The 72,089-nt window shown below is 40.3% G+C and overlaps 1 protein-coding gene across 1 annotated transcript; it reads left to right on the top strand.

The window, feature by feature from the left end:
- Positions 1-31,389: 31,389 nt before the first annotated feature.
- On the top strand, positions 31,390-62,714 carry LOC135704936 (uncharacterized). Its single transcript, XM_065226478.1, has 4 exons — positions 31,390-31,676; positions 31,791-33,348; positions 33,417-33,668; positions 62,409-62,714. The coding sequence occupies exons 1-4, from the start codon at positions 31,390-31,392 to the stop codon at positions 62,712-62,714; spliced, it is 2,403 nt and encodes an 800-aa protein (XP_065082550.1).
- Positions 62,715-72,089: the final 9,375 nt, after the last annotated feature.

The raw sequence follows: 72,089 nt of genomic DNA, 5'->3' as shown, positions 1-72,089 counted from the left end.
ATACACCTGTCTGAGATCAGATCATCAGATCATACATGATTTAGCACATTTGATTAAGTTACATTCGTAGTTCAGTAGTTTATCAAAATTAATTTTTTCGATTCAATATGCTTCTGCATTCACTCTTTCTGGTAAATCTCCTTATTGATTGTGCCTGTAAAGACAAAATATTTACTCTTTCGGCCCACGTGCAAATTGCTTGCCAAATAAGGTTTTTCTTTTTTTTTTTTTCGTTGCCTTCTACGTTCTGAAACAATCAGCTGTAGAAAACCACCCCTGGAAGCTGCTTGAAATCCTCCAGGACACAAGTTTCATCGTCCATAACAACGAAAAAAAAAACAAACATCAAATATTCGCAGTACAAACGTTGTAACGTTCTCCGTTAGTTCGTAATATATTTTTATATTATTTTGTAAATAAAGCATTTCTTTTGTTTAGAACTTTTCCCAATTTAAGATAAACATTCAAAAATCCCTTTTCGATTCTAAAAATCCAATCCATCGCATGCTATAATGTTATAGCATTTTTAAAATTTGAATATAATTACCGTTTCCAATGCAATAGGTTTTTTTTAGTTCATGGTTGAATCAATAGATGGCCAATAGGTCAACTTGTCCAAAATGATTCAATGAATCGTGGTATGCGTCAAACATGATGATTCGGAGAATTTGAGGGGTCGAGAGGTCTTTAAAATTAATTTATCGTTGACTTTCAATCATTGTCGGCTAGAGAGCAGAAGTTAGTCAAGTGATTTTTCCAAGTTTTTTTTCTAATTAAAGTTTTGACGTGTTACAATCACAAAGGCGAAAACTCTGCCCTTGTGCATTGTACATTTATTACAAAAGCGAGCGTCCATCGGTCGCTTTTTATACGGGCTAGAAACCCGTAGGCAATCCCTTGGCCATTTACCTGGCTTCTGTACACGTGGTGTACTTCCGGTGTGACTGCTCTGTGGCCCGCCAGTTTCTGGCAGTCAAACGGGGCGAAAGGGTTCTCCGTTGGCCTGCCTTGCGATTCCTGACGGGGTAGTTTCATTCCGTTCCATAGTGGTTGCGTAACGGAATCAGAGTACGTGAAGGCCACTAGGAGCACGTTGGCTACCTTGAACGGATGATCTGGTAGAGTACCGACATCCACCGACAACCTCCCCCGCACCTTTAGTTCGGCCCTCGTTTTTGTGAGCATCCACCGTCGACGCTACATCCCTGCTGCATGGCATCCCTTTCGTTACGAACGAAACCATCGCTACACCGTTAAATCATCGCACAGTATCCGTGCGCCCCCCGCTTGCCGCACTGTCAGCTGCCAGCCCATCAGTAAAACCCTGCGCAGGTATGTTCCATTAGGTTTTGCACCGTCGGGGCTAACCTCAATCGGATGAACTTTTTTGACAGTTCAGTGGTACTGTTTACATGGACTTAGTCGTTTTTTTTTCAGGGTAGATTGATTGCAGTGAGATGTGAAGTGAAGTGTTACTTGCATGTTTGTTTTAATAATAATATAAAAACTGAAGTGATTCGATAATGTTATTTATTCAATATCAAAAATAAAGAAGAAAGGTCAACATGGAATCAAGTTCTGTTACTGTAGTAGTTACCTAGAAGCTCCGGCAAAATAATATTTTGGAAATAAACTTCCGCTTTCTTACAGGAATCTTCCCATAGCTTTGTATTTTTTTCAACACAGATGCACAGCTGATCCACTTCACCCAGACATAAAAATATCCTAAACCAGCATTGGACGCATATATTTGTGACTGAACCTGCAGATAATATTCATGGTCTGTTCGGATTTTGAAGCTATCACCATCGCTGACAAGATATTCCAAATCATTGAACGATAGCTGCTTGTTCAAATGACATTTTTTCGATAGCCGGAAAGGACATTTGATCTCGATGCATGCTTTTCCGCAACAATCACATTCCACCAAATAATCTGGAGTGGCAGCCAGATATGGTTTGCTCTGGTGAATGAAGATACCACAATCCTCAAAACAAACGTTGCGGTGATGCTGAAATTCTTTCTCAATGCTTTTCTTGGCTCTAGTTTCGTTTATTCGGCCGTATCTAGTCGCTTCAGATTCCGAGCTTACCGTGTATGGATGGCAAATCTTTTTGGAAACTGTGACGAGTCATACAAAAAAAATAAGGTCCATACAAAAAATGTGACAAAAGGGGTTGAAAATGGGCCAAATTTGCGTGACATAATTAATGGACCAACCCTAAGTGGTATCAATATTACAAATCCACTGCTCAGGTTACGGTAGAAAGCTATGTTCGCTTAATAGACAAGTGGACATAGGTCTAAGATCAAACGAGGGGTTGAACCTAGTCTTTGAGAGCTCATTTTAGCATGAGGATGGACCATATTTCAGAACATTGATTGGCCAAATTTGGGCGCTCAAGGACTTTGTTTAGCCTTCTGCCGATAAGAGGTTAAGGTATTGTTGAAGCTGACATTAACCCTATCAGAATTCAATTAAGGCAAAATACTTTACAAAAATTGTGAAACATTTCATGCTTCATAAACAGCAAGGAAAACTATCATATGTTGTAAAAATACAAACCTCCTGCTTGAATTGCACAATCTTTTGTTTGTTTTCCAATTGAAGGTGCCGTTGAGGATGTGTCGACACTATCATTATTTGATAGGTGATCACCTTGTGGTAAAATGATCGTCTCCTCCAATTTGTTCAAGATAACCAAATCATCCTTCGAGCTTCTGGCGAACGGTGCCATCGAACATTCAGCGTTCGATTCCACCGAACTATTAGCGTTTGATTCCATCGAACTATCGGACATCGATTCCAATGAACTTTCTGCGGGTAATTCCTTCGAAATTCCGGTGGTTGATTTCTTTGAACTTCCGGCGGTGGATTCCATCGATATTTTAGCAGGTGATTCCAAAGAAACAGCGGCAGTCGATTTCATCGAACTATCGGAGTTCGATTTCAATGCATTTTCTGAAGGCGATCCCTTCGGACCTCCGGTGGTTGATTCCATTGAACTCATCGAACTTTCCGAGGACGATTCCATAGCAACACCAGTGATCGTATTGATCGAATTATCGGTGTTTGATACGATTAAACTACTGGGGTTCGATTCCATCGAAGTATCGGCGGTCGATTCCGAAAATGAGCTGGCGCTACTATCCGAATATGTATGCGTTTGAATCACGGGAAGTTCTTTCGTAGGCACCCAATCCACATTGTGAATGTCGCTTAGCCGAGCAGGTTTTCCTAAAAGAACAACAAATGCTATGATGTTGTATGAAATAATGTCGTGTATGCTTACCGGAAATAAAGTGTCGACTACAAACATATTTCCATTTACTTTGGAAATCACTTCCTACACGTAATGCATTCAACCACCGTTTTCTCCGCTCAACGGTCAAGTTATTGGTGAATACATCTTTGTTCCGGTCCGGAAACCTGTGCAAGCCACACTTCTGCAATTTCAATGAGGAACATCCTTTCACCGCGCATTTCCTCGGAATTTTGCGAATTAAAATTCGGAATTTTTAAAATCATTTTTTCGAAAAATATTCTAAGTGCTTGTAAACAGTACCACTGAACTGTCAAAAAGTACATCTGATGAACCCTGAGTTCATTCGTGACGTCACACTGCAGAACCTAATTCATGGCCATGAACACTCAATACAACACACACACTCACACACAATGATTAAGAAAAGAAGGACAATATACATAAAATGAGTTCAACATAGCTTACCTTTTTACATTCATTTACGTTCAAGATCCCTGTGGTAAATCAGTCCACCGGGTGACTTCTGCGTTACGTTCCGCTTTGCATTCGTTTTCGGTTGCAATCATTTTTAGTTCACTTTGCGTTTGAATTCACCTCGAAACCGTTCGGAAAACCCTAGAGATTTGCTCTCCTGCAACAATAGCTAAGTCGGGCAACCTTAAATAAACACGACCAGTGGTCTCTCAAACTCGAGAGTGGCGCATAAGCCACTGCGTTTGAAGCATTCTCAAAGAACAGTGGAAGAACGGTTACAACGTCGAGCCCGTGATTTTGCTGACAAATTCTGTTTGTCGTTGCGATTTGGAACTGTTTTTACTTTAGCCCCAAACGCTGTTTTGATTTTTGGATAAAACCAGGTGACATTCCTATTTTACGAGCCACCGTTCGAGCAGAGAGATTCGAGTTTTCCTTCAATATCCTCTTAATCTTTCGGTCCATGTCAGGATCAGCAATTCCAATGTTTTTATCACTTCGCGATCTCTTCTCGACCGTCAAACGTTCCGAAAATGATTTGAGCACACCGTGGATTAAGGTAAATCCATTTTTGTTTAAAGTTCCCGTATTGACAATGCAATATTTGCATTACGTCCTTACAAAATCCGCTCGCAGACGTGACTCATCGCTATCTTGAACACTAAACATGGAACGTAATCACCACTCATAGTCTTTTTCATCAATGACTCCCAGCTATACCTTAGCGAAATTTTTCACTCCTACGCACAGTGGGACGAAATCTAAAAAGTGGGACATGGCTATTTGCGATTAAACTATTGAATGCAGCTTTTTGATGCCTTGTAGAATGTTTCTTTATTTTTTAAGTACTTTATTTGAGTAGTGAAAATTTTTGGTTAAGGAGGGTATACACTCAGATAAAAAAAATACTTTTTTATGTCTTGTTAAAATTGATGAACACCTATAGAGTTTAGTGACGTTTAACGCACGCGCACTAGCGGAAGCAACGCCGTGTAAAGTTGTTTATTATTTTCCTCTGGATAACCTAAAAAATGTATGAAAGTAAACCTGTCAAAATGAGTTTGACATCGATTTGTTATGTATTTTCCTCGGATATTCACTAGCACGCTCTCACATATTGCACCAATACAACCGGACGTGAAAATCTCAATGGAAACATTGTAGATAAAGTCTATTTAAGCAACTTTGTTCAAGGTTTAAACCTTCTATCTCTCAAGTGGACGAAGTTATAGGGTGAAAATGGAGTACAAACGGTAATACCCCCTTAAAAAGTGTTTTTTCACCATAACTTTTTTTTTAGAATTTTCTCGTTTTTTAAAATATTCTACAAAGTTGTAATTGCTTAAAAAATGCACATTTTTGTAGGGAAAAGTAAATCGCTATCTCTTTGTTTAAAGGATTTACGAAAGTTTTTACAATTTTTTCACACTATCTTTAAGGGGTTGTACCTTTCAAAAGTTTAAGGTGTCCGGATTAATGTGAATACAGACCTTTTTCGATCCCGGGAGACATACTGTTCAGAAAAGCGCATACTTATAAGCAGAGTTGGCATGCTCATTTTTTAACACAAATTGCTTTTTTGTTAATAACTTTTCATTCACTTAATGAAACCTGGTTTTACTTTAAGTCACCAAAAGAGTAGGATGAGAATTCACTTAATACACGTAAATAATACTTAAATCACAATATTTGAATTCTCACCAATGATTTTTTTTTTTCATTGAACGTCTAAAATGAACAGCGATAATTTCTCGTTTCATTTATTTCATCATTCACTGACAGCAGCTTACCGCCTAATTACAAATCTACTGTGTTTTATTTACCTATATAAACCTTAAACTGTTTTCAATCAGTTGCTGTAAGAAACATCATGTTTCATCAAGTGAGTGTAAAGTTATTAACAAATGAGCAATTTGTGCGAAAAATTGACTTAATCAGTGCCAAGTACTCAACACCACCTGGTGTAAGTGTACTAAAACTGAACTAAAAAATAGTCAGCATAATGTAAACAGGGCATCAGTATCTACCAGCATGAGATTTCAGAAGTAACTGAAATTCGGGCTAGTTGGATAAGCTGGTTGACCAAGTTGGCAGTGCTGAACCGGCATAATGTAAACACCAGGACACCAACATAAGGGCAGCCATGATGCGACAATATACCTCGCAATGGTACCAATATGCAATTGGTCAGATTCACCATAACAATGTGTAACATCAGTGCTGTGCCAATCTCTGTGAATGTGGACAAGGTTACCAGGACGCAGATCACATTATTTGGTCTTGTGCTGAGCATCGCGGAGTCAGATCTGAACTGTACGATTCCCTTCGGGCTCGAGGTAGACAACCTAATGTTCCAGTTCGAGATATTTTGGGTAGACGCGATAGGGAGTTTATGAAACTTATAAATGTTTTCTTTAAGAATATTAACCTTAGATTGTAAGTTTGACTAACCTTGTGTTTAGTTTTTGTTTTGTTCGTGTGGGTTTTTTTTTTAAATGTTTGTTTCTGTAATAATTGTATAATTACACTGTGGATACCAAATTGAATAGGAATAAGTTCATGTTTTAGGAATAATGAAATATTTGTATCGTAAATCATAACGCTCCCCATCCATAAAACTGTAAATCTCTACTAACCTCGAGATGACCGCGAGTAATCGGTTCAGTTCCTTTAAATTTAGATTTAAGACATCAATTATGTATAACGCAAATGATAACTTGGCTCTGTAAAGTTTATTCGATTGAGCCTGTACAAATAAATTAATTAATAAAAAAAATCAGTGCTGTAGGCGACGATAGTGGCGGTTAGTCATCGGTTAACTAGCTTTTATCGGAAAGCAAATTATTTATATTTTTGAAATAGTAGCACCTTTACATTACTATACAGCTATATAGCGACTTACTTGCTCAAATTTTACTACGACAGCACTGGATATGAAAACATTTGGTGACGATGTTGGCATTCATAATGGAAGTCAGAAACATGAGATTAAATGGGAAAAAGATAAGTGCATATTTTTCCTCCGGTAAATGCTACCTAAATTTATGAAAAACGCTCAAATGCTGCTACTCAGATTTACTGTCCTGCCCATGCTTTAATTAGTTAGTGGAGCATAGCGCTTGCCAGTTGTTAGATGATATATTGATTATTTCCCGAGAAAAAGAAACATTGACATAAATTAATAAATTACATTTACCGAAAAAAATATGAAGTTGCTGAACTAATTTTAAAACATTTGTGCGTTTAAAATGATACAAAACACAGCTTCCATATGAAATACAGATTCACGAAAATTTATCAGACCTGTGGAAAAATTTGATACATTTATCGTTTTGTTAGGTCGTTGTTCTAACTCAATCGAGTGCATTTACTATTTGAAAGGCATCTGAACTAAAAAAAAACTAAAACTTGAATATTTCTCGAATCGAAATGAGCAAAATTATGACATCCATAGAGTTTAAAACCTAGGTACCTTTCAGCACTGTCAGGAAAAACTTATCCAATCAGACGGATTGCCCCATGAAAAATCGTAAAACAAAGTTTTACGAATTGTACCGGCTCTCTTTCACGTTTAGTTTTTGTGTCTTCTTCTGTCATCCAGTAAATACAATCGTCTCGTTGCCAACAAATATTTAATTTCTTTTATGGCAGTCACAAAAACGACTATGACTGATGGAGAGCGAACTCGAGCCAAGAAAACGGCACTCCCGTCTTGGCCTTTCTCGCAGAAAGAGAAAGAGCACATCCAGCATCCAGCAGCCACAAGGACAAGGAAGTAGTGGGTTTCCCCCTATTATAGTGCTATTTATGCTTTCCGGTCATCAGTTTGTAGTAGAACGAGAGCTAAGCAGTAGACGACAATCGTTAAACAATTGTCCTTTGTGTCCAACCACCCCTTTTACAGCCAGAGTCACAGTGTCTCAAGCTCAAAATGCCAACAAGCGCAGACCGGAGTGTGACAGACCGAATCGTTTGCCAGCGCTTGGCCGCCATTCATCCCCATTCCCAGGTCCCGTTATTGTAAGTCTTCTTCAAAGTTGCCCAGCTATGCAATGCGTTGACAGTTTCTGGATTACATTGTGTATCCATCAACCAGCAAACCAAGCAACTGAGGGAAGTTTTGGGCCCCACTACCACCGCGTTTGCCCTTGTCGCCGGTCTTATCTTGTAAGCAGTCGTTCGCTATTTTTATTTTTATGGCACTATTTAATGTCTCACTTAGTATTATAGATATGACCTGATTATGATTTCAACGCGGCTGATGCTGCTGCTGTGTTCGCTTGGCAGTGGATTGTTGGCAAGATGTTGACGTGCGATTTGGGATAAGCTATGGTGACCTTTTCGGCACGTAATTCTACAGATCTATCAGTGATGAACGAATCATGCTGCAAATATTGCATGAGTTCTGTAATGTATGTGATACATTTAACCTACATAACTCTAACTGCAACATTGATTTTCAGAAGCTTTTGAATTTCAGTACACAATATTTCACAATTTTTCTTCATACTGGTAAGCCGCCATCATAAACTGGAATTTGCCACGACATTAACGAGATGTTGTCTGTCTCATAAAACGGTTTAGTGCGAAAGTTTTGCCTCGTCTAGCAATCTTGTGGTTGATACCAGAAATATGGTTTTCCTGTGAAACAGTAAGATGATTCCTTTTAAAATCTGTGCAAAGTGGGATTCAGTGGCACGGTTAGGAAATTGTTCCATTGGATTTTCCTTTGATTGTTTTCGTCATTGAAATGCAAGGGAATAAATGTTCAGTGGGAAACGCTGACTAATTATTCGAAGCAGATGGAGGCGTTAGACAATCTTACATCCTTTCGATATTGGTTGATTCCAATCACTCATTCTGAAAAGTATTTATCTGTTTCACTTATCCGGATGAAGCTTCTATAACTATACGCTCCCAGACACAAGCTTTACTAAATTGGCGATTTTGAAAGCTTTAGGCAGCATTTTCCGAAAATAAAGTGAATTTACCATTTTACCAAAACAGTGCATTTTTTTAAATGTTTAATAGCGTTACCAATCTTCTCACTCTTGTGATCTTTTTCTTTAAGGGCAGATGTTCCAGTAATAGTGGCGTACCTATAGTTGCGGTTGTGGCAGAATTGTTTGTAAAGCTCGGATTAGATTATTTTTTATCAGTAGATCTCCTAAAACAAAGCATATTTGCATATTGTAATCTTATTAATAGCCCAAAAATGAAGAAAAATAATTAATTTTCCCTATGATTTTTATCCCTTTGCACCTATAGTTGCGGTAGTGTTCCAATAATAATGGAATACATACGAAACCAATGGTTTAGAATGACGTGCATACATAAAGGTTGTACGTACATCGTTTATTTTTTTAATAAAAAAAATTGCCTAAGTTCCTCCCCTACTCGCTCACCCACCCTATTTATTAATATTTCATCTTCAAATATATAATACATTAACCAAATTCACGTCAACTGACGATTAAGTTTTATATTATCTTCTCCGAATTTTATGAAACTTCGTATAATTTTTCACTTGGAGTTGGAGCATTGAACCAAGTTAGTGCTAAAATTTCGACTTACTCTTTATTTTTAAAAATGATGTGTTGTTTTTTTTCTGAATAAATCATAGTACGAAATTGGCACATATAATCGAAAAGAAACTGGACAGCCTTTTCAGAAATAAATTGTACACTGAAATAAAAACAAAAATTTAAGTACATTTTTTTATATTTACACTACTTTTTCGATCTGTGATACTCTTAAGGGGAAACACTTTTTCTAATTCTTGGTTTGATTAAGATCTATTTATATACGTTTCGAAAATCTAATGCAGCCCCTTTTGAATGTCCAATGAAGAACGTTTTAATTTAGCAGGTAGCATATGCCAATTAACTGCACCGAACACATTTACATGTTGACGGCATATGGGTCGTAGACTATTTTCAAAAGAACGAACAGGAGCGTTAGCGTTGTTATGATATACTTCGTAGATTGGATACTAGCGACACTCACGTCCCTTCTGAAATTCTCAGTTAGACTACTTTCAGAAATAATGCTGGGGAGTAAACATTGGTTCCAATCTAAACAAGAGTAACAGACGCATGACTGTCACTTAGACTGATGCAAAATTTGAAATTTTCGCTCCACAGTGCTTAAACGGTTCCAAATTAGGTCCTACTTAGCCTCCCAAAATCTGAACTACTTTAGTAAGAAACTGACTTGGCACAAACCATTTTATGTTTATATGGGAATAACTATGGGAAAACTTATGTTTTTGTTCATATTTATCTACCAATTCACCACATCACTATGCTTTTAAAAATTATAACAGAGATTGTTGCAAATTTTCTCAGCTTTCACTTTTCAATCAAATGTAAGGAGTAAAAGTTATTAATGATTCAAGACACTGATGTCTTATGATTATGCTCATTCAAGTGTTCAGCAGGCAGCATTGTTGTTTATGGCGCGTAGAATAGAGTACAAAAATTATGGCTACTATGTCACACTGCAGAATACAGTGTTGCCCACAATACAGTTGCTTAATCTTGCCATAAGATTATCAATCTCTTAAACAATTAATAACAATTTAATTTGACATTTGGCTGAAAAACAATATTCTGCAAAGTTGTAGCTAAGAAAATTTCCCGTAAGAATAGTTATAGAAATTTTCGAAAAAGCAATATGAAAAATAGGTATAAGACAATGAACAAAAAGTTTGGTTTTCCCATAGTAATTTCCATATAAACTTTGAATAGTTTGTGCCAAGTCAGTTTCTTACCAAATGAGTTTAAATTTTGGGAGGCTAATCAGGACCTGATTTGAAACCGTTTGAGCACTGTGGAGCGAAAATTTCAAATTTTGCATCAGTCTACTGTCGCTATTCCCGGCCACGCCCATCTTTACCATAACTAGGGATAGGGAAGGAAATGTTGATGTAGTACTTACTTAACGAGAGGCCACCGACTTAGCGACACCCTCATAAGTGCTACGGAGTTGGAGGGATGAGTAGGGTATTCGGTTAGGATTCACCTCAAGTTGGCGATGCAACCAAAAGTATGTATTGTTTATTTGTTGTTTATTTAATCTCTCGATAGCTGGCTATCGAAAGAACATATTCATTTTGTTTAGTGATCATGAATTTTAAGAGTCATGACGGAGAGCTTGGGATTAAACCCATGATTTTCTGCTCAGTAAGCAAAAACGATCCCTCCAGGGTCATCGAGCATCTCAGAACCATAACGCTTCGTGAAAATACAGGACTACGTTTTCGCCTGATATTCAAATAGTTAATGGTTAATGTTCAATATCAAATATACAAATGATGGTGGAGATTTATTGTGCTGTAGAAGAGCTTGGGTTTAAATCTTTGATTTTCTGATCAGTAAGCAAAATTGATCCCTCCAGGGTCATCGAGCATCTCATAATCCACAGCGCTTTGCGTTAAAGTACGAATATATGGATGAACTATCTATTATTGAATAACTATTATTTACGATAATTACATAAAACTACAAACAAAACGTGACTACTGAAATCTCAAAAAGATATTCTCACAAATATATTTCACGCAACCAGGAATCTCAAAACCATTAGACGTTATAATGATACTCTGCACATGTTGGACACAAGAAGAGGCCAAAAAGCAATCGTCCGACACACAAAACACGCCAAATCCACTTGCAGTCACAATCAACGATTCTACGAATCGCGAGCGCTCACGAATCATAAAACCGCTGACTGCGACACTCTGAACGCGAAATTGACAGGCTCTATGCGTCAAACACCCACCCTCCAATCTCCTCCCGCATCCAACAACACAAATCCCCATTACAACATCTAACGAATTCTAGATAAACACCTCCAAAGGTCCCACCTGCATTGATCGATCCCTTCATCGATTTTCTCTTTCGTCAATTACTCAGATGCAAAACCATTCCCTGTTGTATTTTACGTTTTGGACGCTAGATAAGAACCTCCTTTATCAAACTATGTGGTAAAATTAGCGTGAAATCTGTTTGCATAGCAGTGGTTATGAAAAGAGAAAGTCGATGAAGAGAATCGATCAAAGCAGATAGTACCATTTGAAACGTTCATCGAGAATTTAAAACTCCGAAAATCACTCATCTATAGCAAGTGAGTGGAAGCAACCCTGCATGCAACCATTCTTTATAATACACTTTTCTGTCTATTTTTCTGTTAGGCCTGTGGACATGCGTTAGCTTCGAAACTTCTAACCAAACTGGGAAAATTTCCAGATCACAAAAAAAAACTTGACAAAAACTTGCAAATATTGATTATTTTACGCAAAAACGAGCGAGTAATATTAAATCTCTTGTATCGTATGACAAAGCTAATTGACTGCAACAAAAATTTATATGCTTAAATAATATAAAATATTAATAAATTATATGCTAAAATTAATAGTAGATCATTAATTTATTGGTGAGAAGTTTCTAATAAGCCCTCCCAGTTCCTCTGTATACAGAACAAATCTGATACTATAATCAGAATTGCTCAGTCTGCATGAAGCAGCCGATTTCATCAAGGAAGTTCTATTAACCACCAAGAATTAATCGTTTGAGGCATACTGAAGCATTAAGAAGGTGATATGTGTCACTATAGAAAATCATCATCGTTGCAAATATAAAGAAATTAAACATAACCCTTTGTTTCAGTACCGTCAACCTCCATGTCCATGGGGAGGGTTCAAAAGAACGAACAGGAGAGATATGCATAAAGTCATTGCATAGGACAACTTATTTACATGGAGTACAACTCCAAAAAGAAAATGAGGATGAAACAGGCTCTTTTTTCTTCCCTTGATTTGTTTTTCGTCGATCTTGTTTTCCGTACTGAGTACCAATAGGGTTTTTGATCTAATTTCCGTCCTACTAAGCACAAACCGAGCTTTACCTCTCTTTTCTGAACAAACAAACAAACAAACAAACAAAAAATTAAATATTTCTGTCAAAGATGGCTTCTAAATTGATTCACCTTTCATAAGTACCGTTATATTTGATAATATCAAATCAAATTGTTGAGATATTGTTTAAAATCTAATACTGCTTCTTGATTCCAAATTCGTTCTACGAGTTTCAATTCCGTCCTAACGCATTGAAACGTCATTAGATTTTCTTCGTCCTACGGATCAGCGTAGAAAAAGGGGATTCGTTAGGAGCGCTTCTTTTGTTTTGAGAACAATGAGCGTAAATATTCAAACAATGCACTCTAACAGGATTTATGTTAGCGACGCCGGTGGTGTAGGGGTAAGCGTGATCACCTCTCACCCCAGCAGGCCTGGGTTCAATCCCAGTCGGCACCGCCGGCATGTTCGATGCATAACATCTCTGATCACGCCTTCCTTCGGAAGGGAAGTAAAGCCGTTGGTCCCCGGTTCCACTATGGGGATTCACCGACTTCTCTCGATTCGGATTCTGTAATCTTCTATCGAAAGAAGACTATTTGCATAAAATGCCTTAAAAATAATTATTAAAACCGACTCTATTACTGCGATACAGGTTGTGAAAAGCAGTCACATATTTGAAACTTAGTTTCTCTAAACTGAAACAACCTAGTGCTTAGGAATAAGATGTAACTGAAAGCTTAAGTTTTAAACTTTTAAATGGTATATTTTTTTAAGCAAAAAAATTAGATTCGCAAAGCTGTGCAAATGAACTTATGACTAGATTGAATATATTTGACTTAACAATTATAATTAGTGATAAATTAAATATTCGGCAGCTTGAACTCGAGCAAACATAAGGGCTGTTCCCGTACCTTATTTTTTCTGCTGTTGCTGTAAGATACTGTAAAATAGCCTGGGAAAACCAAGATTAGTTAGTCAAAAATGTGCGAAATGCATGTCTTTTTTCGAGATACTATAGATTCCATAGATAAGCGGAGGCAAAGTATAATGTAGCCAAACGAACTGTCAGTTAGTGTAGCAAAACGGGCATGACGTCATCATGGTGTTGTTTGAGGGAGAAGTATTGTAATATAATGAGCACAAAACGCTTTCCACACTCCACATTCCTATTTATTTCGCGGACAACGCAAGAAGGAAAGATAAAGCAAACTATTCCTCGATTCATTGTTGTAAAGATTTGCTTTGCATTTAATTTTGAACTTTAGCGCACGAAATAAAACAAATCTGCACAACAAAGAGCTCTATGATGACATGCACATTTTTCACGGATGCCAGTAAGACCATTTATTTTTCATGGTTGCCAAAACAACTTTTTGTGCTTGCGCTTATCTATGGAATCTATAGTATCTATAATGTTTTTAACTTACTTTATAGGATTTTACCAGATTCTCATTTTACTACAACATACAGCGGATGCTTTAAAGCATGTGTGGAAACAAACCTATTATTTACTGAAATTTACGTTCAAGTTGATAAACAATGATGTTGTACCACAGATGAGAAGATCAGATATAATAGAACGCTTTCCCGGCGCGTGTTAGTAATTTAGCTTCCTGTACCAAAAACAACATTATTCTTTCAACTCGGTTCTGCCGTCGATATCTAGATAGGTATAGAATCTGTATTATTATGTTCAAAAAAACAAAATTGATATTATGATTCATACAGTGAAATACTATTCCCCACGTCCTAGGTATCGATAGAAATTCACCGTGCATGCATATAAAGCATGAAATGATTCATATGAAGCATGTTAGTGTAAGAAGTGATTATTCAAAGATAATATGGAGAACCGAAATATTATTAGTATTTTGAGAGCCCCAAGGCAGCAAACTCAAATAATTTAAAAGGCATTTAATTACATCGAAAACTTCCGAGTGAATAAATACAAACAACTGCAGCTGAAGCAAAAACTAAAAAAAACTTGACTTAAAATTCTGACATCTATGGGAAAAGGTTAACAGACACAATGAGAGTTTTGAGTTTGTTAATGAGGATTTTCTTGACGCGCAGTTTAACTTTTTTTTTCGGGGCCTAACACTACTGCGACCAGTAAATTGATCTATTGTACTACATGCACTAAACTAAGGACACGGGACTATTATCCCGTGTCCTTAGTTTAGTGCATGTAGTATTACTCCATCACTTTTGAGAAATAATGAAGTATTCGATTTTTTTTTTACAGTTGCCACTATTGCATTTATCGCAAGGATCCGACTCTAATTGAAAGGTTCCGCGATTTATACCCTTCGGAGTGTTGAAATACCCTCCAAAGGCGCGCCCCTCTGTCAGCCAAAATTGGATTCCTTAGCTACAATAACACCGATAGTGACCATGCATCAGAACCCTAGTCTTAACCACTTCAAACTAGGGAACAACGAATAGAAGATTAGGAATCACATAGATGAAGACAACTAACTCATTTTTTTCCTTGTTTCAAGATCATCCTCGGTAGACAAAGCCGAGTCTTGTCACTATCAACAAGGCATAAAAAGTAACAAGGACTAAGATGTGTTCCTTGGATTACTAAAAAATCCTGTTCCCCTACTTTGAAGTAGTCAGGACTAGGAACCGGTGGTAGATCTTACATCCCGTAACGTACCACGAAAAGGTGATCTACCCACGTTACGGGGCGCAGTTTAACATGGAAATATTCGTTCGTTGAAGGTTCTAGTTCGATTTCCACGAATATTTCCACGAATGTTTAACATTGAAATATTTGTGGAAATCGAACTAGAACCTTCAACTTCATCGGGACGTGGACGGCCATCAAAACAATTCGATGTATCAAGCGAGCGTAGTAAAGTGGATTCGATAGAAAAAGCGCTTTTGGTAGCAAGAAGAACTGCGTACAATCGTTGTGAAACCAGTCTTGTTAAAGTGATTGGTTACATTTTGAAGAAAAGTGACAATGCTGTCAAAATGTTTATTACTTTAAAAGATTCTCGAGAAATGGTGCCAGCTGAAGAAGCATTTGAATATTTTCTAGATTGTGACATGACCAAATATGTGAACGAATAGACACATAAAAAATCCCACGAGGTTTCCTAACTATAGAGTGATACAAACTATGAAAACGATCTGCTCTCCTCAGGTAGAGTGCATTGAAGAATCGTCAAAAAATACAAGTGCGTTGATATTGAAAACCAATAATAAAGGTTTTGAGTTTCCTTTTTATAGGTTATATTAAAATCGCTTATGCAGCATACAGTGGAAAGAATTTTAAAAGTGGTAAACTCAAAAATTCAACGATACCTCAATGACAATGATTTTGAATACTTAGACTTAATGCTTCTGAGCAGTTGGGGCATGAACGGCTCAACGTTCTCATCCGCAAATCAGCAAGACGATTCCGATGTATTTTCGGTAACAACAACTCCAATTCAACTATTTTTCCGTAACGATCAAAAACAAATATTTTGGTTTAATTTAACACCACAGAGTATAAGATATTGTAGACCAATAATATTAGAGTTTGTTAAAGAATCTAAACAATTAGTCCTTCACACAAAGACAAGTATAGAAAAGGAAATAAAGGGTGATACGGTCAAAATTTGGTCAATATCAACTTGACGTATTTCTTTCAATTTTGCATTTAAAAAACCTGAACACCCCTCATTTTGAAGGTGTGTGTGTGTAGAATGTTGCTCCTATTTTGATTTTGGAATTCACTCTTCAGTTGTCAAAATGCCGTCCAAGCAAGAAGAGCAGCGTATCAAAATTTTGCTCGCGCATCGCGAAAATCCGAGCTACTCGCACGCAAAGTTGGCAAAATCGCTAAAAGTTGCCAAATCAACCGTTACAAATGTAATTAAAGTGTTTGGGGAACGTTTGTCGACAGCCAGGAAGTCTGGATCGGGGGGAAATCGAAAATCGGAAGCCACTGAGACGACAAAGAGAGTTGCCGGTAGTTTCAAGCGAAACCCTAACCTCTCTCTCCGAGATGCCGCAAATAAGCTGGGTGTATCGTCTACAACCGTGCATCGAGCCAAAAAACGAGCCGGACTATCGACTTACAAGAAGGTAGTGACTCCAAATCGCGATGATAAACAAAATACGACGGCCAAAGCGCGATCCCGGAGGCTGTACACGACGATGCTGACGAAGTTTGACTGCGTGGTAATGGACGACGAAACCTACGTCAAAGCCGACTACAAGCAGCTTCCGGGACAGGAGTTTTATACGGCAAAAGGAAGGGGAAAGGTAGCAGATGTTTTCAAGCACATGAAACTGTCAAAGTTCGCAAAGAAATATCTGGTTTGGCAAGCCATCTGTACCTGTGGCTTGAAAAGCAGCATTTTCATAGCTTCCGGGACTGTCAACCAAGAAATTTACGTGAAAGAGTGTTTGAATAAACGTCTGCTGCCTTTCCTGAAGAAACACGGTTGTTCCGTACTGTTTTGGCCGGATTTGGCATCTTGCCATTACGGTAAAAAGGCCATGGAGTGGTACGCCGCCAACAACGTGCAGGTGGTTCCCAAGGACAAGAACCCTCCCAACACGCCAGAGCTCCGCCCAATTGAGAAATACTGGGCTATTGTCAAGCGGAACCTAAAGAAGACCAAAAAAACTGCTAAGGGCGAGCAGCAGTTCAAGGCAAACTGGCTTTCTGCGGCGAAGAAGGGGGACAAGGTGGCTGTACAAAATCTGATGGCAGGGGTCAAGCGTAAGGCCCGGCAATTCGGATTTGGAAAAGCGGAAGCCTAACAGAATATTTTTCCTGAATTTTATACTAATTGAACTTGAAAAAGAAATTTAATTTGATTTTTTAAATAAACGATTTCACCGATTTACACGCGTTTTCCCTTGACCAAATTTTGACCGTATCACCCTTTAAGTAAATTAGTTCCTATACAAATTTATTTACTCTATGATAAGCATGTTTTGATTGATTTTGATTTCGTGATGATGCTGTATCTGTAATGCAATTGAGAACTTTTCCATCTATCAAACTAGATGGAAAAGTTTTCAATTGCATCACAGATACAGCATCCATGCAGAACTGTCCAATCTGTAAAGCTACTCCAAATATTATGCCCAGTATAGAGGTATACATGACTATAAACTATTATTTCGTAATAAGCTAATCGCATGTTTTTTAAGAATCTTGAAAAAGGATTTATTCCAGAAGAATATGCACTATACTATGGAATTTCTTCTTTTTTTCCGAATGTGTATTACACATATCATACAGAGTAGACCTCAAAAAATGGCAAATAACAAAAGCTTTGAAAGAAGAGTACAAAAAAAAAGCAAAACAACATTCAGAATAGGCTGTATGGAGCGTTTACTGTCAGGGTGGATCAACCAAGAGCGGGTGGAGCAGGAACCAGCACAACTGGAAACGTTTGCCGACGAGCATTCTCAAATCCTCAATTGCTGAGTAGCGTTTTGGATATCAACGTCGAAGTTATAGAAAGATTTCGAAACATGTTGATTGCAATAAACTGCCAAGAATCGATCAACGATCGAAAGACTATGACTGAAAAACCATGAAGAATAAGCTGTCGCACGGCATGTTTTGGTGTAAAAATGCAATTTTTATTTTTTTTTTTTTTTATAATAGTTACTTTAACACTCTTGGGTCATTCGTGACTTGTCCGGGGGTGAGATATGAACTCGAGACTTTGGCGTGAGAGGTATGGATGTTAACCACTACGCCGGGGTCGCCCCTGAGTGGCCAATGTGGTCAATGATGCAAAGTTTATCGAAAGTCTATTGACGAGAAACCATGAAGAAAGAGCTGTCGCACGGCATGTTTTGAGTGATTAAATGATCTGCCCGCATTCAGAACCCTCCATCAGAACCGATTCCAAGGAAATGGCCATATCTCGGTTGATTATAGCCCAATTTTAGTTCTTGGCATATGATTCGCTTTAGAAATGGTTCTTCTTTCGTTGTATTTATTAAAAATATATATATAAATAACGACCGGGAGCTTCGGATTCGCGTTTTAAAAAAAACAACTGTTCACAACTAACGCTAAACATCAAGTGAGCTTTATTCAATTTTGGTATTATAAAAATGGTTCTACCTATTAAACTGTCTATGCTGCATTTCCTGTTGTTGTTTACTCGGAGCTGCTTATGCTGGCGGTTTATCGTGGACTTCGGTTCCGTGGCTGCTTACCCTGGTGAATGTGCTGACCAGTTGTGACATCGATCGGGCGGTATCGACTGGGTTAATGGCCGGAATGCTGACTGCGCTGGCTGATGATCGAGGTGTTGGTTAGAATGTTGACTCTGCTGGCTGGTGCGATGATCGGGTGGTTGGCCGAAGTGCTGACCGTGCAGAGTGGTGTGTTGACTGATGTAATTGTTGGCTGTACTGTGGCTGGTATGATGGCTGGTGTGATGGATGATATGATGGAGCCGTTGGTAACTTATATTTAACCAGCATCATATATAAAATTTCACCAAAAATTTAGCAAGTTAGACAAGCCCTCCGGAAACCCGGAATATTTCCAGTATCCGGTGACCAGGATTATTTTTGTGGCTATACCGTAAAACAATATTAGTTTTGCAGTCAAATGCTCTTAGAAGATTTAAAATCGGATCATATTTGATGAAGTTACAACACTCCAAAGTTGACCAAAAATTTGCCTTTCCTAGTTATTTTGAGTAACCCCTGTATCATAAAAATACAAAACACCAGCTGATATTTCTAGGAGAATTTACAAAAGAATGCAGTCAAGCGCAATTATCATGCAAATATAGTTAAGATTTACAGTACTTCATATTTCGTAAATTTTCTTTCGAGTGCTATGACGTCGTGACCAGTCACTTCCACAATATCTACCTTTTTCCTTATACCAACACATACGTGTGGGCTAGATCTCCACACCTTGTATAGACCAGGTTGGGATGCGGTGGCTTGCTTACTGAGCAGTCCCAGGTTCTTTCAAATTAAATAGATTTATAATCAAATCACTTGTTTATCGTGTATTTTGCGAAACTTGTCGTCATCGTCGTCGGAATTTTTTTTTTCGGGTTTGAATGGATTTAACAACTCGAGTAACGGTATGATGTGATATGAGAGGAATTTTTCGTCGGGTTTGAATGGATTTAACAACTCGAGTAACGGTATGATGTGATATGAGAGGTTCGGTGGCCTTAGAGCGACCTTTTTTTTTACTGAGCAGAACATCGGGATTCTTATCTCAAACCCATCCACATTCGAGATTTGTCAATCGTATTATTTGTTAACATGACTACATGGTAAAAACAGCAACGTTCGTACAAAATACCATTCTTCATATCATCAGACTTGGTGGATGCAATTTTGGAAAAATAATTAATTAAAAACTAATTCTTAAAGCTAAAAACGATGAGAATGAAGCACACAGGGCCGTACATTAGGGTGGGTAAATTTAACAGCCCCCTACTCTTCACTGCTCTTTCGATTGGTATTGAGATCGTAAACAGCTGTGCCAAATTTTTGAATTGTAATGCAAAAATAAATTCATGTTGAGGTTGTTCCATCATAGAGAACCAAAAACCACGAGCGGCCCGCGGTCCATACTTTGGCCATCACTGGTGTATACAAAGAACAAGTAAATTCAGTGAATCTCTTTTTCGTGACTTCAAACCAACTGTGTAGAATTTTTGCAAAGTATCCTTCGCTTTTGCACACCTACGCTTGCTATTTGGCTCGGCTGCAACCGTGATAAATAATGTTCATTTCTTTCATCTTCATTATTAGGAACAACAACAAAGCAAACACGAGCTTTGTCCGGAATCCAGCTCCTGCTAACTTATGCCCATTCTCGGCAAACTCATTTTTTCCCCACTTTGTTCAGATCAACCAGGCCCACCCAACCGGTTTGGAAATGACGCTCTACATTTTTAATTAAGTAAATTTAATTAAGTTTTATTCAACTCATCTGCAGCGGCCTTAAGCCTCCGTCTGGGCTTCGGGTTGACGCGAGTTATTCGAAAATCAAACGTGTTTCCTCCGTGGCACTATAAAGAAAAGCTATGGCATACACCTTACTTAAATAGAATGAAAGACAAGAATGAGAAAAGCTTGCGAAAAAAGCACATTTATTCAAAGCAAGCGCTCATAAAATGTTCTAACCTCTGTTATCTGCGTTTCGTGAAGGTATGAAATTTGAGAATTGAAAAATTAGCTTACGAATAGGATTACTGAATTGCAATGAGCGCTTGCTCTCCGACTTTTCGTCGCAGTCTTTGTACTGAGTTGCGGTGGTTGGTGAACGATAAATATATTATCGCTGTTTTATATATATATGCATATAAATAAGTAGTTCCGTATACGTACTATTTCTTTATTGATTTATTTACTAGTATTCGAATTGATCGTGTAAACAGATATTACTATTAACTTATTTGCTCCGTAACGTGGATAGATCACCTTTTCGTGGTACGTTACGGGGTGTAAGATCTACCACCAATTCCTAGTCCTGACTACTTCAAGCTATGGGAACAGGATTTTCCAGTAATCAATGAAACACATCTTAGTCCTTGTTACTTTTTATGCCTTTTTGATAGTGACAAGACTCGGCTTTGTCCACCGAGGATGATCTTGAAACAAAGAAAAAATGAGTTAGTTAGTCTTCATCTATGTGATTCCTAATCTTTTATTCGCTGTTCCCTAGGATGAAGTGGTTAAGACTAGGGTTCTTATGCTTGGTCATTATCGGTGTCATTTATTAAATTTGTTGCTAAGGAATCCAAATTTGATTGATAAAGGGGCGCGTCTTTGGAGGGTGTTTCAACACTCCGAAAAGTATAAATAGCGGGACCTTTCTATTAGAGTCGGATCCTTGCGATAAATGCAAGAATGACATAGAGAGTTTATCGTGGTAGTAGTAGCAAGCGCTTTGTCTTTATCCTTCATTGCTTAATGTGCTTGGATTCGCTGATCAAGGCACACAAATACTCAAAGGGTGGTAGTTGAACAGGATCATTTCACGGAAGCAAGCGAAACACAAATCGAAGAAACTTTCGTTGAACACGTGTGATGTGCATCCCTACATCTTCAACCCATAAATAAGTACAAGTCAAAAACCTCCACGTAAGCACAACAAGTTATTCCACTTGAACCAAAACTCACAGGTCATATTACGCATAGCCAAACGCGACCAAATGTGCTCTCCAGCTACGAATGTTTCATTGATCCGAATGAAATTTTGTGCGAAGCGTCGCTGCAGCGTGAGCATTTTCGCTTTCACGCGGTTGATAGTCGTCAACATGGCTGGATTTTGGTAGAAGCCATCATACGCGAGCCTCAATTGCGCGTAGAGACGTTGGTATTCAGCGTTAAAGATGCTGAATGCTTCGCTTGACTTCCAGCGGAAAAACGATTTAATTTTTGGCTTCGCGTATGAGATCCACCATGCCATCCAGCTGGGGAAATTCCTCCGCTGGCGGGTCCAAAACTGCCACCGGACTTGGAAATCATCGATTTTTTCGGCAGTCAAAAGATGAGGACGGAGGGACCAGAATCCACGTCCTTGTTCACGACCGAGGTGCGGAAGGCAAATTCGCGCTGTAAGAGCTTTGTGGGCTGTGAACGAACATACGTGTGTGGCAGCACTTCGCAGATGCTCGCAAAGCCCATAGCTTACATACATGTGATCGAGCCTGGATGCCGCATTGTGCGTAACGTATGTGGGTGCGGGGATGGTGGGATATAGCTTCAGCCACAGGTCTTGAAGCTGCAGCTGCCGTACGGTCGCTTGGAGCGCCGGACTTGTGTTTGAACTCGTGGAGTCGCTCGGGCGAAGCACGCAATTAAAATCGCCAGCGAGGACCAACCTGGTCTATACAAGGTGTGGAGATCTAGCCCTGACGTATGTGTTGGTAGAGGGAAAAATGTAAACTTTGTGGGAGATCATGGTGACGACGTCATAACACTGGAAAGCAATTTTGCGAAATAAGAAGGAGAACAAATCCTAGCTATTTTCGTATGATGATTTTGCTTGCTTGTATTCTTTTGTTAAGTCGCCGGGAAATATCAGCTGGCGATTTGGTTTTTTTAGATAACTCCTTACTTGACAACAGGCAAAAACTCACAAACAGGCTGCTTTTTCATGGTATACAGTGTGATAATTCAATAATCAATAAATTATCTTAACATTTAGTAGCAGACCATTCATAAATTTTGGTAGCCTACATAAATTATAAAATCCATATTAAATTTCCTATGCAAGCGCCGATTGAAACAAACGTTATTACGTCACTACAAGGGTGATTGAGTGACCGAAGGAAACGAATCGTACGAAGCGGAATTCCACACCTTTTATAGACCAGGTTGAGCGAGGACGACGTGTTGCGTGTTGTGCCGAAGGTAATATGCGATCGTGCCGTTGAAGAATCTCTCTCTCTCTTTCCGCACGAGCAGCTGTCCCCGATGGCGCATAGATATTACAGAGAGTCGTGTTTTGCACCCTCAAAGCGATGAGGCGGCCATCCAGGCTCTTCTCCACATGCGAGAACTGAATGTGGTCTTTCAGCGCGATTGCCGTTCCTCGCCTTGCCTGGTCCACATTGCAGACAATGTTGAAGCTAGGGAGAGAGAGCTGATCATTCTCCACCTCCTGGAGGAAAACGATATCTAGCTCCAGCGTTCGTACAAAGGTCCGAAGAGAGTCAATTTTCGTTCCATTCGTGATATTGTTGATGTTGATGGAGGCGAGGTTGTAACTGGAGAACTCAGCCATTACGACAGTTGGTTACTCCCATCTCACTTGTCGTCGCAGTCGTCCTCCACCCGAGGCTTCTTGCCTGGTGGTCTATTGCGGAGATGCCTTCTTGAGCTGGATGAGCCGACAGACGAATCTGTTTCGTTGCCATCGGACTAGCCACTAGCAGTTTTGCGATCCACTCCGCTGCTAGCAGGGGGCTGTTGACCTGTAGAGGGAGTCAACGACCCGCTGTCCAATGGGGGAATCGAAGCCGAGGAAGAGGCTAGCGTGGGAAAATTCTGTTCGTTGCGCATCGGTGGTAACAATTTCTGTTGTCGGTGGGAAACTTGTTTCGGTGGCGGCATGGTAGCCGGGTTGACCGAGTTTGGTTCGAACCGGGGCCGTGCAGCTTGGTTCGAAGTTGTTTTGTTTTGATTCGCACTGGGAGCGATTTGGTTCGAGTGTGTGTTGGTTTGGTTCGGAGTATAGTCGGCTTGAGGTGTTTTTTGTGAAGGCATCTGCTTTGCGGCATCGGCGTACGACTTTTGTACGAGCAAATTTTTTATTCTGCACGCAAGTAGCCCCGATGTGGATGTATTCGCGGCAGTGTCGGCATGCTTGTAGCTGCCCGAAATACGATATATTCGTCACTTCACCGTCGATGGTAACCCACGAGTCGATGTTACGATTCACTTTCATTTTCGCTATGCGGACACCGGTCGAAATACCAGGGAAATCGATATCGGCTCCACATCGTTGCTCTCGTACTGATATGACGTCACCATACCTTACGAGAAAATCGGCGATTTTTTGGTCCGACACCTCGGACAAATCGAAGAGCCTCACCTCCACTGCTCCATCCTCCAGCGTGATCCTTGGCGGATATTTTTTTCCGTCGACGGTTATGTCGTGTTGGTTGTCATGTTCCTCGCAGATTCGTTGCGCCAACTCTAGGTCGACAACTTTCACGAACGAAACACCGAGGGCTCTGCTGTTCTGTATACGTAGCACTTCACCTTGTTTCAGACCAAGAACGGTCGCACAGAATTTGTGGACTTTGGAAAGGTCCGGTTTCTTCGGCACATTCGAAAAATCTATTCGAAAGGTATTTTCTCGACGGCCCATCGCGGAGTCGTTTGGACGCGCAGCGACACGGAAAAACGGATGAGCAGAATACGAAAAAACACAGTTAACACTGGAAATTAGTTCGTGTTCGACTTCCACGAGCGATAGCAAAAACGCGTCTGTTCAGCTCGGAAGTTGAGCGCTCACTATGTATAATTGGCAATGCACCCGTGTACTGAAAGCAGTGCTGTAAATTCTCAAAATCAATTGAATATTTTTGATGACAATAATAAAAAAAAAGCTCTCCGCTATCAAAGGAGACATCGAATAGGTTATATCAGTTACTTGGATCATTCTCATTTAAGAAACGCTTGATATCATTCAATTGAGTGTAACCTACACATAAATGGAGCTCTGGTCGACATTCCGGCGAAAAAACTAAGCCAACCCGACACCAACCTGATTTCTACCAAACCCCAACGCGATGTTGACACGAAATTGACCTGACACAAACCCAAAATTGACCCGACAACAACACGACATTGGGTCAACATTGACCTTAAATTTGTCTTACATTGATCCGACATCGGGTTGACTTGTCGTTCAGGACCATTTTATTAGGTTTCTTCCATACTCCACTGTCGTATATCAAATGGTAGTGAGTTACTCAACTGAGAGTGACGATGAGCTTCGAATGAGAAAGGGGTTCTTCAAATTATGGTCATGTGTGAATTCGTTTTCACAGCATAGATTGAATGGTTGTATTGGTTCATCTTCAATCGAATGATATGAAAATTAACAGCACTGACTGAAAGGGAACTGTGGATTCAAATCCCACCGGTGCCCTTGGATTTTATCACAAATTTTCTCAAACACATCTTTTACCAATGGTATCTTCAAAAAATTTTATCAATAAAAATTTATGGAAAATTGGTTATTATCGAAACAATATTTAGCATGTAAATAAGTGTTTTAAAACCGATTGGTAAGTGACAGCATACTATCATGAGAAGCTCAATAAAATGGCAATCAAGTCGAACTATGCACGTATTTATGGTGATTTTATTGAAATTCGTTGAAATTTTTCAGAATAAATATGATTTTTATGCAAACAAATCGTATTTTCCGAACTTAAGAACGAGTTGAAGTTTAAAATGTATGAAGTAACACCATTTTTAAAGTTTTGACGCTAGGTGACGTTTCAAACGCCCTAAACATTACTAAACTCAATACCCTAATAGGAAATTATATGCTCAACAACTTTGTCCATAATCTCGGCTCCCAAAAGCTAGCGCGATTGAGCCTGCCAAATAAGCGAACTAGATAAAAAAAAGTCCAAAACCATTACCGCGTAGATCCTGAAAAGTTACTAGCATTTTATAGAGTATTTTAAATTCACTTTAGGATTCATTTAATTTTTTTTTGTCCCCAGAATTATCTGAAGTTTTCATATGAACTTTCCTCAGAATTCCAGTGCAATTCACCCAGAAAAATGTAGAAACTCTGCTCAAAGTTATTTACGAGCTTTGCTACGAATTATTTTAAATATCTCTTGGAATTCTCGGTTCGAAATGTTCGAGAAGATGAAAGGTCGTTTTTTTACCATATGTTCATTCGAATGTTTGTCCCTTCCGACCTTTTGTCCCTTTAGACGAATGGTCTTTGATTTTTTGCATGTTTTCCTTGGGAACTTTTTTTCCTTTCGTCCTTTAGCCCTTAAACCCAAAAATTTCAGAATATGTTTGAATCATTAAGCATAGAAATAATTGTTTTATTCATAAATCATAGTTATTAATCATTGTGAATACAGCCGGCATCCGTGGTGAGCGTGACTACTTTCTCACCCCAATTGGTCTGGGTTCAATCGAGTAGAACTAATTGCCATAAAATAATAAAATACAAAGGAAAGACGTTAAATCCGTTGATGTCACTTCGGGAATTCCTTGAGGCTTTCATTTAGGACCCCTTTTATTTATTCTATTCGTCAATGACATCTCTTTTATTATTAAGAAGTTGAAAGTTTTAATCTATGCTGACCAAGGGACTGGCACGTCGTCATCTTTTCGTAGGCAGCGTAGAAAAATTAAAAACAAAGCAATCAAAGCTAGGCCAAGCGTGGGCCCGCGGTTATGCTCGCTATGGCTACTTGTTATTAGTAGAGATAGGGGTGCCACTTCCCTGATACTGACGACATTAAACTTTTTTAGAAGTCAAAGATGCCGAAGACATTAACACATTCAAAAAGGAAATAAAGATATTCCATACTCGGTGTTGGCACCACGGATCAGCACGTTCAGCACCACCCGCGAAAAGTTACCAAAGGGACGTAGATGAGTGACTTGCGAAGCGTTTACTCCGATAGGGCAGAGAAAGGTAAAATTTATTCCGATAGGGCCGCTCAATTGTATTCAATAGTAAACAGTGACAAGAGATAATTACGACTTGTGCATTGAAATTTCCTGAATTTGTGCTAAAATAATTAATAGAACCTACTATACACAAATCGGAACAAAAAGCTGTTTAAGTACGGTGGATTCACTAAAGTAGAGGACAATAATTCTTAAAGTTTGTTGTTGCAGCAGTGGATTCTGTTTTCGGACCTCTTCGAGTCAAACTCGTTATTGTTGTTGTGAGTTAGCTTTAAGCTAAAATTCAATTTTATGTTTTACTGTTTTGTTGATAAATTTTACATTCTTAGGTTAACCTACAATTATTGTCCTCTACTTTAGTGAATCCACCGTACTTAAACAGCTTTTTGTTCCGATTTGTGTATAGTAGGTTCTATTAATTATTTTAGCACAAATTCAGGAAATTTCAATGCACAAGTCGTAATTATCTCTTGTCACTGTTTACTATTGAATACAATTGAGTGGCCCTATCGGAATAAATTTTACCTTTCTCTGCCCTATCGGAGTAAACGCTTCGCAAGTCACTCATCTACGTCCCTTTGGTAACTTTTCGCGGGTGGTGCTGAACGTGCTGATCCGTGGTGCCAACATGCTGGATGAAGTCCCAGCCGATGCTCAATGCATTTTATGCAAGCGACCGAATACGGCGGATGCGAAGGTGGTCCAGTGCGATGGATGCAGCCGATGGTACCACTTTTCGTGCGCTGGTGTAGGTGATAGCATCGAGGCTGATGACCAAAGCTACCAATGTGTGTTATGCCGGCCAAGGGGTTCCCGTGCACCGTCGTTAGTAGGATCAACACCATCGACGACTGCAAGTGCAAGAGAGGCAAAACTTAAATTGGAAATGCAGCAATTGGCCGAGGAAAAAGAACTTCAAGCCAAGCTGATGGCAGAAAAGGCGAAACACGACCAGGAGATGCAGGAAAAGGCTTTGCAATTGGAAAAGGACAGGAGGGAAAAGATGCTGGAGGATCTGATGAAACTGGAGAAGGAGTTCCTGGAACGGAAATTCAAGTTGCTTCACGCGCGATTGGATGAGGATGCTAAGGCAAATTCAAGAGCGAGTATGTGTAGCGGTGACAGTGCAGCCGATAGCGTCGATAAAGTTCGATGCTGGATTGACAACCACCAAGTGATCCTGAGTGCCAAATCTGGAAAAGTTATTTCCACTGGGCTCACATCGCAAGTGGGTGGCCACATCCTACCAACGGAATCGATGCCGGTAGCAAGCACAGCGCAAAACAGCTCGAATGTAGTTCCAGTTTCAGCAGTTACCAGCCAAGAAGCGGGATCGAAACAGGTTAGCACACAAGGTGTGTTTTCGAAAAACTTTGATGACGTCATCTCACCTATTGCGACTGTACACCAGGGAGGTTTCACTAGTGTAGCAGATCCAGCCCTATCACTTCCAACATTGCTTCAATCAACGCCCCGGGCAGCACCTGTGTCGCTGACGAGTATTCCAACTGTGCAGCCGACATTAACGTGGCAGGCGAATACCAATCTGATTCCGCCTGCAGTCAACCAGCTGGTTCCGGATTTAGGAACAACAGTCGGTGGCAGTACGATGTTTCCTCAGATGTTTTGGAGGCGAACCAGCCTAAGGCTGAAAGCCTCCTAAATAAAGCTAAATTAATTAATTAATTGTTTCCTCAGATTCCTGTACCGGTATCATATGGCGGACACAATCAACCACGAGAGGACAGACCTTATTGGATGGATCCTCGAGTTGGTCAGTACAATCCGTATGTAGTACCTACTTCGAACATGGTGAGTTCTACCAGCTCAGAAGTTTTCACAAGAAGAGCTGTAGAACCAACCAATCAAAACTATGTCCAACCATCACATACTTTCCAGCCAACACTAGGGCAGTTAGGGCACTCCGAAATACCTAGAAACGTATCGCACTTAGATTCCGATAGCTATTTCTTAAATAGGAACCAGCCTTTAAGTTTTTCAAATCCTCTGGTGTCACAAAATGCTCCTTTCGCTGCTTCTCACACACAAACCGTACCAATGCTTTCGCAAACATGGGGTAATTCTCGACCGCCACTTCGTCCTCCTGTAGTGAGTGTCTCGAGTTATCAAACACCTATACCAGCTGTACCAAACCCACAGTTGCAGTATGGGGTGTTTCAGCCATCGTACGGCCCGAATGCGCAGCAGTTGGCAGCACGCCACGTTGTTCCCAAAGACCTTCCGTGTTTTACTGGGGATCCAACAGAGTGGCCGATGTTCTGGAGCAGCTATGATACGTCCACGCAGATGTGTGGGTACAACGATTCGGAGAACCTTATGCGACTACAACGAAGCTTGAAAGGGGACGCGAAGAAAGCAGTGAGCAGTTTTCTTCTTCATCCGTCAAACGTTCCGGAGATAATCAACACGTTGCGAGTTCTCTATGGACGACCGGAAGCAATCATCAACTCTCTTCTGGCTGAGGTGCGAGCAACACCGACACCGCGACCAGAAAAACTGGGGACTATAATCAGTTTCGGCCTGGCTGTTCGCAATTTCTGTACACATCTAGTTTCGACTGGACAACAGGTACATTTGACTAACCCGATCTTGATCGATGAGCTAGTCGAAAAGCTTCCAGCCAACATTAAGCTGGATTGGGCGATGCATAAGCAACGAGTGCAGAACGTGGACTTGAGGACATTTTCGGATTACATGAACGTGATCGTAACGGCAGCTAGTAGTGTTACACCAGTCACTGTCAAATCCGAAAAGTCGAAAGGGAAAGCCTAGATACACACGGTGAACGTCCGGAACGACAAGGCAACCAACAAGAAACCAGAAGCTTCCATCCAAACGGGAAGCGAACGTCCTTGTGTGGTTTGTCAAACAGCCAGCCATAAACCAAAAGATTGCAGTAGCTTCAAGTCGAAGACGTTGGAAGACAAATGGAAGGTGGCCCAAGAAGTTCATCTGTGTGGACGCTGCTTGTATCCGCATGGTAAATGGCCGTGCAAAGCATCAAACTGCGGGGTCAACGGTTGCCAACAACACCATCACCGATTGCTCCATCCGGGCGATCCACGAGAAGGCAAAGCAGAGGGTTCGACTCCGGTTTCTGGCGTAATCTCCGTTCATCAGCAACATCACCAAATTCTCTTCCGTATTGTCGCTGTAGTTCTTCACGCTAATGGTCGATCGGTTCAAACCTTCGCTTTCCTGGATGGTGGTTCCGATTCTACTTTAATGGAGCGGTCTTTGGCAGAGCAGTTGGGTGTACAAGGTCCGACTTCTCCTCTGTGTATGCAGTGGACTAACGGGGTCAAGCGTGTGGAAGAAGAATCCCAGCAAATTCAGCTGAATATTTCCGGAGTTACCACAGACAAGCAGTTCACCCTACGAAAAGTGCAAACCATCGATGGGCTAGAACTACCGCGACAGTCTATACATTTTGAAGAGCTGAGGAACAAATATCCGTACATGAGAGGTTTACCTGTTCGAAGCTACAACGACGCTGTTCCAGGTATCCTGATAGGTTTGGACAACACAAGGTTGAAGACAACGCTAAAGTTGCGAGAGGGCCGTGAACACGAGCCAGTAGTCGCCAAAACTAGGCTAGGCTGGGTTTTATATGGTCACTCTGGAAATGAAGTCAGAAGTTTATCACAGCGAGTTCTTCATATTCGTACCAAGTCCCAAGACAACGAATTACACGAGCTAGTGAAGAGTTTCTTCTCTATGGAGAGCGTTGGGGTTTCGGTGACACAGGCGAAGGAATCAGCAGACGACAAGCGAGCTAAAGAGATTCTACAAGCAACCACAACCAGGACTGAAACCGGCAGATTCGAAACCGGACTTCTGTGGAAGTTCGACAACGTTGAGTTTCCCAACAGTAGGTCCATGGCCGAGCAGAGACTGAAGTGTTTAGAACGTCGTCTTCATAAATCACCAACCTTGTACGACAACGTTAGGCAGAAAATCGCAGACTACGTATCTAAGGGCTATGCACACAAGGCAACTCCACGTGAACTGGATGAGATGGATCCGAAGCGGACGTGGTTTTTACCTCTGGGTGTCGTAGTGAATCCCAAAAAGCCCGATAAAGTTAGGATCGTCTGGGATGCCGCTGCATCGGTGGAAGGCATTTGCTTGAACTCCGTTCTTCTAAAAGGACCTGACCTGCTGACAGCATTGCAAGCAGTCTTATGTCGTTATCGACAGAGGGAGACCGCCATCAGCGGAGACATAATGGAAATGTTCCATCAAGTACTCATCATACTCCAAGATCGTACAGCTCAGTGGTTCCTGTGGCGGGACAATCCATCCGATCCGTTTCAAGTATACGTCATGGACGTCGCAATTTTCGGATCAACGTGTTCTCCTAGTTCAACGCAATTTGTAAAGAACCTGAATGCGGATGAGTATGCTGCGGAATTCCCGGAGGCGTCGGAGGCGATAAAGAAAAATCACTATGTAGACGATTACCTTGACAGCGTTGATTCTGTCGAAGAAGCAGTTCAGCTGGCATTGGACGTTAAGGAAGTGCACGAAAAAGCAGGATTCCTTATTCGGCATTGAATGTCGAACTCTCCAGAGGTGCTGCAGCGGATTGGGGAGAAGAACACGAAGTCGGTGAGGAGTTTCACCATGGACAAGGGTAGCAACCTGGAACGGGTATTGGGGATGGTGTGGCGACCACAAGAGGATGTCTTCGTATTCTCGATGACTTTCCGGGAGGATCTGCAACGTCTAATGGATGGATCCGTTGTGCTGACCAAACGCCAAGTCCTGAGCTTAGTCATGAGTGTGTTCGATCCATTAGGGATGATCGCTCCCTTCGTAGTTCATGGAAAGACGATAGTTCAGAAAGCGTGGCGATCCGGAATTGGCTGGGATGAGCCGCTACCTGCAGATATCGTACCCCGGTGGGAAAAGTATGTAAAATTACTTGGAACACTGGATATGGTGAAGATACCCAGATGCTACTTTCCCCGCTACAGCGCTGGAGCCTACGATTAGCTCGAATTGCACGTTTTCGTTGATGCTAGCAGTACTGCATACGCCGCCGCAGCCTACTTCCGGATAGTAGATGGCGGTAAAATACGCTGCAGTCTCGTGTCTGCAAAAACCAAGGTGGCGCAGATTAAGTTCCTTTCAGTGCCACGGTTGGAGCTACAAGCAGCCGTAATTGGAACACGACTTATGAAGTCCATCATAGCAAATCACACGTTGCAGATCAAGCGCAAAGTATTGTGGAGCGATTCTTCCACGGTCTTGAACTGGCTTCGGTCAGACCCGCGAAAGTACAAGCAGTATGTAGCGTTCCGGGTAACAGAAATTCTGGATGAAACGGAGGTCAGCGATTGGAAGAAGGTGCCCACGAGAATGAACGTAGCCGATGAAGCCACCAAGTGGGGTCATGGACCATGTTTCGAAGAACAGAGCAGGTGGTTCAAGGCCCCAGAGTTCCTGTATAAGCCGGAGTGTAGCTGGCCAGAGGAAGCGGTAGAGTTGACAACAGCCGAAGAATTAAGGATGGTCCATGTGCACCAGCTGCCACCGACGCAGCCAGTCATCGAGTTCAAACGGTTTTCAAAGTGGGAAAGGTTAACCCGCACAGTAGCATTCGTTCTACGGTTTGGCTGCAGGCAGAAGGGCAAGGACGAATTAAAGAAGGACGGAGAAGTAACCTTGAGCAGTGAGGAGTGTAAACTAGCGGAGTCAACCGTGTTTAAGCTGATCCAAGCGAGTGAATACCCGGACGAATGCAAAATTCTGCGAAAAAATCACCAAGTGCAGCTAGAGCAACGTAAGCGAATCCAGAAGAGCAGTCGGATATTCAAACTATCTCCGTTTCTAGACCCAACCGGAGTCATGCGAATGGGATCACGCATCGCTGCCGCGGAGTGCGTTTCAGATGAAGCCAAGTTTCCCGTGATCTTGCCGAAGGATCACTACGTCACGCAGCTAGTGATTAACTGGTATCATAAGAAGTATAGACACGCGAACAACGAAACGGTGGTGAACGAAATGCGGCAGAAGTTCCACGTCTCAGAACTGCGAACAGCCGTCAAGAAGGTGGCAAGTTGCTGTAACTGGTGTAGAGTCTACAAATCGAAACCACAAGTCCCACCGATGGCTCCACTGCCTTCGGCTCGCCTTACGCCGTATGTCAGGGCTTTCACCTTTACGGGACTGGACTATTTCGGTCCGATCACTGTTCGCTTTGGCCGTGGTGGTGTTAAAAGGTGGGTTGCGCTCTTCACCTGCCTAGGAACCCGAGCAGTCCACTTAGAAGTCGCCTACACTCTGTCTTCCGAATTCTGCAAGATGGCAATACGTAGGTTCATTGCCCGCCGAGGTGCGCCACAGGAAATCTACTCAGATCAAGGCACCAATTTCCAAGGTGCTAGTACGGAGCTAAGGCAGCAAATCGGTGCCATCAATCGGGATCTAGCGGGGACGTTCACAAACGTAGACACGCAGTGGAAGCTCAACCCTCCTTACGCACCCCATATGGGAGGCATATGGGAAAGGCTGGTGCGCTCAGTCAAGACTGGACTGGCATACATGGAGTTGTCAAAGAATCCGAATGAGGAGACCTTGGTAACTGCTCTAGCAGAGGTGGAATCCATGGTGAACTCGCGACCCTTAACCTATCTACCAATCGACAGCGAGGAATGCACAGCCTTGACACCGAACCACTTTCTACTGTTGAGTTCAAGCGGAGTGGTTCAACGGCGGTTCAGCCAATCGAGGAGAATATGGCATTGCGGTTGAACTGGAAGCAGGTTCAGGTAATGCTGGATCGCTTTTGGGTGCGGTGGATCAGGGAATACCTGCCTGTCATCTCCCGACAACCAAAGTGGTTTGGAGAGGTCACTTCAATCAACATTGGAGATTTGGTTGTCGTTGTGAACGAGAGTGTAAGGAACAGCTGGATCAGAGGAAGAGTCACTCGGGTGTATCCTGGGCGAGATGGACGAGTCCGCAGCGCGGATGTTCAGACCTCAGCGGGTATCATGCGCCGACCGGCAACGAAGCTCGCTATCCTGGATGTAGCCAGAGAAGGAAGTATAGCTTAAGAGCACTTGAAGCAATACGGTCGGGGGCATGTTGGCACCACGGATCAGCACGTTCAGCACCACCTGCGAAAAGTTACCAAAGGGACGTAGATGAGTGACTTGCGAAGCGTTTACTCCGATAGGGCAGAGAAAGGTAAAATTTATTCCGATAGGGCCGCTCAATTGTATTCAATAGTAAACAGTGACAAGAGATAATTACGACTTGTGCATTAAAATTTCCTGAATTTGTGCTAAAATAATTAATAGAACCTACTATACACAAATCGGAACAAAAAGCTGTTTAAGTACGGTGGATTCACTAAAGTAGAGGACAATAATTGTAGGTTAACCTAAGAATGTAAAATTTATCAACAAAAAAGTAAAACATAAAATTGAATTTCAGCTTAAAGCTAACTCACAACAACAATAACGAGTTTGACTCGAAGAGGTCCGAAAACAGAATCCACTGCTGCAACAACACTCGGTGTCACAAAAGCCTGCTACAATTGAATGTTAAAAAATGTAACTTAATTACCTTTAGTAGAAAACGAAACATAACCGGTATATCAATTACTTTAGGAAACCAAAACATAAAAAAGTGTGATAGAGTCAGTGATCTAATTGTTATCTTAGCCTTTAAGCTTACTTTCACCGATCATTATAACACAATTATTAATAGAGCTAACAACATGCTTGGTTTCATAAAACGTTTCTGCTACAATTTCCACGATCCGTATACAATAAACACATTGAACATTTATTAAGTAAGGTCTATATTAGAATACATATTGTAGCATAGTTTGGACTGGAAAAGCATATTCAAATGTCGTTCGTACCAGGGAGCAATATAGTGATTTCAGACAGCATACATCTTGGAACGTTTTTGTTACCCGAAAAATGAAGCCAAGGTACGTACGACAAATGCGGCTTGAACGTGAGTTTTTCGTCAAGAATCACTCCTTAATCATTAACCTGGTTTTCCCTGTACAATTGAGTGCCCTTCAAGGAATAGCCGAAGTTTAACTGGGTCGTCTTTCTCGAAAATGTGACTACAGTACATTTACTGGGATTTACGAGCATACGATTCATGTCACACCACCTTTGAATTGTCTCCAGGTCGTCTTGCAGCTCCATAGCATCTTGTAACGATTTCACGTGCATGTATATTAATAAAATGCAGCGATTATTTCTTGAACTCTATGATGGGTTTAGTCAATTGTTAAATTCAATTTTATTTTTAAAATGTTTTCTTTTCGTTTGATTTCATATTTCCAGCCAAATGAAACGAAGTAGTTATAACAAAACGATGAACATCACCATTCTACGGTGCTGATTTATCATAATAAAAAATACATTTAAACACCCCTCGGACGTGGTATTCTTAATAGACGTAAATGAAAACACATCACTATCGAGTAGTATTCTAGACTAACATTCGAATAGGGCAGATTTCCAAAATCACCATATCGAGAAAATCGCCTCCGAATTGTGATGACCTAAACATTAATCCTATTAACCTGCTTTCCATTTTCTTGATGATTTTACTGTCTTGACATACAGTTAATAGTATAATCTATCATCATTAATGCATTATTAAAAACCCCATAAAAAGTTTTTTGTCGTGAAATTGATAAGAAAACATTATACTGCCAACACTGGTGATGTGCCGTGGAAAACACCCTCGGAATTTTTTGATTGTTGTTCCACCTTGGTTCTACGTTCGCAAATTTTATGAGAGGGGAATTACGCCCGGAGATTTTTTTTTGGTCTTCTTTTTGTTCGTTATTTACACGTTAAATATCAATCGGATGCATTCTAAATTAATCGGGCGTGACTAGATACTACAGAATCAGTTCGGTTGGCATATTAAAGCAATATAATTCGTATTTCTGGTTCATCATAGAGTTGAAATACGCCATGTAAAAGGAAACGTTTTTTGACGATTTGAAATGATATTTCCTCTTACTTTTTCGTGTTTATCGAGTAGTTCGTGAACTGTTGTCTCTATATTTGGAAAAATATGTTTTGGCTCTTCCGTCCCTTTCAAATGTTAGTCAAGTATTGATCAAATTGCAAATCAATTTGACCGCCGGCTAGCATGTAATATGCTCATTGGTTTTGAAAGAAACTTCATCCTCAAACATTCGGTTTCATTTGACTCGATGAGAGAGCAGTACAAGAAGTACATCTTCATACTAGTTTTTAACTTCGAAGTCTCCAGCATTGGCCTAGATGATAACGAGAAAGACGCTGTGAAAGTTGAGTGCTAAGAATCTCAAATGTGCAAATCTTTTATTCATGAAAACGGATAACTCTATAACCCTGGGCAACAATCGTCTGAAGGAAGATGAATAAATCTAAATATTAATGAGTTCGGTCAGTAGGTGTGCAGGATTTGACACCAGGATGCGACGACAAATGAAAAGAAAGGGATGGTATGCCTGAGAAAGACCGGCTTCGACAAAAAGATCGATGTTCCATTGAATTATTTATCAATGGTGTTAAATTGGTGATGAAATTCGTAACTTTTCTCTTCACGGCGACCGATGCCATCGAGATGTGGATTCAGCTGTTGATGAAGCAGACAAACGGTGGTAAATTCCATCGCAGTGCCTCAAGTAACAGCAGAAGGGAGAAGGAAAAATCTCCGCTTGGGGAACGCGTTGAGCATCATGTTCTAACTATCTACCGTTCCAGCTTCGCACCAGCACTTTCCGTCGATACAAGTTTATAATTAATGTCTGTTCGATTCTGCTTCATTTTCGAGTGCTATTATGCCGCTGGCTGGCTTCCATCCCGGATTGGTACCGTTCGTTACGTTGTTATTGCTGGCATGTGATCCTTGAGCAATACCTTCCACAGAGCAGTATCTTTACTTTACCGGAAGACACACAAACACATATGCACGCAAGGATAAGAAAACCAGAGGAAATGAGCTAAATGTATGTACATGCAATTTTCTTTCATTAGGGCTTAATAAATTATTCATGCTTGCTGCTCGCATTAAGTAATATTCATATCGCTAACAAGTCTATTCCCACTTTGCAACTTTGTAGAGAAACCGGGCCCTCGAAAAAGGATCCACACAGGTAGTCTGTCTGGATTCTAGAAGATAGGTGAGGAATTTTCCTTACATCAAGGGTAATAGGATGTGAAAACGCACGTGCTCTATTGGGAACGATTTTGAATGTGTTCGTCGGGCAACTTAAATTTGTTGAATAATACAACTACAATGAGTATAATTCGCAAGCTAAACTGCACGTATTTACTGGCTAGGCTGCACAGCACAAGGCCTTCTTTAGATTTATCATACAATCGGTAAAGAGTAAGCATAAGTTTCAGAAAGAGCGTAGTAAGGCTGAAAAAGTATAAGAAAATAGGAAGCCTGGCAGTCGTAAGCATAAACAAATTGAGCTTGAAACACATCACACTGAAGTCGTACTAGAAATTCACACATTTGCTCTACTGAATATTCGAAGTGTCAGGCCACAAATTTCGGTTAACATCTTTCCAGTGAGTCAAATAAACTAGTGTGATGAGTGTATTTATCTACATGAGATAGTCCTCATTTAAGCACAAATCTAGCAATGTCTGCCATATCAAGTGAGCATATGAGTAGTGTTGTTGAGCTTAACAGACGAGGAAAAAATCATATAGATAAATCTCTAGAGTCTAGAGGACATGAAAAGCATACACCCATACTCTGGTTCGGTCATCTGCTTGCTAGATAATCCGCTCAAGTATGTCTCAAATCCTGCCATCCTTCTAGCTCACCTTTGGCTTCATCCAAAACATGATAAATATAGCGTCTTACACATGGCAAAAAAAAAACACAATCTTGAGACGAAGCCATCTTTTCTTACTAAAGTCTATGATTACGTATGATAAAAAAAAGATCCTGCATTAATATATAATGCACACACAACGATAAGGGCACACATTTAGCCTTGTTGTGTAGCACCTGTGGGGTCCCCGATGTTCGAAGTGAAAATCCAAACGGTCACAGTTACACACGAAGTGTGTTCCAAGACGGTACGAGTAAAAGTTGCTTTGATCGACAACAAAGTAGAAATTGATGAGCTTGTACACACTTTCATGGCAAGCAACCTTTACCTCTTTTATCTCCGTTCTTCACCCTTGGATGGATAATCAAAGGTTGCTTCCCTACCGGGTTGGTCGAATGCGGTGGTCAGACCGTTGAGTTCATCACCATACAAAGGACAGGGTCTTCCGTCCACTTTTTTCACAGGATATAATATCTTCTGTGTAACATACTGACTCTCTATTACACATGGTAAAACCAGAATCAATGGAAAAAAGCGGAAAATGGCAGCCAACATATTCAGCACATGTTTTTGGCTAACCAAAGCATGAACCACTTAGAAATGATAACATCTGGTCTCGCAATAGTTTTGTGAAGAATGAATGTTATGCCGAGTAAAAAAAGGCTCTATGTGTTACTTATGCGACGCGACGATGCGACTTGTAATAATTACGTCAGCATTTTTACGGGATGATTCAACCCTTCATTGTACGAATTTGTAAAATAATTTAACACCCACAACAAATGGCAAAATAAAAAAAAAACAAGCACACATTTCTTACGTCCTCTGTACACCCAAGTAACATTGCTAGTTTTATCATGGTTTTAAAGCATTCTACAAGTCTAAATCATGGTCAACAGAACCCTCATAAAACCAAAATTGTTACATAAAACCATAAACCATAAAACATAAAACCAACTTGGGCAGCCAACCGGGGAATGTAAAAATCTCAAACAGATGAACCGAATCTTTATGGAATCAATGCACGAGGAGATTTGGTAATATGATCGCTGGAAGACTTTTCAATCGATTGTGTAAAATCAATCGTAGCTAGTTTTATAAAGCAAATATTTCCAGTCAATTCATCAAATGAAAAAAAAAATGTTTTGTACAAAAGAAATCACGCAAATCAAATGATATGTACATTAAATGTAAGCGTGAATTTCATATATTATCTGTATATGTTTCTTATGAGATATATAATTCAGTACTTACAATCCCGGTCTCCCGATAAAAAGTTGTCATAACATGTAAACAGTCCTGCAAAACCACGATTTTTTCCTAATAATCTGGTTCTAATTCTAATTATATAAAACCTTTTTTAATTTAAATAATCCCCAGCATTTCCCTTCTGGCATGTGCTTTAAACAAAATTGGTATTTTACATCGTTATACATTTGAGGTTCTGTGGAGAAAGCTTCAGAGAACACAGTTATATCTGTTATTATATCGATCGGCACTGTAAACTCTCCTAGAAACCCGTAGTTATTGTGTGTGTGCCATAATCAGAACAACGAGAGCATTAGTATTCACCATAGAATAAGTATTTTATTCGAGACTGACGCGATCCTTGTTTTCATAATAAAGGATTGATGCAGTTTCTTGCAAAATGTCTCAATCGATCAGGAATGCATTATTTATTTTTTTGCAGATGTTTTTGTTGCACTTTATTGTTATTGCTATTGTGCCTCGTCACCAGTGCACCCACCTTAGCAAGTGAGTTCGTTTTCTCATTGCCCGGAATCGAGCAATGAGATGGGACCCATGCAAAGGTGATGACAAATGATCTTAAAGATAAAGCACTTAGAAGCTCTCGTTTTTTCATGAGAAAATACGAGGAGTGCTTTACCGGCCTCATGAAGCGAATAGCCTTGACAGAACTGAGACTATTCGTAAAAAAAATAGTGATCTGGTTCAAGTGAGGCGATAGTTTCTAGCGTATAATGTATTGCCGCCAGTTCAGCAACATATACGGAACAAGGAACATGAAGCATTTGAGATTCGGCTCCGCAAAGCTACAGCAAATGAGCCTGGAAAAATAAACGCATTATATAAAAAAAAAAACATTTGAGAGGCCCAATAAAATTCGTTGTAAGTACCAAAACCAGCGGACGCCTCTATAAGTGATACATCTGTGCAGCACGATCTCGCTGAAACAACTTGGCCAAGCTTTGCAGCGAAAATTGACGGAACAATTCTGGGATTCCGCGAATCTTTTGCGTCATAGATAAATCAAAACTAACTGAATTTCCGAAGTCGGAGAAGCATACACGATGAGGATTACGCTGTGAAGGGCTGACATCCTGTGTTATGTACTCAAAACGAGTTTGCGAGCATAAAACATAAAACGAGCTCAAGAAGCTTCTCAAAGTTTTCGATTACCAGTGGGTTCATAACTTCACAACGGGTGAGGAGCCTGAGGGACATTTCCGAAAATCGATCAGAGAGTGGCAACATACCTGCCACCACTTCAAGCCTCATCGTATTAGTCGAGTGCATGCATCCTAACGCGATACGAAGACAACGATACTGGATACGTTCCAGTTTGATGATGTGAGTTTGAATGAAATGCCCAACTATGGACAGCTCAATGTTAATACCATTTATTCTTTGAATCAGCGTACACCAGCATGATAATCTGCTAAGAAACTCCTAAGAATGTATAGAGATAAAGCTAAAAAATACAGTTTTATCTGATGGTACTTTATAAAAATCAAACTGTGCAATATTGGACCCTGCCAACATACGACGCCTGCACGGTAATGTGGGCCGTCAGAATGGTTCATCGGTTGCGAAGTGAAGTGCTACTCAAACTGAAGCGATACATTTCTAAATTTTCCAACGTTCTCCTAACGTAAACTTAATAATATCACCCATATGCCCGTCCACGCCCGAAACCCATCCACCACACAAAATCAAATAAAAATGTTTCTGTATGGCAAACACTTCCAGACATAAACGAGAATATGGGTGTATATCTTCACTGTAACAACTACGGGTAATCATCGAAAGTACTTGTATTTTACTCAGGCACATTTGACAAAACTGCAATCATTCTCTCATACTCGGAATGTGCCACGACCAAATTGGCACAACGTCGCCCTATACGCTATCTGACCAAAGCGCAGGGATGCTTTTTTTCACTTTATATATTATACATGGAAATGTAAATACTGATATGTACAGTACCGGACAAAAGTGTATCACCTCATGATTTTTTAACTCTTCAAAAAAGTTCAATAAGCTATAACTTTTTTGGATAGGCATTAACATTTCTGAAACCCTGGCTCAACTATTCAATATATTTTGGTATGGTTTTGTGTTTGATTGGCTAAGTTTGTATGGATTGAGCAGTTTTAATTAAACGCTTCTTATTTGACTTTCAATCTTTAAACTAATATTTATTGAAGCGCAATGGACCGAATAAACTAATCTATTTCTCATTTGTAGTCAAAACAAACCCTAAAAATGCTTACAAAATCGTGGATTAAAAATCCATTTTTGACCAAATCGAAAATTTGGATACGTATTTCTAAGCAGAATTTAATTCTGAACAAGAAAACCTAGGCGATATACAAATTTGATGATAACTGGTTAGAGTTTTTTCCCACGCCAGTTTGAAAAACCCCGTTTCGAGATAAACGCGTTTAGAGATAACATTTGCTCTCTCAGCGCGCCGGTACATGTTTTAGGAAATCGCTTCGTAAAGCGGTAAGGAGTATTCTGGCGGACTTGGAGTCTTTTCTAAATTAAAGTGTACATCCCAAGGAACATTTAAAGCCAAAAAAAATGCATTTTTTTGAAAAATTAAAGTGTACTCCCCCTTAAGTCAAATCTAAAGCTTTTTTACGATCAATATTTTGACTAGAAATACAATACAACTACAATATTTCAGTTAATATGATTTACTATACTTCAAGAAATAACACTTTGAAAAGGGCAATCAAATAAACAGCATTTTTCAAAAAATGTACAACTGACAACTCAGCCAATCAAGCGTTAAACCACACTGATTTGTTTTGAATAGTTGATGTACCAGCGAACAAAATTTCAGAAATGTTGAAGCCCGTCCTGACAGCTCAAGTATCGATATGATTGGATAATTTTTATTATGTGGCCACTTTATCGATTAATCGAAATTATCCGGTGAACCAGGATATGGCCACTTTACCCCAAAATATAAATACCATATAAAATACACTTTCATCTCGTGATTCTGAACAATATAAATAAATCGCAAGGATGTGGTCAGGCAACCAGAAGCTGTCACCGAACTTTAGGTGGGTCCCGGTTAGAAGAACCACATCGATGCTATGCTTGCGGAGGAAGTCGGCAAGCTCAATCTGTTTTGCTCTTACAGAGCAAGCGTTCCAAGTAGCGATGGTTAGCGGTTTAGACACCATATTGGATGATGAACTTACCGAGCACTTGGATCTGTTCGAGCTTTTTGCGGCACTTACGTAGAGCACCGGTCATGTTGATTAAAAATCTTCATAAGTTCGTTTGCTTAGGGATTTTTTGTTTAAGCTATTGGTTGCCTCCAGAATCCAGGGGGGGGGATGGAGAGCTTTGTCCAGCAGAAGATCCAGACGTTTCTTGAGGGGGCGCGGATCTCTCCCTGGGATTCGCTTGTCCATGAAGAGGCGGAAAATCCTCCGTCCTGAAAGCCGAGGCCTTATCCTTCCTTCGGGCTGGTTGATTTTTGGTGGACGCTTGATTTCGGATGCGCTTGAAATCCTCGCGTTTAGGGCACTGCTTGTTGGATCCTTGGTGAGCACCACCACAGTTGGTGCATTTGGACGCCACAGCTTCATCCGCAGCACATTCAGAGGTGGCATGGTCTTGAGCGCAATTTCCGCAGCGTGGCTTAATGTTGCAGTTGCGGGTATCGTGTCCGAAGTTCACACACCGCTGGTACTGAGTCACATCGCGATGGCCGCCACGGTATGGCTCCCAGCGAACGATGATGGAATTGATGGACCGAATGGCTTTCAGTGCGTTAAGCGTCACCGTTCCCTGCTGGAAGTGTACCAGGAAAAGGCTATCCGGATACGCCTTCACATTCTTGTCTCTTCTTATCATTCGATACACGGCACTTGGGGCCAGCTTGTACCGGTTCCTGATTTCATGTTCGATAAACTTCGGGTTGAAATTTGGTAGGCCCCTGATTACGACCTTGAACGGTTTTTCACCGGGGATGTCGTGGGTGAAGAATTCCACCTTGGAAGTCCTCAGGTGGGCGATGACCAAATCATACTCCGCTTTGGTACGGAGCACCACCTTGGTGCCGACTCTGCCCAATTTGAATTCTGCTTTGACGCCCAGCGATGCCAGATCCGCGATGAGCTCGTATAGATGGGCATTTTTCACTACCAGCGGAGGTAGCTTCACTCTTACCGCGCTCATGTCGGCAGCATTTTCTTTATCGGCAGCGTCACCGAAATCTCCGTTCGTCGCAGAGGCATCGTCTCGACCAATCGTGCCATCGGACTGGCCTCGATTCTTCTTCCTCTTCTTGCTGCATTTTTCCAACACAGCTGGCTGGATATTCCCATCCACGGGAAGAACAACGAACCTGTTCGAGGTAGGCACACCAGAGCTTCCTTCACCGGGGTCCTGGACCTTCGCCGGGCTTCGCGACCGATGCTTCCCCATTACGAGGAACACACACACACTCCCGACAAACCGCGAAAGAGAGAGCGCGAACACTATCGCAATGAACTTTTCAAACAACTCGAGAGAGCGACCTAACACCGAACTGAACTGCTTGACGATCAAGCAGAGGATGACCTGAGAGATGAACTAACTTTTTTCATCAACAGCATTCCACAAAATGATGTATAGAGCTTTTGTAGATTTTGTTATTAACTACAAATTATGGTCATAACTCAAATCTGTATTTCTTATGCATCACGAACTAGAGCGGGCAGAACTTGTTACTGTTTTTCAGTGAATGTAAAATACATTCACTGAAAAACAGTAGTGGCTTCTGTTCGCTCTGCTTCGTCATGCATATGAGATACGGATTTAACTTGTCAATAAAAGTTGTAGCTTATAACAAAACCTACAAAAGTTCTATACATCATTTTGCGGAATGCTGTTAAAGAAAAAAGTAAGAGGCAAATGAATGTAAATGAATGCACGAGATGAATGCAAATGATTTTCCATGCCTGTGTGCAACCAAGTGGTATAAAAGCTACAAAGACTCCTCCCATTATGAGTAGTTTGCTATCAAGTAGCGACACTGGCTCTTTTCCTTTTGCGTACACGGCGAATGAGAACGACCCAAATTTGAGTTTAGTTCACTCATAATCGCCAAAAGTGCAGGAACTCAGCGATGAGTAAATTTGTCTCATGGTTTCCTTTTTTTAAGCTTAATTAGAGAGATTTTTAGCCGTTGGCTAGTTCATCTCTATAAGTGGAAACCCTAAAAAATCTGCCAGAAAATGAGGAAACTGACGAATATTTTATTCAGTCTCGGTGTAGTACCAATAGACTGAGTGAATCCAATCTTTACTTTTCTCAAATTCGGGAATATTTCCCTGGAAAATCCTGGAAAAACTTGGGAAAACATGAGGCAAATTTACTCATCGCTGAGTTCTTGCACTTTATTTCTTATTTCTGAGATAACTAAACTCAAATTTGGGTCGATCTCATTCGCCGTGATATCACCTTGAAAGATATCGGCGCCGGTGGTTAGCGTGATTACCTCTCACCCCAGCAGGTCTGGGTCCAATCTCAGTCGGCGCCACCAGCATGTTCTAAGGCATAACATCACTGATCACGCCTACCTTCGGGAAGTAAAGCCGTTGGTCCCCGGTTGAGTTGATGGGTTGATTGGTAGGGTTCAGGTGTGGGAGCTGCCTCCCTGGCGTCGGTAGCATTGGAGTTCAGTACGGAAAACAAATCTCGCGTCACTTTTCAATAGGTCCTATCTACATTGATCGATTCTCTTCATCGACACTCTCTTTCGTAAATAACTCGGCTTCACAAATGTTGTTTCCTGCCGTCTTCGTCAAATTAGATGCTAGATTGTTGCTTCTTCCATCGAAAATATCCGGCCGTGGCGATTCAAAGTTGATCAAAATAATTTGTACCTCTGCTTCTAGTTTGATTACATGAGCATTTTGTGTGGTCTTTGGTTCTGAATATGGACGAACAGGCAGATGAATTCTATTCCTATTCTTTACTGTAATAAGCTTGGTGGCCCTGAAAAGAGCCGTTTTGTTGCCAAAGTTGGTGATGATTTAACCTCCAAAACAGAGTGCGTCTCTGTCACTTCAAAACGTAGATGACATCCATGGCCGCTTACGCTTGGCGTGTTTAGTGTATGTGACAGCATCACAGATCTCATTTTTCAGGAACACCTTCAGCACACCTCGTAAATCAGACCGGAGATACATCAGACACCGCCACGGCGAGCCAGACGACGGATGGTGGTTATCTCAAAGAATTTGCGTTTGGTTTTGAATATGGCGATGAGTGTGCAAAAATTACGCAATTCCATCCTCCCTATTCGCACGCGCCCGAGGTTCGGAGGCGAATGCAACTTCGACTTGTTTCGTCTACTTACTACTCTCTGACGACTGTGCTGGGGAAGCAGCATATGCATGTAGGTAATTGGTGGATTTGTTAGTTAATTCGACGCTTTTGGACAATGCTTGACATTTACCAATTTTTCAATAGTTTCTTGTTGAGAATCAACATTCGGAAGCATTGTTATCGATGCGTAGTCATATTTCTGATCGATTGGTGATAAAATTATTGAAATTGGACCAGGGGCAGCTTAGTTACTAACGTTCAAAATCTTTCTTCATTTGTTACATGTTCCATTTTCGGTATTCACAAAGTGTACCCCCATATAGAAATCAAAGACGTAGTCCTACTTCAAAAAATATCGATGTTTCCGAATCGATTCTAAGCGATTCGGAAAAATCGATTTTTTTTTTTCAAAACGCCCATTCTGGATCTGTCATAATTAATTGCAATTCACTATCTATCTGCCTACCTGAATTCCAGAATGTCCCAGAACCCAGAAATAATTTTACCTCTGGTCACATTTCCATTCTTTGATTACGAAGTTCAACGTTCCGTTTTACTCCTCAAAGTGCAAAGAAGAAGACAAATTGCAAGTTACTCTTTTAGTATACGCCCAGTTGCTCTTTGTGTGAATATGGGTACCGAAAAGAGCAACTGCGTTTGTCTTGGAGTACGCGGATTAAATCATTTTTTGGTCTATTTAGAGGTAATAACGTCCCTACTGCCAAGGTTACAATAAGCTTCTTCGTGCGCCAACCGTCAACATCCCCCAAGCTCATCCTCTTCTCCTATCCTTCGAAAATGGACCCCTCTAACCTCGAGTAAGCCGCGAGTATTCGGCCCAACTCCTACTAGACATAGAATTAAGTACATTTTGTTACAAATAAAGAACAATGAATTATCGGCTCCGTAAAGCTAACGCGATTGAGCCTTATAAATGAACGAACTAGATTAAAAAAACGTCAACAGTGCTTCAGATTTTGTCAACACTGCAGCAGTTGTATGGACCGAGGTATGGACGGCCAGAACAAATCGACAATAACATGATATCAACAAGGCGGATAGTTTGGGAACGCTTGTGAGTTTTGGACTTGAAGTTTAAAATTTCTGCGAGCATCTAAGAGCATTTGGAGACTATATCAAACCCAATTCTGCAGCAAGAACTGGTTGACAAGCTATCAGAGTGTTGGCACAGAAGTGGAACTTCGGATCAGAAAATGGATCCACTTGTCATTTGCTAACACTAGCGCACCTAGCGGTTAAGATAGGCAGCATGCTATGATAGTGTGAGTGCACATAGAAAGCCCGTGTGGAATGCTACCACAACACATTGCTTGTTAAGCAGAAAATCGAACCACTTTTTGATTCACCGATTTGTTTGCACTTCCCCTTCTGTTCTTTGGTGTCGGCGAAGTTTAGTCAGACATAGCGAAAACATTTTCAGCAGCGAACGGTGTAGCACAGCTTGAATGCATCATATGGGATAATCCGAAAGTCATATTCAGCTAGATGCGTCGTGAAGAAGCAGATCCAGTGAAGTAAAGTAGGAAACAACAGATGCCGGTACGAATTCCAGCAAATTATGCTCAATTTGCAACTTTGAATCAACAGTAGGTCTGTATTTGAACAGCAGTTAGAAGGGGTAAAAGGTAACAAACTGTGCTTATGCCACACGTCACACGAGCAGAGATTTGTGGGATCAGCGATAGGCGGAAGCGTAATCACCGTTTGCTACTTTTCAAGCCTCCATTGATTTCTTTTAAATTGATAAAAAAAAAGAAGTTGCTTCTTAAACCAATTTCAAATTGATATTTGATGGTGAAAAAAAATGTATTTGAATATCATACCAAGGATATCAAATATCACGAAGGCGCGGCTCATTTTATACACCATTTCCTCCTACAAAGAAAACATGCAAACAAACAGCAGCCATAGGCCATAGCTATTATACGGCCCGGAGAACTTCCCGCAGGAAACAATTGTTGGTTTGTTTCTGAAGAAATTTCGGCTGTAAAAACAAACACCAGTTCTGCTTCCTTTCTTTGCCCTACAATAGACAGGAACAGCTAATTCTACTGGTAAAAAGCGCACAAAAACGGCTTTATGATGTGTGAAACAGGCAACCGGGCTTCTCCTAGAATGACATGACGGGCGGCGGCGGCGGCGGCGGTAGGCGGGTGAGAAAAAGTCATTCAAAAAACGAAACACGCGTGGAAACTTTCCGGCTTGGTAGTTCGCTTCCGCTCCGCTGATTAACGGGAAGTTTTATTCGCAATCTATTGTTCCACCGACAGCCCACTTTTCTTTCGCCATCCAACTGAACTAGCTGCTACTTTTATGACACTTGGATAGTTGCGCGGGTTGTTTTGATTATTCAAAAGTCACGTTTGCGATGATGCGGGCTGGGCTTTACTGCAAGATGGAAATCTCGCGCCTTCCTGCCTGCCTGCCGGTGATTGCAGGATGTGGCTTGGATAAATTTATGCTACAAAGTTGCTTGCGTTTCTAGTTGAATAATAATCAACCAAAAGTGATGGTTTTCTGAGCTCGTAAAGCAGAGGTAATTTTTTTGTTTATTTTTTAATAGTAGATTCTGATATCTAATTATACTTTTTTGATAGTTCATACATTTCCAACATGCATACTTTTGAATATCGACTATATGTTCAGGGACACTCGAGTGATTTTAAATTTGACACCCATGCTATAATTAGTATGAAATCATTCAAGACATCCAGTTATGGAAGAATGCTCGCAATTTCTGTCAACGACTATGTTGAACACTTTAATTAGTGTTTCGTGCTCAAATGCACTAAACGGAGTGTTTTACCACTCCAGTGGCACAAATATCATCCATAAACATTATGCTTGAAGCTGATTTTTTTTTGTTCTTTGGTTCAATTATACGATTATTTGATGTCTAAACCGTGGTGTTTTCGTGATGATTGCCAGGATTTGAATGCGAATTTTGACCATCGTATGGCGGAAATTCAAGAATAAAGAGTGTCATATTCACGGGCCTTCAAAAACCTACAAGCAAAGATGAATGCTCTACACCCAACCGGATAATGTAAGATTCGATTACAGATTTACATGAAAAGTATGCAGTATTCGGAATGTTTCGCGACATGAACAGATTTTTTAATGTTGTCACCGAAATATTTTGAATAATTTTGTAGTCTTTACATTAACTTATTTTTTTTTAACAAAACTTGTTTCCCCAAATGCATTGTGTCTAGAAAATCATCTCGTGAAGGTTTCATACAAAAATATACATTCACTAGCTTGTACGCTGCAGTCCATTGCGATTAAATTTATTGTGTGTCACATATGCAGAGAATGTAATAAATTCAACCATACTTTTGATGTATGATAAATTTGTTTTGTGAGCATTGCGATGTCTTAAGATTGGTCATATTTGGATGTGTGAAATGGATAGGTAAACAATGACGATGCTAGCGTAGAAAGGTAGCGTAAACTCATGTTGACAACAACAACACCACCACTATTACCAACGATGGCTTCAAGAACTTATGATCGTGCCAGAGGATTGGTTTTTACTAACATCGAAAAGCGAACCCAGATTGTGAACATTTTTAATTATCAAAAATACCCTGGGCCAACAAGAGCGTTCTCCAAACATACACATACGAACCGAGCAGGAAAGTGTTTGTCCTTCTCCAACACGCGTGAGCACATCCTGCAGTTTTTTGTTAATTAAACTTTTACAACTAAAAACCCAAAAGTTTACTTCGACTCGTGTGCCACGCCAGAGCTCTCGTCACGATAGCGTAGGGTAGATGTACTATTTGGCTACTACGCCCAACTGCAACTGACGCCTACCCTCAATTCACTTACTTCATAAACTATTTGATTTCACGTCATATACGATTTATTTTATCACAACAAATTCAGCTTAAATAGTATTGCAATTTTATAGCATCAAAGTTTTAATCTTGAAACTTGGTTTATAATGCAATGAACTAATTTTGTTGTTGACTTAATCCTATGTAATTTATGATTCTATCGGTGCTTTCTGGGTATAGCCATGACTAATACGTACTAGTCTACCCTATTTGTAGAATAAATGCGAACGATGTTGGCAGCCCATCGAGAAGAGAGCTTTCGCTGGGAGTAAAAAAAATCCTCCCTTTGCAAAAAACAACTGAAATCTATACTTGTTAGCAGGAGACGAGACTCAGAACTACAAGTGAACTTTTCGAACTGCAACCGAAGGAATCCAAAGGAATGCGTCGTCGGGTCGTCGGGTTGGAAAGGCCAGAGGGATTTCCAAGCGTGGAACGAAAATTGCTCATAAACATACTTAATAGCGCATATACGAGCTGCTTCTTATTTTCGAGTTTTTTTTTTATCATTAGAAAAGATGCAATGAGAAAATTTCAACAAACGCCTGAACCGTCTCGCCGCTAATGCCAAAAAGGTTCTGAAGCACGGATGCTATGCTGAGAGAGTTCTTGTTTACCATTCGAAAGGGGTTTGAATGTGTCATTAAGAGGAGACAACGTATAAAAATGAAATTTTATTCTAATTATATGGCGGGTACAGAAGGAAGAGAAAAAAATAGACGAGCTGAAAACTAATCAGCGCATGGAAAGTTTGTTTTTTTTTAAACAAAATTGCCATCAAAGGCTTCATTAACTGCGAACGCAAGAAGGGGATGATAAAAATATACTCGGAAGTTGTTCAAGCATGACATGCAAAGTTGTTAAATGAGCATCACCTAACTGTGGTAAGGGATGACAGAGAGTTTCTAATTGGGCGTTTTGTTTGAGAGGGTGTAAAAAATACATGAAAGCAAAAAAGTTCAACAATGGTGATCTTCTTCTACACGATAACTTGAAAGTACCCATTAATGAGTAAAGTTTCCCCCAATTCAGAAGAAAAGTAGTTTTAGCTAATTATTGGGGAATTTTTACCCATTTTATGCTTTACTGTTACCCATGATTGATATTTAATGGGTAACAGTTACTCAATAATGGCTTAAATAGGTAAAAAGATTAATGGACACTTTCAAGTTTACGTGTAGGCTGACGTTATAAGTTTTAGGTTTTCCTGATCCCACATTAATCATTTGTGAGAAATTTGACATACAAAGCAGTACTGTTGTACTTATTTAATCTAGTACCTCAGAAAGTAAAATCTGGGATACTAGCTTAGAGCAGTACAACCAACCGGTGGAAACTAACGATTTTAAATTGACTCACTACTTGACTATTGGTCCCAAGCAAATCAATTAACGTTCCCAATTCTAGTAGAAATTCTAGTACTACACTATGTTTGTTTTGATTCGCTATGAATGTTTGACAGATACAATGAGCGTTTCATGGAATTTCCTATGTTTCGAGGGGTGCATCGATTAGCTTGGGACCGATGATAGTACAAGAGCTGAACCAAAAAGTTGAGCTCATTTCTAATAATTCCTTGTATATATGTTATACTAGTAAAATACAAAAAGAACGTTGCGAAGTATGTGTTTGATTCATAAAACCAGTCAATTTTGCTTTCTACGAGCCGCAAGCAGCGATTTGCTGATCGCTGAGTGAGTGAGTGAGCTAGTGAGTAATTGCTGATTGCGACTATCGGGAAGCGAAATTGACAGGTTTTGTGTGTCAAATACATACTTTGCAACCTCTTCTTGTAGGTTACAAAAAAAATATTTTCTATTATTTGCATCATAATTCCCAAAACTATTTTTTGGATTGTATTTTGTGATTTGTTTTGTTGTGAATTTTTTTGTACCTAGACATCAATATTAATCAGCATGTATTTATATCCTCGTAATGAGCAATATTTTGTAATACCGGGGCTGCGGAGTTGATTGATACATAATCAGCTGGCAAAATCTGGCGTATTTTTACTATTCCTCCAAATTTGGTTCCATTTGCTTGATTATTTCTCGAGTTATGCGGAGTCATTTGTATGGGATCCCCACTTACAGAGGGGGGAGGGATCTCGAGCCATCATAAGAACCTTTCCCTGCCCCAAAAATCCCTGCATACATAGAGTTGATGCATATATTATGTCACGCTCTAGGGGGGGTTGTTAGGGGGTCTAATATTTTGTGACAAGCAATGCATTAGGTATAGGAAAAACGTCACGATAGGGGGGCGGGGGTAAATTTCTCCTCGATTTAGCGTGACATAATTAATGCATGGGCCCATATTTTCACGCCAATCGGTTCAGTAGCTTCCGAGCAGGGTTGCTTCCACTCACTTGCTATAAAAAAATAATTTTCGGAATAATGCAATCATTAGATGTTATAATGATATGTTGTACTTGTAAGTAACAAGAAGAGGGTGTAAAGTATGTGTTTGACTCATAAAACCTGTCAATTCCGCTTTCAGAGCGTCACAATCAGCGATTTTATGTTCGTGAGCGTTGACTCAGAGTGAGCGCTCACGAGTCGTAAAATTGCTGATTGTGACGCACTGAAAGCAATATTGCCAGATTTTATGTGTCTAACATATACTTCATGACCTCTTCTTGTAACTTACAAGTACTAATTAGCATTATACTATTTCATGATTTCATAATTCCGAAAAACATTTGTTTATAGCAAGTGAGTGGAAGCAACCCTGCTTCCGAGTGTATAAGGGTCAGACAGCCAGACAGATATTCATTTTTATAAATTTAGATTTCGGAACTTAGCTGCTACGGTATATGACCCAAACCTCGGTCAAATATAAAGGTTTCAATAACATTTTATGCCGTATCTTATGTAATAATTAAGCTGTAGTCTATATTTCACTGTCAACATATATACGCTTAGATATTCTTATTATTGTGAGTGGCAGGATAATTTCTCAAAATGGAGTTATACCATCTGTTTTCTGTTTATGGCCGTACGACTGCGCCCATTAGTTAAAGACATGGCGGCTATTTATCCAGGATTCGCTCCTCAAGCCGCTGCCATAAAATACTATCTAAGTTACGCACCTGTGTATAATCCTTATGCATCGCGCTTATGAGCGGCGCGCTTCGACCGTCACCAAATGAGAATTTAACATAAGCGCGACAATATTGTCGCGCTTATGTTAAATTCTTATTTGGTGACCGTCGAAGCGCGCCGTCGTGCAACCATAAACAGAAAACAGATGGTATACATAATACCTTTTTGAGAAATTATCCTGCCACACACAATATTTGGATACTGATAAGGCACGACTGAAAATTGTTTAATCTCACCATTTTAACATGAAAACATTCCAGCTACGTGCATGCAATGTCAGTCTACTGGATTATAAATGGATGCAACTTCGTTCTATCCTAAGATAAAGAGGAGACAACTGACTTCTTTTTGTCTGTGACGGGTTCTTCTTCTCTCGCGGAAACGACCGTGCAAAAACCTATTTCATTATGGGTGACGCACTCGACTGTCCAAATATAAGAAAATAGATTCCCTGTTTTAAAAAATTTTCGCGTTTCTATCGCCCGATCAATCAGGCGCTGGTTCACATTTGACAGAAATTCGGTTCATAAAAGTCCCCCTATTGTCTCCTCTTCCTTTTAGGTTCTATCGAAGATGAACCTCGATCTACAAAGGTTCGGCATAGACGAGTGCACGGATGGATTTGAGTTCACTCACTCCACAAAAAGTAACACAACAGCGGGGCCCTGTTTACTAAAATTGAACACATGAATAATACTCGCGTAACATTTGCAACGGGCCTATCAACTTTCGTACACAAAACATGTTAAGCCCTTTTCGCGAGAACCAAATACGTCCACGCAAACTAACAACACCATCAGGTTGGGTAAATTCTCACCTTCCCGATAGTGCTCTTGGTTTGCGTGGGCGTACTTCGGTTCTCGTGAAAAGGACATAGCAAATTGTTTACAAAAGTTGATAGGCCCTTTTCAAATGTTACGCGAGCATTATTCATGTGTTCATTTTTAGTAAACAGGGCCCCGCTGTTGTGTCAATTTTTTTCAGTAGATGAACAAAAGTTCACCCGTGCACTCGTCTATGTGAAATCGCGCTTCTTTTTCACTTCTTATCAATAATATGTAAACACATTGTTGACGTCACTTTCACTTCTCGCGTAAGAACTGATGAGGATGAAAGAAACAGAATTTTCTTTCCGCTTGATCCAGCTAACATAAATCACGATGCTTTTACAATAAAAATAAAAGCCAAATAGATCATCTCACGACCACACATATAACGAAATGTCAATTAAGGGACCATACATAAATGACGTAGCATTTTAAGGGGGAGGGGGATATCCACAATTTGTGACAACTTGTGACAAGGGAGGGGGGAGTTTGCTAACTGTTGGACGTTGCATATTTTGTAGGACAAATGGAACATATGCAAACATGATTAATTTCTTTATATGATGGTCCATTAATTATGTCACGTTTTCTCAACACACCTCCCCCTAAAAGTGTGACATAATTAATGGACGATCCCTAAATGAATTCAATTGTTAATTTCCATCCCTGGAAAAACTTTAAATTATTTTTATTGAATTTTAAAAACACATTTATAATCCTCCACAAATATGTAAACAGTATAGACACTGTATATAGACTGGAAAACGTTATAGACACTGTATATAGACCCGACAATGTAAAATCATACAATCTGGTGGCCCTGATAAATGACATTAATTTGAAAAATAAATCTGGCATCACTTGAATTTGTTCAAGCAATTTGTTCGTGCATAGAAGCTGTTAAATAAAAGTGCTGTGTAAAAATGAATTGCGCTCACTGAAATTGCGGCAATAGCACGCGATGTCAAGTAGATTTCGTGGGTTTCTTCCGTTTCCCGAAAAAGGATACCATCAGACAGATTTGGCTAGCATTCTGTGGCCTTCCAGATAGCTTTCAATTACAAGATGTCATCGGATGTGTAGCGTAAGTACAAAAAATTAACTATGTTTTCGTCATTGGTAATTGAAGCGAATTTTTTCAGTTACATTTTCTTGCCAGTGACTTCCAACCTGGTCTATACAAGGTGTGGAATTGATGGCCTGTACGTATTGGTGCAGTTCGTTTTTCACTCGGCTTTCAGTCGGCTTCGCACAATTTGCTTCTTTCGTTCGCTCAAACACGCTCGTAGTTACGTCATAACGTTTGTTTCAATCAGCGTTTGCATTGGAAATTGAATATGAATTATAGATTTTCTGTATGAAGCCTAAATTAATGAATGTTTTTCCACTGAATGTTGAGATAATGTATTGATTATTTTATTAGCACACTGTATACCATGAAAAAGTATCCTTCTGGTGAGTTTTTGCCCGTTTCCAAGTAAGGAGTTACTATAAAAAAAATCAAAACGCCTGCTGATATTTCCCGGATACTTTACAAAAGCATACATGCAAGCGCAATCATCATGCAAACATATCTACACTCAAATTAATTGACTGATATTTTTCATGTGCGCAAAACACATAGATTGTAAGCATAGAAGAAAATTTACATTTTATGTGTGACTTATAAAAATCATGTGTGGTTCTTTTAAGTAACATTATGCATTGATTGAATTTGAAGTGCACTGATATAGAAAACAAAACAATATGCGCATAAAAATCAAAAACAAAACATAAATAAAACACGAGATCAGCATAAAACAAAAAAGGCACCAATGCAAGATAAAAGTTCGTTTTCGCACATAGTTTTGCAGAAATTGAACCTGTCGGTTGAGTTACTTGAACTGTTCACAGGTAATTAGTAATTGATTTATTTTGTATGCTCATAAATACATGTACTTTTGGTTGTAGAATTAAACTACACCACCAACAAACTCAAAACGAACTCATCGACGACCTATGTATAAGAATCCGGTTAGCTTTGTGGCTGAGACGCGTTATTCGAACGCATTGCCGACTGGCGGAAGTTAATCGTTAGTATTAATTAATATGATTTTCATTTTCAAATACGCAGTTCTCATCATCAAATATGCTATGTACCTATTACAGGGATTGAATTCACAACGGTAGAAGTAGTCTTGGAAGAGTGGCTGTGCAGTGAAGACCACGACGTCAACGTTTCAAAGCAACCGGAGGATTCTTTGGAAACATCGAGCTACTCTGAGCGAATCAAGTTTTTCGAAGCCTAACAGTGTAGGCGTTCCCGATAGCAGACCAACAGATTTATCTGATGCTAATGCAGTAAGCGCCGGTTCTTCCTCTGACGTACCATCCGCTGAACACGCCACCAACGAAAAAAACAATTCCTTTCCCACGAACGCAACGAAAGCTTTCTTTGGTCATCGTGAGCTGGAATTGCTGTTGCGCAGTTCTCTGACTGGGGAAACGTTGCTGATCAGAGCGCTAAAAAGTCCACCCTTCGAGAGAAGCCAGAAGGAATTATCAGGAATAATTACCCGAATAATTACCGAACACCTATATACAATCTATACAATATAAAAAATCTATACAATTTAAAAGTAGTTTTGGTTTAATTATATATTAGTGGTGAAATTCATTAAATTCAATTTTTATAGAGCTGCCCTGCTATCAAACTCGCAATAGTCTTCATTAATCTCACATGTACAAATCATTTGCAGTTTGTATTCACAATCACTAGATTATCATTAAAATTCAAAAGAACTGCTAATAAAAACTATCTTGATTGAATCAACAAGATTTCATAAGTGCCACACATACTTTTCATGTGCTTAAGTAGCTGGTCAAATTTTAAGTGCCGTGCATATAAATACAATATGCACTTTTTTATGAGTGTAGAATTTGCTGTACTTCGTATTATTTTCACAAATTCTCGATTACTTTTTCGAAGGGACGTATCAGCTTTTGTAAACAATGAATTTTATCGTCAATTTGGCGTAACTGGTAGCTCGCACACGTATACTAATACCACTATCAGGTAGGGGAAAACTTCTCTTGTCTGATGGTAGTGTTAGTATGCGTGAGCGAAATGCCAGTTACGCCAAATCAACGATAAAATGCACTGTTTACCAAAGCTGATACGTCCCTTTGAAAAAGTAATCGAGAATTTTCTTTCGACTGCTATGACGTCGCGGTCATCCTCTCCCGCAATGTTTACCTTTTTCCCTCTACCAACGCATACGTGAGGGCTGGATCTCCACACCTTGTATAGACCAGGTTGAGTTAAAGAGCCTAAATTTATAAAGAGGCGACATGTCAAAATTGGAACAATCGATTGTCTGTCAAAGTCATAGGAAAAATCATTCCAATCGAGCAGAAGACCTGTCAAATGGATAAGATGTCGTCTCTTTATAAATTCAGGCTCTTTAGTTGAGTGACTTCTACTTCGATACCAACGGAAAGACATGAAAAATTAAGGATGCAGTTCCTTTCTATCCAAATGTAACACAGTTGAACGCCAGGAAGCGCAAGAGGAGTGGTTTCGAAGATTTCGATCTGCTGGAATCAAATTGTCTCGTTGAAAGCGGAGGAAATCAGAATGCGCACGAGCAAAGGGAAGATGTTGGCTTTGCTGAAATTTTTTGTTTATTAATTTATTTGATAAGGCTCAACCGAATTAACTTTACAGAGCCGAGGATTCTTGGTCACTATACAATACATCTTAAATATATAGTCAAAAGGTACAACACAATAAACACTTTATCTTCTGCTATCCAAAAGCCTCCTCCATCAGAACTGGATCCGCTTCCAGTAGTTTCATTGTATGGCAAATTGTTGTACGCCAACGAGGGTCAGAGCGCGTCCATTGCAGCAATGGACGCAAAACGTGGTCAGCACTCACACACTCATCACGAAACGGTTGCTTTGCAAAGTCGACGACGCATCGACCGAAAGAACTGCTGATGAAGAACAATGAGGAGGACCACACAATGGTTGCTGCCGAGAAAACAGACGATCGCGTTGCACACATCGAGAGTGGTCTGCTTTTGTCGACAGCCGAGTGAACACTGGCTTTGCTGAAATGCGAGACACGATATGATGGTTAACAGTTATCAGTTAAAAACAGCGCAATGGGGTACCTAGATGTTAAAATCTTGGAGGAAATCGACGATAATTGTAACGACTAGAGTCGGTGTATAATGAGTCATGCCAAGAGTGAAGCCAAGTCTACCTATTGAACTGTCAAACCGGCTACCTATCGTGCAAAGTAAATAAACATTACGATGCTATGAAAGGTCCACGAAAGGTATTGCAATAAAATATAAAATATAATCGAAGAAATTAACGCAGTGAGCGTTAAATTGTTATGGGATACGCTCGGTAAGGATTAGTTATGAGAATTTCTACTATTTTTTGTTAAGATAATTTGACAAAATCACTGATATAATGATTTACTACAGCCGCAATATTTTTTCTCTCGCTAGAAGTAATTTGAAGTTGTTGTAGAAGTCCTCTGTTGCCAAGTGAAAAGAATGGGAATGTTTCGAAAACCGTGATGCGAGTTCAACAGTTTTTTCTCTTGGCGTGACTCATTATACACCGACTCTAGTAACGACGAATATTATTTGAAAACCATAACAGCGAAAAATCCATAACGGAATCAGGGTGGCCCCAGTGTTAGTGAGGGATCACATCTGCAGTTCACGTCCACTGTTGTAGTGGATCCGAAAAAAATCTTGTTGATGTAATTGCCACTGCCATAGATATCAAAGAGTATTTTAGGACAAAAAGTATGTTTATTTGTATGAAAAGTTTATATTTTGCTTTTTGTCAAAACAACACTAGATCACAATACTTGCTCCTTTGAAGCAAACCAAAGGATGACAGTCCATTTGGTTACACTTTTTGACAGTTCGTTTGGCTGCATAAGACAAACGTTGTCTATAGACACTGTGTCTATAGTAAACAGCAGCCAATGGCCCCTCGGTAAATTGAAACACATATTGAGTTCTCCAGGCAGGATTTCACGAACACTACACTTATTACATAATTTTACACACACTACACGCTAACTTGAAAGTACCCATTAATGGTTGAGAAAGAACCATTTTGAAGAAAAGTGGCTTAACTCATTAAATGAGTAAATTTTTTACCCATTAATGAGTATCTGTTATCCATTAATGAGTAATTGTTAATCATTAATGGGTAACAGATACTCATTAATGGGTAAAATTATTTAATCATTAATGAGTTAAGCCACTTTTCTTCAAAATGGGTCTTTTTTTTACTCATTAATGAGTACTTTCAAGTTAGCGTGTAGCGTATACTGTCATGTGCACGGTAAGAATCAAACAGCCATTTATGAGTAAAAGTGAACCCATTGTCAATAAAAGCGGCACCACTAATTAATGAGTAATTCATTATGCCAATTAATTGTAACTGTTAGCTACTGTTAGCAGAAACTCATTGTTGTTAAAACAATTTACTAATTAATGAGTAAAGCCACCTTTATCAAAAAGTTGGAAGGGTTGTATACTAGATACGACCGCAGGGTTGGCGTTGGATAACGTCTGTTATAGGCGAGATGGACCAAACTATGGTCTTAGCCGTCTGTAAAGACAACCACAAAGAAAAAAAAACGTCTGTTATGTGTTGTACTTAATTGTGTATATTATATTTTAGGAATATTCCTTAATAACTCTTTTTTAGGTACCACAATCAATTTGTATTTCTATGTTGGAAATTTTATGAAGCTTTCCATTTCCATTGGACTGAATCGTTGTTTCCTTTTATTCTATCAAAAATAAACAGTACAAGTTGTAAGTTACAAGAGTGTTATAGGTTTACTATTTTGAGTTTTGACAATGACAACCCTGCGATAAGCACGACCTAAATTTTAGTAGCCAATAGTTAAGGAACCCAGCGATGAGTAATATTGGCTCATGGTTTCCTGTGGAAAATCTCAAAAATCAGCCGGAAAATGAAATTATTTTACTCTAAGTAGGAGTAGTACCAATGAATGTGTGTCCAATATTTACTTTTCTCAGTAAGTTTATCCTGGACAAACATGAGACATTTTCTCATTGCTGAGTTCCTGCACTTACAACAAGCTAACTTAACTCAAATTTGGGTGGCCGTGATGCCCTATTAAAAATTGTGGTCATATCCCGGGGAAAAATTACTTGAATGTAACAGTTCATCGAATGACGTTTCCCTGTAATTCCTTCAGCACACCTGCTGCTTATCGAAATAAAACGCTCGAATAAGCTCGATATCTTTCCCCAAAGCGCGTTCGGACAACTCAGGCGTTTTCATTAATTTCTTCTCTCGATTCCGGAAGTGCACGACGTATCTGGAACTACCACACCAAAATGTATGCAGAATATTGTCGGTACTGGATTAGTAGCGGTAACCAGCAGGGCCTACGTTGATTTAAGCTTAACACCCGCAGATTGGTTGTGAATGAACGCTCCATCACATCACTTCAACCTATCACATTCTGGCAAGAAAGTCAATTCTAAAACACCTTTTAAATTTATATGGTGGCCCTGAAAAAAGCCGATTTTTTGGTTCTGAGTCGATGATACTAAATTAACCCCCGAATCCGTACAGAATACGTCCCTGCCGCTTCAGAGCGTAAACGACATCCATGGGGGTGACAGTCTTCCTCTTCGCATGTTCGGTGTAAGTAACGGCGTCACGAATAACGTTTTCCAGAAATACCTTCAGCACTCCTCTGGTTTCTTCATAAATGAGACCGGAAATTCTCTTAACTCCACCACGACGAGCCAAACGACGGATTGCAGGTTTAGTGATGCCCTGAATGTTGTCACGCAACACTTTTCGGTGACGCTTGGCTCCTCCTTTGCCAAGTCCTTTTCCACCCTTGCCGCGTCCAGTCATTTTCTAATATGACAATTGTAACGTCGATGAAGTTTGGAACAAAAGTGAACAAAAATTTTTAGTTAGTTTAAATGATCTTTATTTTAGTTTAACTTGGACGATTTACCATATAAATTTTTACTAAGTGATTTAATTGCTTTCTTCATCTTTAGGTATGGGCAAAATTCAAAATTTGTTTTACAGAATTAGTCCTAGACTTAGTACACGGTCGACCACCTTGGTGGGATTGGTTTGTTTTGTTTTTAGAATTTGAAGAGAAACTACTTAATACTACTATTTACAGCTTAAAACTAACCTACTCTACTATATACACTTAACCTACTATGTACAAATTGCTTATTAAAGCATGTTCAGAAAGATTGCATTTTTGAATAAATTTAGTTGTCATATCATCAATTTTGGAATCTACTTTGGGAATTTCTGCCTCTTGATGGAGGTCTGCTATTCTTGTGTCGAATGGACGATCTAGGATCATCCTCAACACTCTATTCTGTGCAACCTGGATTTTGTTCCTGTGGGTCTGAGCGCACGATTCCCACACCGGGGCGGCATAGAAGATCGCGGGGGCTATGATCTGTTTGTAAACAGCCAGTTTGTTTTGCCTTGAGAGGCGGGATCTGCGGCAAATGAGCGGATACAAACACCTAACCAAGGCGGAGCACTTAACTAGGGTTTTCTCTATGTGCGAGCGGAACAGGAGCTTCTCATCGAACAACATCCCGAGATAAGTAACATCAGTGGACCACTCGACCCTTGTACCATCCATTATTACGGTACAGGAGGGAGACGGTTTAAGTTTTAATGATTGTCTGTGAAGGAACATGATCGCTTGGGTTTTCGAGGCGTTGATTTTGGTTTTCCACGTGGTGGCATAATCAGTAAAGGTGTCAAGGCATCGTTGGAGCTTGTTCGTAATTTCACGAGGCATCCTACCCTTGACGGCTATCGCGGTGTCATCTGCAAACAGAAAGAACACGCAACCGTCTCCTAGAGGAGGGATGTCCGACGTGTAGATGCTGTAAAGCAGTGGTCCCAGCAGACTCCCTTGTGGAACACCTGCTGGGATCGGAAATTGTCCCGAAAGGGAACTATTCAACGACACCCTGAACGACCTTTGCTGGAGATAGTTACGGGTGATTTTCACAAGGTATGGTGGAAAGTTGGAGTTACAAAGCTTGTATATAAGTCCGTCGTGCCAGACATTGTCAAACGCCTTTTCGACGTCTAACAAGGCCATGGCTGTGGACTTGGATACAGCTTTGTTACTCCGGATGTTATTCATCACCCGTACTAGCTGATGATTTGTGGAATGCCCCTTACGGAACCCGAACTGTTCCGGAAGAAGAATGTCATGTTCCTCCACAAACTTGTTCAGTCGGCTGAGGATCAATTTTTCGAACAGCTTGCTCAGCGCTGAGAGCAGGCTAATCGGTCTGTAGCTTGACGGTAGTGAAGGGTCTTTCCCAGGTTTGCGGATCGGGATGATTTTTGCCACCTTCCAGATGCTTGGAAAGTAGTGCAGCTCCAAGCATCTGTTGAGGATGGCAGCCAGCAGCGAGTGCACCCTCGCGCTGAGATTTTTCAACTCTAGGTTGAATATTCCGTCAAACCCGGGAGCCTTCATGTTCGTACTGTGTTTCAGCGCTGAGCAAATTTGTTCCTCTGTAATCCGTTCTTCTGGAGGGACGGCACAAGGGGAGGCATCTAACGTCTGGACGCACTGCACAACCTGGTTCTCGAGTGGACTTGGGATTGTAGAGCCAAGCAAATGCGACTGGGCAATGTGCTCCCCAATTGCATTGGCCTTCTCTTCGTTGGTGATAAGCCGTTCGTCATTGACTCTAAGTGGTGGAATGGGCTTGGGGTGAGACTTCAGCACCTTGGCAACCTTCCAGAATGGTCTGGAACGGTCGTCCAGGTTCTGAACGAGCCGCCCGAAACTCTCGTTCCGGATTGAGACCATTCTGGAAGCGATCTGCCGATTCAGATCGACCATTTCGTATTTACGCTGCAGATCCCCAGTCCGCTGAAACTGGCGTCTACGAACATTTCTGAGCCGAATCAAGAGTTTGGTGTGGGAATCAATTGCTTGAAACTTACCCCTCACAGGAACTCGTCGAACGCACTCTTCGTCAGCCACGGATATGGCTTGATGGAGACCCTCCAGGGCCCGGTCGATGTCCTCCACTGTGTCGAGCGGTGGGTTGTCGTCGATGTGGCGGTCGACCACGCGTCGAAACTGGACCCAGTTGACTCGATGGTAGTCCTTCCGCTGGCACGGTGCAGGGGCCACGTTGTAGCCCAGCTCGGTCAGCACCGGTTGGTGGTCCGAACTCAGGTCGTTGACGGCAACCGGCTTGTGAACAAAAATTCCAAATTTTGGCTGTTTTATACCTACTCGAGGGTTAAATTCTTTTGGTTAGTTGTTGTGTTCTTGTTCTTTCATCGTTTCTGATTGGTTGAACACAGCAAACGCATGTTATAAAACAGAATGGAAGTGATTTTTATTTTTATTCCACAGTGTGCTTTCATTGCATACACATCACAACCAGCTCAGCAGACCGCTCGCAAGTCCACTGGAGGAAAGGCTCCTCGCAAGCAGTTGGTAACGAAGGCCGCTCGCAAGAGCGCTCCAGCCACCGGAGGAGTAAAGAAGCCCCATCGCTACCGGCCAGGCACAGTCGCCTTGCGTGAGATCCGTCGCTATCAGAAATCCACCGAACTGCCGATCCGAAAGTTGCCTTTCCAACGTCTGGTCCGTGAAATTGCCCAGGACTTCAAGACCGATCTGCGCTTCCAGAGCTCAGCTGTTATGGCTCTGCAGTAAGGTAGCGAAGCCTATCTGGTCGGTCTGTTCGAGGATACCAATCTGTGTGCCATCGACGCCAAGCGCGTCACTACCATGCCGAAGGACATCCAGCTGGCTCGTCGTATCTTAACAAAACCGGCCCTTTTCAGGGCCACCACAATAATTCAAAAGAGTTGAAGTGACCTTTCGTTCCGTTCTAGTCTAGATTAAATCTAGACTAACATTTGAAAAGGGCGGAACTCCAAAAAACCATATCGAGAAAATCGCTTCCGAATTTTGATGACCTAAAAATTAATCCTATTTCACGACTTTCCATTTTCTGGATGATTTTATAAGCTTGACATATAGTTAATAGTGTAATCTATCATCATGCATAACTAAAAACTCAAAAAAAGTTTTCTTTGTCGTGAAATTGAGAAGAAAACATCATACGCTCTGATAATTTCATACATGTTGTTACCCCCCAGATCTTCCACACTTTGAACTGCCAACACTGGTGATACGCCGTGGAAGTACACCATCGGGATTTTTTGTTTGTTGTTCCGCCTTGGTTCTTCGTTCGTAAATTTTGTGAGAGTGGAATTACGCCCGGAGATTTTTTTGGTCTTCTTTTTGTTCGTTGTTTACACGTGAAATATCAATCGGATGCGTTTCAAATGAATCGGGCGTGACTAGATACTACAGAATCAATACGTTTGGCATATTAAAACAATAGAATTCGTTGTTCTGGTGCAAGGCGTAACAACCTGTTGCATCATCGAGTTGAAAGTTGGAAATACGCCATGTAAGAAGAAACGTTTTTGATGATATGAAGTGATATTTTCTTCTACTTTTTCGTGTTTATCGAGTAGTTTGTGAACTGTTCTCTCTATATGTGCCAAAATATGGTTTGTTTACATTTTGGCTCTTCCGTCCCTTTCAAATGTTAGTCTAGAAGTAACGAAGTAGAACGTGTGCGGGGGTTTGTTTTCGAGATTTTGAAAACAAACACAGCCGGGTCCCGTATATGATTTGGAAATGAATTTCACTTTATTTTCATGTAGCATCAAAGTGAAAAGGTCTTTGCCCAAACCACTAGAAAATAACACATGGTACTTTCTAAGTAAATTTTATTATGTTTTCAAGATTCTCGTTGTTAAGAATTTTAAAACTATTTTTCGAGATAAAATATGGCTTCGCAATTAGAAAATTAATCGTTAAACTCTTTCTTAATAATGTTGTGGCCCTGAAAAGGGCCATTTTTCCAACGCGCTCGGCGTAGTTGCCCTTGCGGAGAAGACGGTGAATACGACCGACTGAGAACTGCAGCAGCTGGGCATTCCATGACGGCGGCCCAGTATACCGAAGCACTGGCACCAACGCACTCGGCGTAGTTGCCCTTTCGCCCCCAGGCTCTGCTGCCGCTGCTCTGCTGCCGCTGCTCTGCTGCCGCTGCTCTGCTGCCGCTGCTCTGCTGCCGCTGCTCTGCTGCCGCTGCTCTGCTGCCGCTGCTCTGCTGCCGCTGCTCTGCTTCCGCTGCTCTGGTACTGCTGCTCTGCTGCTCTGCTGCTCTGCTGCTGGGTCGACGATCGGATAGACAATGATGGAACGGGCGACCTTGTTGGACGCTTATATAGTAGAACAGAAAATATCAGAGGTGTCAGATACTCGCATCTGATGTCTCGGTTGGAAAAAGTATAAGAATATAAAAAAATCAATTGATTTTCACCATCTTTAGACAATGGTTTACTTTTAACCATTTTTCAATAGTTTACAGAATGAAATCATTAGTTTTGAAACATTCAGCAAATTGCTAGAAATATTTCCAATCGATTGATGCCATTATCTCGTAAATCTATCGAGAGGCGGTTGAGTTATTATCGTTCAAAATCTTTTAATTTTTCGTAACTCATCCAAAATGACTGTTTTCAATTTTGTACCCCCGTATGTTGCCGAAAGACGTTATCCAACGTCAAAATGGGTTAACCTTTACTCACAAAAGGGAGCTTGACTGTTACCGTGTAAGCGTAGGGTTTGTTTTCGTTTTGTTGTTTATTTTTACTTTAGAATGACTTTACAGCAAACAAAAAATTTCTCACAGCTAACAAAAAATTTCATCTCACTAACACACGCAAATCGCACCAATACGAACCCGCCTGGAGAGGACTAATATTATTTCACATCAAGATTCACACATACACGGAGAACCAAAACTACCCAACGGTTAAGTTCTTTCAACTTACTTTTGAGTTGATGCCGCTCACTTACTCTCTTGTTGTTGTCAAAAAAAAATCACAAAATTGAGTTCTAAAGTTAAAATTGAGTAAGTTGTCTAAAACTCAATTTTGAGTAGTTTTAACTTGACGTTGAGTGAAAACAACTTAAAAGTAAGTAATCCTGTTAACATGCGAGCTAATGACAACAACTCAAAATTAAGTAGGCGCTAGAACTCTAAATTGAGTTGGCGCACGGAACTGCCAACCTGGATGAAAAGAACTTAAAATTAGGTACATTTTTTTCCGTGTAGATTGATATATCCTGACAGTTTATTTTTTTATGACGACGAGGCAAGTGCACGGTAAGAAAAAAGTACCCAAAATTGAATTCCTTTCACTCATCACGTGGCTTCCGTGGGGCTAGGTAAAATTAAGTTAAAGAAAAAAACTCAATTTTGAGTAATCCTGATTATGAATCCACGTTGACCAAGTTGACAAAAAAATAACAAAACGGAGCAGACTGGAACCGAACCATGGACGTTGAAATTACGGGGCCCGTGTGTTGACCACTCTTCTATCAACGCTTGTGAAAATGAAATGGATTAAAGGCGCATAAGAGCAACCTCAATGAAAATAAATTTATATTTGGGTTCATTTATTATTACTCAATAATTGAGTAAATTTTAACCAACGCCGCTTTTCTGATTCACTCAACGGTGGACCTCAAATGATAGAACCCAACGTTGAGTTTTTTTTTAACTTAATTTTGAGTATTTTTTTCTTGCCGTGTGGGTTGAATTCAACTCACCCCTGATCTAATTGAAGACGTCGAAGTGACTTTAAAGCGAACACAAAAAGTTGGACATCGACCAAATCTTCGGTCTTTCATTTCACAGTTCAATTGAGGAGTTCAGATGGAAATGGCTCAAGTAACTGCAGAGATGTTTAACACTAACATTAATATTTATTCTATTTAATCCAAAATTAATTAAGTGGAAATAAATGGAAGATAGCCTTTTTTTTACTGTTTTATATAAGCATTGCGCTAACAACCCAATTTCATTACTTCATTGAATTTTTATTGTTATTCTATATATACATTCAAATAACATTGCTGCCTTGTCCCGAAAACAACAAATCAAGAAGACTGACAACTCTTCCATTTTCTCATACGAATGCTAAATATGAGACAGGTACAATCACGTCATTTTCCGCTTAAAGGTAAATGCTTCGCAAAGTTCTTCGAGATAACCACCATCCGTCGTCTGGCTCGCCGTGGCGGTGTCAAACGTATCTCCGGTCTACGAGGTGTGCCATAGGCTTAGCCATAGGGGGGCAGGGGGGTAACTGCCCCCCTAAACTCAGCAACTCAAAGGCTTTCGGTGAAATGTATTCGGCCAAATTTTCCATAGTGATTTTTTTTCGCCCCGCCCTAGTTCGAAACCTGGCTATGCCCTTGAGGTGTGCTGAAGGTGTTGCTGGAAATGAGGTCCGTGATGCTGTCACCTACACTAACCACGCTAAGTGTAAGTGGCCATGGATGTCATCTACACTTCGAAGCGACAGAGACGCACTCTGTACGGTTTCGGAGAACTTTGGCAACAAAACGGCCCTTTTCAGTGCCATCAAGCTTATAACAGTAAAGAGTTGGAATAGAATTTATCTGTGCCTGGTTGTCCATGTTCAGAACCAAAGGCCCCCAACAACCACACAAAATGCTCTTCAGAGTTACCTTGTAACCAAACTTGGAAGCAGGGGTGCAAGTGATTTTGATTGATTCTCTCATCAACTTTCTCTTTGAAAAAAAATACTGCATATTTGATACGCTGTCAAAAACGGAAAGAGATAAGATAATTGATGGTTGATCAATTAAAAGAACTAAATGCTCTACACATTTGTTCCGTTCACTAGCGGTCCTACGTCGAGCTTCCGCTCGTGCCCCTAGGCACAAACCCTTCTACTTTTTTTTTCAACCCTGGTTGGGTTTGCGTTTGAATGCAGCAACCACTCGCTTTTGATGTTTCTTCAACCTCTTCTCCTAGACTAAATGCCCGCAGCTTGGACTTAACGTTACCCATCAAATCCTGTGCAACACTTGCGCCATCTTTCTTACACACTTTCATCCACTCTTTCTTCAAATCCTTGTCGTTTTTGAAGGCCTTCCCTGTTTTCCGTAGCTTGCCCTTCATAATCGCTCAGAATTTTTTCATTGGGCGAAGTTCTGGCGAGTTTGGCGTATTTGCGTCATCCGGCACAAAACAACATTGTTGGCTTCGTACCACTCCATCACCGGTTTCGCGAATAGCACGATGCCACATCCGGCCAAAACAGAGTGTCACCTTCCCGGAACCGGAGGAAGGACAGCATTTTTTTTAAATCTTTATTTTAGAGATTTTTAGCCTTAGGCTAGTTCATCTCTTAGGAAGGACAGCAGGCGTTCCTTCTTTATATATTTGGCCGTTGATGGTACCTGCCACACTAGATACTTCTTGGCAAATTTGTCTTCTTCCGGAACTTCTCCGGAGCATCCAGGCGGGACTTGCCGTCGAAAAACTCCAGGCAGGGGATCTGCTTGGGGTCCACTTTAATGTACATCTCGTCGTCCATTACGATGCATTTCGGCTGCACCAACCCCTAGCGGATCAGCTTCCTGGCGCGGGATTTGGCCACCGTATTCTGTTAGATACATAAAGTTTAATATCCACTGCAATTATATATGAGAGGCATTGTGTACTACTGCAAGCTACTATATTAGAAATTAAACATTACAGAATTTGTTCGTCCGCGAAACAATGTAAATTCTGCATACATTTCATCTGTAATATAATCCCGGTTGGGTGAAGCGAAAATGGATTTGAGACACCTGTTTATCTCATACCATGCTTTCTTATAGATTTTGTATTGCAGTTTTTGTATATTATATATAAAATAGGTGTATAGGTCGAAGTACAAGGATAGTCTATTAACTCGACACTCAATTTGGTGACTGCGGGAATCATGATTTAACCAAATGGAGTGACTACCTGGATCTCTAACTCATGCTGCTTGTGCTGTCTACCGCTGGGTGCGCAATGTTATTGAATCTTGATGTAGCCATAGCGGGTTTAATTCCAGCTGAGTGAATATCGTATTAGGGCTACCACTAGTGTTATTGAGCTTCCTAATGCTTTAATTCCCAGAGCACAGCCGTGGTCACCCTAATTCTCGATTGTTGATCAATATTCACGTTCAACTTTCCCAAGACTCACTGCTGCATAGAGCGCAACTATAAACGATTCATTTTGCCTCGAATGCAGCATCGTACTCAAGCATATTAATTACGCGCTAAAGAGCTTAACGTGTTCGCACCACCTGCGTTAGAATTGTTAATTGAAGAACATAGGATTATAATTGCAGAGCCATCGTTTCCAGTAGATTGTGGCTATAAGTGCAAACAATACCTACTAATCTGTTTCTCCTCGTAGACACGCGTACCACCAGTTGGTAAGATGATATCGATAATGGTTCCAGGAACACGCTTATTATAATGTTGAGGCCAAATTGAATATATATAGATTCTTGCAAACACGAGTAATAGTCGATGTTTATTATTACATCCTTATGATTTACAACCCGACTACTTGAGCAAACGGTCGTAATGCTGCATCGTTGGCTTCGAATTCAATTTCATGTGTGCTGTGGTAGGGCTACAGGATGTAATGTCAGCCTAGCCCTTCACTTTGATCAATTCAGCAATAATACACAATAGTTATGAAAAACTAATACCACCTCTGACGTGAAGTTGTAATCCGTAAATTATTTGCCTATTTTTGGGATAAGTTTAGAACATTTATTGCTGTCACTGTAAAAGAACAAAGAAATAGTTTAGTGAAATTTTCATATTTTTCACTGAGGTCATGAGATCTGATGATTTCATAAATTGAAATGACTTACCTTACCTAGCCTAGGCATACACAGGAGGTATTAATTTGTGACCTTTTGCAATGGCAAAATCATGATCAGGCAAAGATTTATTAAAGGGTATTGGACTAGATTGGAGACAGATCATAAATTGATCATTACAGGAGTAAGGATGAAAGGTAGATTTAACAGAGCTAAGGACAAAAACATAAAAATGCTTGATGCATCAGCTCTGAAGTATGAATGTTTACAAGAAAAATATCATAAAGCGCTTGATAAATACAAACTACACATTAATTATGGAAGCAGTATTCATGAGGAGTACAAGGAAATCACAGGGAAAATGAAAAAAGATGCAAATGAGGTATTAAGATCATCCAAGGCACCTTTAACACCTATAAGAAAACAAGCATTGAATCGATCAAAGAGAGCTATAGATTTGGCAAACAAACATCCCTACATTATACCATATAAGTGGAAGCTTAAAGATAGAAGGCAGGAATTTGAACGAGCTGTACGAAGTCATAACGAGAATAAAATCAAAAACTTTTATAAAGATCTTAACGACTTTGACGTAGGAGTTAGAATAAAAAAGTCGTATCAGTTTTTAAAGGGATTTTTGAAACGGAAAAATTGTAGGAATGCCTATATTCCAATGCGAAACTGGAGCGATGTTGTCAAGGAATGTGAAGGACCAGAGATAGGGTTAATTGAAGATAAGGATACATGCCCAATGACGGAACCACCAAATGATGAAGACATGATACGTATTGTTAAACAACAGTGTAACGGTAAGTCAGCTGGTGCTGACGGAATCAGAATGGAGCACTTGAAATACGCCAATGAAGAAACACAAAAGGAAATTAATAATATTTGGAAGAAAATGTGGATAGAGAACGAAATACCGGAGGACATGAATAAGACAATACAAGTTCCTATACCTAAAATTAGTTTTCCAAAGAGAGTACAGGATCTCAGACGGATAAGCCTGTGCAATGTGGGATATAAACCATACGCGAAGTGGATTAAAAATCGTTTAAAGGAGTTTACCGGAGACCCGGATATTTATCAGGCGGCTTTTACTGAAGGCAGATCAACCGACGATCATATGTTTGTTACGAGAAGAGTGCTCGAAGAGTATTGGAATGCCGGTAACCCATTATATGTTGCAGCATTAGATATCAGCAAAGCGTTCGACAATGTTAGTTTACATAGATTGAAAGATATTTTAACTAGATAAAAGGTTCCATCACATCTTATAAATAGGGTTTTACAGTGTTTAAAAAACGAAAAGACAAAAGTGCGTTGGCAAAAACAGTACTCGAAAGAATACACGAGAGGAAAGGGAATAAAGCAAGGATGTCCGTTATCACCTTTTTTGTTCAATATCATTATGCAGGATGTGCTACGGGAAGTTAAAGTAAGGATTCCCGAATTGAACATGATGATAACAGGATCTCTGAAGCTCCCCTTGATATTAATAATTACAAATGATCAAAATATATTAGAAACAATATTAAAAGCACTGGCAGAATGTCTTCATCAAGTAGGGCTGGAGATAAATAATAAAAAAAAGTCAAATACTATTGCGTGCACCCAACGCCTCGGTAGAAATTCCGGATACTATCAAGCTGAACAATAAACAGTAAGCTGTAAGCAAAACTATAAGGTATTTGGGTTCATGGCTGACAAATACCTTAAGCCGACCTGCAACAACAAAGCAAAGATGTGTAAACGCGGCAAAAGTTGCAAAAATGGTTGTGGAATTTTACAAAAAATATAAACCATCCTGGGAGATAGGAAGGTTAATTTATAACACGGTCATTGCAACATCTATACTTTATGGGACGAAAACGGCCACATTGACAAAGAGAAGCAGGAAGCAGTTAGGAAGATATGAGAAACAAATCTCAAAGGACATTTGGAACCATTGCAGACAAACAAACAGTAGCTGCAAATTTAATGTGCGTCAGGAATTAAAGGGCAAGACGATCAACAGAAGAGTACGAGTGAACCGGATCAGTTATTATGGGCACATACAAAGACGAGAAGAGAACCATCCCATAAAAATGGCTTATGATTTGAAATTTAACAAGAAAAAACCTGGTAGACCAAGTTATACATGGAGAGATTCATTGGCTCAAGACTTTAATAGATATAGTGGTATTAGCGAAGAAGATTGGAGACTATTGGCACAGGATAGAGACAAGCTTAAGAAGAAAGCAGAAGAAATTTACAAAAACTCAGATAGTGAAATATCGGAAGGAGAGGATAGTAACTAGGAAAGTCTATAATGGAATGAGGGATAGTAGTTGAATTGTGATGATTAGTGTAGGTAGGTGTAGGTTACGATGAAAAATTGATGTTTAAATCTAAATGTCAGCAATTCGTGCCTTGGCGGCTTTATCGACCATTAATCTAATAATAAATAATGAAAACATAATAAACAGACAAAATGAGATCATCTTATAAAAAAGTATTGCATCCCACTGCGTCCTAGCAAGAAGTACGGTCGACTTGTTTCGCGCTCCGTTGTTTTGGAAGTTTTTTCGGTATTCGCTTGATATAAATTATCAGTTTTTTTCTCACTAAGTGACTCCTGGCATAGTTCCCGGTAAATTGATCGAAAAGTGAGTTGTTTTTTAGTAGAAAGTGTCATTTTCGGAAAGATTAATCCGTGCTATTGGAAATTCGCAAACAAATTTGGGCATCATCGTTGCGTGGTCACCCATACGCGCTTACGCATACCCGCTCACGTATCATCATCATCGAGTGTGAGCACCCGTTTCTACATCTACATCGTTCATCAATCATCGTGCGCCTGTGTGCGCTGAGTACCGAGCCTCGATCAAGTGCACCACAACGAAGGTCATCCACGCAGCGCGTCTTTTCCAGCCAACTGTGTAAACGCCTACACATATATCGCTCGCTGGTAGTAGTATAGGATTATCAGGCTTTAAAAAATTTAGATGCCTCAAAAGGTCCTGGACCTGACGGAATTCCTCCAGTATTTATTAAATGTCTAGCAATGGAACTCACTGCTCCATTGTTTTGGCTTTTTAATATGTCCCTGGAATCCGGAACCTTCCCTAAAATTTGGAAAAGCTCAGTACCTAGTCTAGTACCTATCTTTAAATCTGGTCGAAAATCTGACGTACGTAATTATCGTGGTATAGCCATTATCTCTTGCATTCCTAAGCTTTTCGAGTCAATTATCAACGAAAAATTATTTCTCCAAATCAAAAATAGAATTACTGACATGCAACACGGCTTTTTCAAAGGTCGTTCGACCTCGACC

Source organism: Ochlerotatus camptorhynchus, unplaced genomic scaffold (assembly GCF_037179485.1).
Source record: "Ochlerotatus camptorhynchus isolate MF236.1 unplaced genomic scaffold, CSIRO-AGI_Acam_v1.1 ptg000251l, whole genome shotgun sequence".
NCBI classification, from domain to species: Eukaryota; Metazoa; Arthropoda; class Insecta; order Diptera; family Culicidae; genus Ochlerotatus; species Ochlerotatus camptorhynchus.
This window is presented reverse-complemented; position numbering and strand designations above follow the sequence as displayed.

Coding starts and splice junctions, on each gene's coding strand:
- LOC135704936 (XM_065226478.1), top strand. CDS start 31,390: ATGGACAAGGGTAGCAACCTGGAACGGGTATTGGGGATGGTGTGGCGA. Junction 31,677..31,790: donor ATCGTACCCCGGTGGGAAAA/GTATGTAAAATT, acceptor CGTTGATGCTAG/CAGTACTGCATACGCCGCCG. Junction 33,349..33,416: donor ATCCGAATGAGGAGACCTTG/GTAACTGCTCTA, acceptor ACCAATCGACAG/CGAGGAATGCACAGCCTTGA.